This window comes from Amia ocellicauda, chromosome 2 (assembly GCF_036373705.1).
Source record: "Amia ocellicauda isolate fAmiCal2 chromosome 2, fAmiCal2.hap1, whole genome shotgun sequence".
NCBI classification, from domain to species: domain Eukaryota; kingdom Metazoa; phylum Chordata; class Actinopteri; order Amiiformes; family Amiidae; genus Amia; species Amia ocellicauda.
The window spans coordinates 57,602,082-57,674,170 of record NC_089851.1 but is presented as its reverse complement, the minus strand read 5'-3'; the positions used below and the strand labels follow the sequence as shown (position 1 = coordinate 57,674,170).

At 43.0% G+C, this 72,089-nt stretch overlaps 11 non-coding genes across 11 annotated transcripts; all 11 read right to left on the bottom strand.

The window, feature by feature from the left end:
* Positions 1 to 18,911: 18,911 nt before the first annotated feature.
* trnat-ugu (transfer RNA threonine (anticodon UGU)) lies at positions 18,912 to 18,985 on the bottom strand. The gene has a single exon. It is a non-coding gene; the product is annotated as a tRNA-Thr (tRNA).
* Positions 18,986 to 25,790: 6,805 nt separating this feature from the next.
* Positions 25,791 to 25,864, bottom strand: trnat-cgu (transfer RNA threonine (anticodon CGU)). The gene has a single exon. It is a non-coding gene; the product is annotated as a tRNA-Thr (tRNA).
* A 3,533-nt stretch (positions 25,865 to 29,397) lies between these two features.
* trnat-cgu (transfer RNA threonine (anticodon CGU)) lies at positions 29,398 to 29,471 on the bottom strand. Its single transcript has one exon. It is a non-coding gene; the product is annotated as a tRNA-Thr (tRNA).
* A 1,771-nt stretch (positions 29,472 to 31,242) lies between these two features.
* Positions 31,243 to 31,316, bottom strand: trnat-cgu (transfer RNA threonine (anticodon CGU)). The gene has a single exon. It is a non-coding gene; the product is annotated as a tRNA-Thr (tRNA).
* A 1,219-nt stretch (positions 31,317 to 32,535) lies between these two features.
* On the bottom strand, positions 32,536 to 32,609 carry trnat-cgu (transfer RNA threonine (anticodon CGU)). The gene has a single exon. It is a non-coding gene; the product is annotated as a tRNA-Thr (tRNA).
* Positions 32,610 to 35,910: 3,301 nt separating this feature from the next.
* On the bottom strand, positions 35,911 to 35,984 carry trnat-cgu (transfer RNA threonine (anticodon CGU)). Its single transcript has one exon. It is a non-coding gene; the product is annotated as a tRNA-Thr (tRNA).
* A 1,478-nt stretch (positions 35,985 to 37,462) lies between these two features.
* On the bottom strand, positions 37,463 to 37,536 carry trnat-cgu (transfer RNA threonine (anticodon CGU)). Its single transcript has one exon. It is a non-coding gene; the product is annotated as a tRNA-Thr (tRNA).
* A 1,471-nt stretch (positions 37,537 to 39,007) lies between these two features.
* trnat-cgu (transfer RNA threonine (anticodon CGU)) lies at positions 39,008 to 39,081 on the bottom strand. Its single transcript has one exon. It is a non-coding gene; the product is annotated as a tRNA-Thr (tRNA).
* Positions 39,082 to 40,389: 1,308 nt separating this feature from the next.
* On the bottom strand, positions 40,390 to 40,463 carry trnat-cgu (transfer RNA threonine (anticodon CGU)). The gene has a single exon. It is a non-coding gene; the product is annotated as a tRNA-Thr (tRNA).
* Positions 40,464 to 42,055: 1,592 nt separating this feature from the next.
* trnat-cgu (transfer RNA threonine (anticodon CGU)) lies at positions 42,056 to 42,129 on the bottom strand. The gene has a single exon. It is a non-coding gene; the product is annotated as a tRNA-Thr (tRNA).
* A 1,220-nt stretch (positions 42,130 to 43,349) lies between these two features.
* trnat-cgu (transfer RNA threonine (anticodon CGU)) lies at positions 43,350 to 43,423 on the bottom strand. Its single transcript has one exon. It is a non-coding gene; the product is annotated as a tRNA-Thr (tRNA).
* Between the last annotated feature and the right edge of the window lie 28,666 nt (positions 43,424 to 72,089).

The window sequence follows — 72,089 nt, the reverse complement described above, 5'->3', positions numbered from 1 at the left end:
AGTAACTGAGCAGATTGTGAAATACTCAGACCGGCCCGTCTGGCACCAACAACCATGCCACGCTCAAAATTGCTTAAATCACCTTTCTTTCCCATTCAGACATTCAGTTTGGAGTTCAGGAGATTGTCTTGACCAGGACCACACCCCTAAATGCATTGAAGCAACTGCCATGTGATTGGTTGGTTAGATAATTGCATTAATGAGAAATTGAACAGGTGTTCCTAATAATCCTTTAGGTGAGTGTATATATATATATATATATATATATATATATATATATATATATATATATATTTTTTTTTTTTTTTTTTTTGTGTGTGGGGGTTTTTGCACCCAATGTGCAGTGCCTAAACATCACACACTTATATGTGTACTGGCTTGCAAGTTATACAACCATATATGCCTGTAACAATATTCTATAATTGTCATCCAGACGTCTCCAGATGCTTTACCTTTTTGTGTACATATTCATAATAGCAATTATACAGCTGCTGACAGTGTAATTCGATGTAGTGTTTGTGTCTTAAAAGTCGCCTTCATTCCCAAATATACATATAGCCCACAGGAACACCCCACATGAGCTGCTGTTTTGGAGATGCTCTGACCCAGTCGTCTAGCCAATTTGGCCCTTGTCAAAGTCGCTCAGATCCTTATGCTTGCCCATTTTTCCTGCTTCTAACACATCAACTTTGAGGACAAAATGTTCACTTGCTGCCTAATATATCCCACCCACTGACAGGTGCCATGATAACTAGATTATCAGTGTTAATCACTTCACCTGTCAGTGGTCATAATCTCCCTTCGATAGCTCTCTCGATAGCCGTTGAATCTACTCCTTAACCTGGAAGTAGTGCACCCTAAGAATAATGGGACGGGGCCTGTCTCCTTCCCTAGGTCTTGGCATTATCGATCAGTGAGCACGATCCAGAACAGGCAGGGAGTCTGACTTATTCTTCCCAATGATATCAACAAAGAACTACGACAGGAAAGTAGTAGGATCACGACCCTCCACTCAACACACAGGTTGTTCCTCCGTCCCCTTCCACCTAAATCCTTTACTTTCCATTTGAGCATCTCATTCTCTGCAGAAAGGCCGCTGCAAGAGGCTTCCGTCACCCTGTCAGATATGTCGCTCAGAGACCTCTCTACCTCCTGCAGTCGGTTGCCATACGAGTGCCCTTAAGAGTAGCAATAGCCTCACGCATTTCAGATCAAAACGATTCTATGGAGCTCTGTATTTTGCTCACCGCTGCGACAAGAAAGGCCAGGTCTCCGCCACTTTCTGGTGAGGGATTGCCAGCCCCAGTCATGCCTGAATCCGAATCGGGTTGAGTCGCCTCCATCGCTGGCCCCTTCTTGCCTTTTTGTTTAGACATGGTTTTAAAACAATAATACACATAATATACTGCAGTTCATCGCTTAAAATAAAAACAAGAAAATAACGTTTGCTGAAAAAAATTGAAATATCGCAGGAGCTCTCTGTTCACACGTCAAATTGGAAGCTGTAGGCATTCAGGGTAATGTAAGTAGATGGATTATGAACTGGTTGATGTATAGGAAGCAGAGGGTGTCGATTAGAGGAGTTGCTTCTAACTGGAGTGAGGTTGTTAGTGGAGTTCCACAGGGATCAGTACTAGGGCCTTTGCTTTTTCTAATCTATATTAATGATCTAGACTCTGGGATAGTTAGCAAACTTGTCAAATTTGTAGATGATAGTAAAATAGGTGGCTCAGCAGATACAATCTCGGCAGCACAGGTTATTCAAAGGGACTTAGATAATATTCAGTTGTGTGCCGACACCTAGCAGATGAAATTCAATGTGGACAAATGCAAGGTATTACATACAGGTAACACAAATGTCCACTATAATTACACAATGGAAGGAATAGAACTAGATGAAGTAATGCATGAGAAAGACCTAGGAGTCTACGTGGACTCCTCACTTTCTCCATCCAAGCAATGTGGGGAAGCAATAAAAAAGGCAATCAGAATGTTAGGGTATATTGTCAAAAGTGTAGAATTTAAAACAAGGGAAGTAATGTTAAGACAATGCACTAGTTAGACCTCATCTGGAATACTGTGTACAGTTCTGGGCACCACACATACCAAGAAGGATATCGCTTGGGAGGCCATGGCTCGTCAGACCTTGGGGTGTGGGTGCCCTGTTAGTCCTCCATGGTAGGGTGCCTCTGAGGTGGGTTTTGCCTCATCATCCTCTCAGAGGGGGCTATTGCTGGAAGACAAACCATTTTATTTTCCTTTCTCTCTCTGCCAATCTCTCTCTGAGGATTGCATTTCTGTCCATGTTATCTCCTGTGTCATGCCCAGATTTTTGTAATGTTCAGACACCTTGGTCGGACAGTATATGTATTTTCCAGCCACTCCTGGTAACATTGTATGGACGTGGGGTCTGTTTGGCCCCTGTTGTAATTGTAGCTGGCAGAAGCGGCACAGTCAGCCAGCAGGGTGGGGTTCAGGCTGCTTCCTCTTCTTTTCATTCTTCTGCACTACTCTTTGTTTTGTGGCATCAAGCACCCTCTGGAAATACATGGTTGTAATAAACTGCTCAAAAGGCATTCCTGAATCAGTCAGACCTTCAGACCCATACAATTTGAACACTTTTGTGGAACAGTAAAAGAACCTGAGTTTTCCCTGCTGATGAACCATCCGTAGAAACCAAACATGTTTTAGTCATATTAGTTACTGCTGCTGCTGTCCATGATTTATTGAACAATCTGTTCAGTAGTGATAATGGCAGCTTATGTCAAAGTGACAGCCGGAAGCCCCTCCTCACCCAGATGCCTCATGGGCCAGGAAGCCCCTCCTCACCCAGATGTCCCATGGGCCAGGAAGCCCCCTCCTTACCCAGATGCCCCATGGGCCACAAAGCCCCCTCCTTACCCCCGGTTAACCTTTGAACCGGAACCATCTCCTCCTTCCTACCACCCCCCGAGTTTACCCTTTGACCCTCTCTAGTCAGCCATCTTGTTAGGATGACCGCCATCTTGTTAGGCTGACAGTAATTTTGGAAAGGGCACAGGTCATCTTGACAACAGTTAAACGTATTATTATTTGTTTTAGGTTATATGTTTTATGACTAGGTTTGGTATGATATGGTGTTGGCAATATAAAATAAAAAAAAGTTTTAATAAAAAGTATTTTAAACTGTGTTTAGTGATGTGAGTGTGATGTTTTTATGTTATATATTTTATGATTAGGTTTGGGATGGTACAGTGTTAGCAAAATAAAAGAAAAAGAAAGGTATAGACATTCAAAAAATGACACTCGGTAAAATATGCATCAATGTCAGTATTTTATTGTGACAGTTCTAAAACATGATAACAAGGCATCAGGTCAGATGTAGACAGTGAGATTAGATACTGACACAGGTGACCAATGACCCCGCCTCCCGAACACCTACAGCAGCCAGGAAGAAACAACTGAATTGTACTGCACTAGCAACTCCCTCTACTTGTTTAATGGCAAGGGCTGTGACACTGATCATGGCTATTCTGTCTAGCACAGTGTAGAAATTGGGTTTGGTCATGATAGGAATAGTATTTCCAAAAGAACTCTGCAGAACGTTTTGGACAGCTGTAAAAGCAGATTCACCAGGCGGTGACTCTTTATACAGCATTCTCTTGAGCACATTGGGAAGTGCCTCCACTGTTTTCTCAACATCCTCAACTAGAGATTTCACATCAGAATTACCAGTATCATACAAATCACCAATCTTGCAAGCTATTAGAGTGAGGATGACAAGATTCCTCAAACATACGTAAACGTAATTCCAAGGTCCCCAGGGCTTTCTTTCTCTGAAAAAATATAGGAATTAAAATGTAATGTCTTATTATACAGAAAAGCAGAGCAGACACAAACAGTATTTTATTTATGTTTGTAAACACATGATAAGACTATCTATTTGCATTACTTTCTCATCCACACTTTCTAACAAGTCACTAAACCATCTTGAAGGTAGAGCGCATGTTTCTAGGCTATGCAAAAGAGTTTTCACTTCTTTCTCAGTCTGCTTGTTTATACTCATTCCACGTAGGGTACGAGCAACACATAACAAAACGTTTAGCAAACTTGTGACACTTATTTTGTCGCATATAAGAGCTACACTACTCCAGACACTACCTTGCTCATGATCTAAAGTTAGACAGATGTGATGTAGTTGGCTGGGGTCTCCTATCAGACAGGCTTCACATTTATCAACTAATTCACGGCCTATACAATGTTTTAACACAAGGGCGACACTGGCCTTTACAGTATGTCTCATCACCAGTCTAACATGCTCATCCTGGTATTTACAATTATATCTCCCACCTTCACTGTCTGAATCAAAACTCTTGTGGGTTCTAGCAAGGCAAGAACAGAAGCATGCAATGGTCAGTCTTGTTCTGGGTCTTAAAGAGCCGACAGAGGAATCAATGTCACTGGTGTCAGGGCCACCATTATTCTAATGCAGAGAAAAGAAAATAACACTTAAAACTGAAATGAGTCTCTAAGTAAATAAGCACATGACTATAGAAGGTTCTAGGGCCTTTATAGTTACCTCTCTTTCTGCTGATTGCCCAACTCCCCCGTCAATGTCAGAGGTGCTGTTTTCATCCTCACTGCCATGGTCAGGGTCCTCGTCATCATTGTCAGACTCATCAGCAGTGCTGACACCTTCATCTTCATCAGACATCTGGGCAGCTTCACCGGGGCTCAGGAGAGGAATTCCTACACCAGTCTTTTGTTAAACAAACAAATAAAAAAATGTATTTAAATTCACTTTTTCGCTGAAATGTATACACACACACACAACCTTTTCTGTTGCAGGAGGAGCCAGGTGTGGCCTGTTAGGTGTGAATTGGGGGTAGTAGACAAAAGCTACTTAAACAGCTGTTTCTCACTGACAAAATGTAGGCAGTTGACTAGGCAATTGGAACCAAGAGACAAAAAAAAAACAAAAAAACTAACATTTAGAAGCATGTGGCCACTACAGTGTCAGATTTGCAGAATGATTGCCTTCCTGCATGAACTCATCCAAGAAAGTTTCATTTGTGAACGTTGTCAACAGGTTGAAATCCTAGAGATCAAGGTTTGTGATCTTGAGGCTCAGCTTGTCGATCTGTGCTGTATTAGGGATATAGAAGAATTGGTCAATCAGCCCATGAGAGAGATGGTGTGCACTACAAAACCTAGGAGAGTTGAGACCTTAGAGCAGGACAGTGTAGAGAACTGCTGGGTTACAGTAGGTCGTAACCACAGAAAAGGGCATGCACAACACCTAGAGACACCCCAAGAGCTAGAATTGCTCAACAGGTTCCAACTGCTGGACACAGAGTTGGACAGTGACAGCTCAGAGGGTGATCTGGGGGCAGTTGAGCACCAGAGCACCATGGTGCACACTCCCCCCCAGAAGAGGGAGGTAGTTCTAGTAGGAGACTCAATTCTTGCGGTGTAGATCACACAGTGTGTTCTAGTGACAAGGAGACCCGCATGGTATCTTGCCTGCCTGGTGCTCAGGTTGCAGATCTCCCTAAACTAGTAGACGGGCTACTGGCCAAAGCCGGAGGGAATCCACTGGTCATGGTCTACATTGGAACCAATGACATAGGAAAAGGTAGGACAGAGGTTCTGCAAGACAAATTTAAAGAGTTAGGAACAAAACTAAACAGCAGAACCTCCACAGTAGTTTTCTCTGAAATACTTCCGTTACCACGTGCCAGGCCAGGGAGACAGGCAGAGATTAGAAAGTTTAACACATGGTTGAAAGCTTGGTGTAGGGAAGAGGGGTTTAGGTTTATAGAGCATTGGTCTTTCTTCTGGGATAGATGGGACCTGTACAAAATGGACAGTCTACATCTAAACAGAAGGGGGGCTAATGCATTGGGAGAGCGTATGTGCAGTGAAATTGAGAATCATTTAAACTAGGAACCAGGGGGACAGGGAGCTATGACAATGGGAGATGTTCCTCTAAGGAAAGAAAACAAAGGGAACCCACTAGTAGGAAAGTCCTGAAATGTTTGTACATCAATGCCAGGAGTATAAGGAACAAGATGTTAGACTTGGAAGCCACAGTGCTGGCATGTGACTATGATGTTGTAGGAGTGACAGAAACATGGCTTACAGAAAATGATGGGGATGAATACAAGTTGGAAGGATACACACAGTTTAGGAGAGACAGGCAAAATCGAAGAGGGGGTGGGGTAGCATTATATGTCAAAAATGACATTGAGGCAGAAGAACTCATATTAGATCCCAGTAATGGAACAGAATCTTTGTGGGTGAAACTTTTGAACAAGAGATCTGGAGGATTAGTGGTAGGAGTGTGTTACAGGCCACCAAACTCAGATATTCAGCAAGATGTTGCATTGTACAGTGTAATCAGGACTGCATGTAGCAAGGATGTGGCTGTTATAATGGGATTTCAATTTCCCAAACTTAGACTGGGAAAGCCCAGTGGGGACTACAGAAGCAGAAATCGAAATGGTTGAGATTGTAAATGACTGCTTTCTAACTCAGTTTGTTATTGAACCAACTGGGGAGAGTGCATGTATTGACTTGATCTTTTCAAATGACCAAGACAGAGTCAGGGGGACAGTAGTTAGAGAACCAATGGCAAATTGTGATCACAATATGGTTAGCTTTGAGGCACTTTTAAAATATTATTAGAATATTTTATTGCCATGCTGGAATACCCATCCACGACCCATTTACAATGCCCTGGCTGAGGGAAGGAGGTTCTCACCCAAGATTTGAGAGTACATGGCCCTGTCCATCGTCCCTTTAATGCGGTGCCAGTCCCCTTAGCAGAAAAACACCCCCAAAGCATAATGTTTACACCTCCATGTTTGACGGTGGGGATGGTGTTCTTGGGGTCATTCCTCCTCCTCCAAACATAGCAAATTGAGTTGATGCCAAAGAGCTCAATTTTGGTCTCATCTGACCACAACACTTTCACACAGTTCTCCTCTGAATCATTCAGATGTTCATTGGCAAACTTCAGACGGGCCTGTACATGTGCTTTCTTGAGCAGGGGGACCTTGCGGGCGCTGCAGGATTTCACGGTGTAGTGCGTTACCAATTGTTTTCTTGGTGACTATGGTCCCAGCTGCCTTGAGATCATTAACAAGATCCTCCCATGTAGTTCTGGGCTGATTCCTCACCGTTCTCATGATCATTGAAACTCCACGAGGTGAGATCTGGCATGGAGCCCCAGACTGAGGGAGACTGACAGTTATTTTGTGTTTCTTCCATTTGCGAATAATCACACCAACTGTTGTCACCTTCTCACCAAGCTGCTTGGCGATGGTCTTGTAGCCCATTCCAGCCTTGTGTAGGTCTACAATCTTGTCCCTGACATCCTTGGACAGCTCTTTGGTCTTGGCCATGGTGGAGCGTTTGGAATCTGATTGATTGATTGAGTCTGTGGACAGGTGTCTTTTATACAGGTAACAAACTGAGATTAGGAGCACTCCCTTTAAGAGAGTGCTCCTAATCTCAGCTCGTTACCTGTATAAAAGACACCTGGGAGCCAGAAATCTTGCTGATTGATAGGGGATCAAATACTTATTTCCCTCATTAACATGCAAATCAATTTATAACTTTTTTGAAATGCGTTTTTCTGGATTTTTTGTTGTTATTCTGTCTCTCACTGTTAAAATACACCTACCATTAAAATTATAGACTGATCATTTCTTTGTCAGTGGGCAAACGTACAAAATCAGCAGGGGATCAAATACTTTTTTCCCTCACTGTATGTGATAAAGAGGTGTTTTTCACCCTTGCTTTAAGATGCATTACTATTTATGTACAGCACAATTAGGCTGGGATTAAATCTAAACTTTGACCCACCCGCTAATAGAAAACTACAGAACTGTACTCAGTTGCAGCTTCATTTTTAGTAAGATGCCATTTTCTTCTAATCATAAATGTAACCACTATGATGTACAGGTTTGTAGTTTGCTATTAGCGGGTGGGTCAAAGTTTTGATTTAATCCGGCCGTTAGTCAGATATTAATTCGTTATTTTAACTTTTTTTATAAAGGTGACCTGCCTGGTATGACCTGAGTAATGGGGATAATGTTTCTATCTCTCACAAATTTAATAAGACAATTGAAAAAAGTAATAGTTTAAGAATATATACACAGATATATATATACCATTGTTTAAAAGAAACTCACCTATCTACCCACTGGTATTGGGCCTTTTCTACACCAGCACCTTCATATCTGTTCGCTAATCTGCATTCCAACTGCACCATCACCCAGGAAAGGATCATCCAATTCTCATTCATAACAGCGTAGGATGACATGGTGTCAGATGTCAACTTAATTTTTCTGGCAACTTTCCTGGTGTGGTCAGATCTCATTACTTGCCCAAATGTGCCCTGTGTAAACTTGTTGATGACTGACTCTTGACATTGATGCTTCTGTATCAGACAATCAGTAAAATGTTGGTATACCTCAGAGAAAGTTTTTCCAGCCATTGTGGATTGTCAGCAAACCAGTGCTTTTTTCATGCTTTACAGCACAGTCTGGATGTAAATATATAATATTGACCACTGATGCCAACAATCACTCTGGGTCTTCCCACCCCAGATGAGACTATCAGTGGCTGAGAACATCCATGTAAGCAGCGAAGTGTGAAATTGTTTTTCAACCTGCTCATAATGGTACTATCCTCAGGTTTCCAAATAAAGAATAGGTGGAGCTGAAAATACTTTGGTCAAAACAGCGAAACACTGTTCATTGGGAGACATACAGGATGCGATCCAGGCCACAGTCCCAAGGCTTCTAATTCTGTCTTCATCCACACCTTCCACTCTTGAGAACATCTCCAACCCTTGATTCCTTTATCAAAACTAATTGTGTGAGGAGAAGCAAATGATGACACTTGTATGGAAGTAGGTGGTAGGGGTGTACCTTTAGGCAAAATATATGAATAATTTTTAGTCCAGACCACAAAGCTTGCACAGTACACAACTATTTTCTGTAATGGTGCGCTGGCAATGGCACTCACAGTCACAGACTCTGTACCTGCATAAAATATAAAATATCAGTATCTTTTTATAGTGTTTAATTTTTTCTAAACTGGTAATTATTTAGTGTAAAAGATTAAGAAAAACATGTATATAGTGACAGTACAGACAAAAACTTAGGTTTGTGAAACAACAAAAGCAATGAATTGTGTATTTGTATGCATGTGCACATAATGATGATTTCAGTACACTTATCAATGAAATGTAAATAGCATACCTTGTGCTTGACCAGATGGAGCCACTTCTGACACCATTGATAACAGTGGTGATGTAGGCTTTACAGGTGGACTTATGTTTTAAAAACAAAGAAATGTTTCAAATGAAAGTTATGTTTATTAAGATTATGCAAGTAATACATATTTACAATCTGACTGGCATACATCCTTGTTGGTAGTGTCACCTCCAGGTGGTCTTGATACTGTAGAATTAGATCGTTCGGAATGTATTAAAAAAAGTTTATTCATATTCTTACTGTGAAGCAGATTAATTGTTAGTGTTAGTATTAGTATGGCAATAACAATATTCCATGTTTAAAGTTTTTATCTTTGGTTGTGCCACCTTATTCACTAATAAGATCATTTCTATGTGAAATGAACATAGATAACTTGTTTCACTTTTGACTAGTTTCAAAATCAAAATAACATAATAAACGTTTACTTACAAGCTTGTGCAGTAAATTTAGATGGTGATATATCTATCATTACCTTTTCCAGGTATTCATGACCACTGACAGGTGAAGTGAATAACACTGATAATCTCGTTATCATGGCACCTGTCAGTGGGTGGGATATATTAGGCAGCAAGTGAACATTTTGTCCTCAAAGTTGATGTGTTAGAAGCAGGAAAAATGGGCAAGCGTAAGGATCTGAGTGACTTTGACATGGGCCAAATTGTGATGGCTATACGACTGGGTCAGAGCATCTCCAAAACTGCAGCTCGGGTGTTCCCGGTTTGCAGTGGTCAGTATCTATCAAAAGTGGTCCTAGGAAGGAAAAGCAGTGAACCGGCGACAGGGTCATGGGTCGGCCAAGGCTCATTGATGCACGTGGGGAGCGAAGGCTGGCCCGTGTGGTCCGATCCAACAGAAAAAGTTAATGCTGGTTCTGATAGAAAGGTGTCGGAACACACAGTGCATCACAGTTTGTTGCGTATGGGGCTGCATAGCCGCAGACTAGTCAGGGTGCCCATGCTGACCCCTGTCTACTGCCGAAAGTGCCTACAATGGGCACGTGAGCATCAGAACTGGACCACGGAGCAATGGAAAAAGGTGGCCTGGTCTGATGAATCACGAGTTCAGGGTGTTGACTTGGCCTCCAAATTCCCCAGATCTCAATCAAATCGAGCATCTGTGGTATGTGCTGGACAAACAAATCTGATCCATGGAGGCCCCACCTCGCAACTTACTGGACTTACAGGAGTCCATGCCTCGACAGGTCAGGGCTGTTTTGGCGGAAAAAGGGGGACCTACACAATATTAGGCAGGTGGTCATAATGTTATGGCTGATTGGTGTATATCTAGTAAATAGAAAATATTTAAGTATTTAATTTTTGTTTTTAACTTCATGACATTCGTTACTACTTGAAGTAGTGAAGTAATTACATGCCTGGTTCTTGTGGGGGAGGCACAGACACTGTTGAGGGAACAGAAACAGCCCGAGGGGGCACAGACACCATCGAGGGAACAGAAACAGCCCCAAGTAGCACAGACACTGTTGAGGTAGCTCTAGAAAAAAGATCCCTTTTCCTCTGCAAGTAACTTTGTAGCTTATGCATTTTTGTCCCCGGTACACATTTTCTGCTGAGAATAAATGCAGCATAACCATCGGCTTCGCTTTATCGAAATCTCTCTCCAGGTGTCTTCAGCGCGCACCCCAAATCCAACAAGATTGTCATCTTCAGATTTCTCAGGTCCCATTGGCACATCTTTCTTGTGCGTTTCAAATTTCAGAAGATCCTCAATTTTGTTGTGGCTCAGTGCATAATCAATGAATGACATTAAACTGTCCTTACTGTGTCCTTGTGAAGAAGGAAACCTTTAGCTGTTTCCTCCTGTACATTTGTGATCAGGTACATGGTGTAACCGACATCATTTTCCAGAAGCCATCTGAATGATTTCCCCTAATATCAGCCAAAGTCGGCGCAGTTGGTCTTTGAGACCTTTTTGGATCACGTGCGGAACAGACCAGGGAGGCGCCAACCATGACTCATTTCAAAAAGGGCAAAAGGAGCACTGTTTTTATTGTTTGAGTATTTTACATTACGAAAATTAAACATACAAAGTTTTAATACTCATGATTAAAAACTGTTTTTAAAAAACAATTCTAAAATCATTTCTGAAACTTTTAAAATCCTTAAAAGTTTTAAACAGAACAAGTGAATTCAAAAGTGTGTTAAATATCAAAACAATTTGTATTAAATATGGCAAACTGCCAAAATAACTATAATGAAAAAAAAAACATCTGATGTGTTGTTTTAAAACGGTAGATGCATTAGACAAAATAAAGAACAAAACATGTTTCTAAAGCAATACAAAACAGTCTAATACATCTTTTTCTAATTTTAAAAACAGTCAGCACATCAGACAAACCATAAACATAAAAAAAAACCTCAAAACCCTGTGATTTAAAACCATTTAAAACAAAGACCATAATCAGTCTTTATAAAATTAAAATCAACAATCCTGCAGAGGAGGCCCTCACAGTCCTGATAGAGATGTTCTTTCTATGCTTCCCAGTGCTGATGCTCCACTCCGGACCGGTTCCTGTCTCTGCTGTGCTAACTCCTCTCCGCAGGCCATGGTTGCCTCGCCGGCACCCTCAATCTGTGTGGATGGTGCCTAGGCGCCGGCGCCTCGGCTCCTCACAGACCTGCAGAGAGAGAGAGAGACAGAGAACCAGTCTGGGTGCACATGGGAAGCTTCACTCACGTCTGTACTCCTGAGACCAGCGTGTCAAGTCGGACTCTGCTCCTGAGGAGCAGCCCTGAGGTGGGGGCCCAAGGACCCCTGGACCAGACTTATTAGGAGGAGGAGTGCCTTTTACCCCCCCCCTCACCACCTTTGATCTTCTTAACAAGAGGGATGGGGTAGTTGGGGTATCTCTTCCCCTCTCTCTTCCTCTCCTTTGGCCGTCTGGCCAACTCCTCCTCTGTCATGGAGGCTTTGGCCCCTAACATCGAATCCTGGGTGGGGCAGTGCAGTTGTACACTTGAGCAAGGTACTTCACTTAGATTGCTCCAGTAAAATGCCCAGCTGTATAAATGGGTACAAATGTAAGTCGCCCTGGATAAGATTGTCAGCTAAATGACAATATAATAATAATAATAATAATAATAATAATAATAATAATAATATAATAATAATAATAATAATAATAATAATAATAAAAAGCAGGGACCCCTGGGTGAGACCGTGGCCCTGCCGCTCCTCTATCCCCCTTCTCCGAGGTGGCTAGAGGAGGCACCCTTCTGTGCTGGCGGTTTCGACACCTGTGTGGCGCCGATATTCCTGTCCTTTGCCTTTCTTTCTATACGAGCCAGCACCTGATCTAATTCACCCTCCAGCTACAACGGTTCCAGGGCTTTCTTTCTCACCTGCCTGTCGCAGCTGGAGGGAGGGCTGGCTCTCTTCTGCAAGACGGTCTCACCTACACTATCTTTCGACCCGGTTCCCGAGGCTCTGCTCTCCACTCTCACACATGGAGGAGCGGTGGGTCTGGTTTTCTTTTCAGCGGTTTTCAGGGGGCTGGTCCACCAAGGCAGGGCCCGATGTTCCGTTTTTGCTGGAGGAGGGAGTGGAACTTCTGCCTCGGCTCCAGCGAGGGGTGGGCCGGGGGGAGCTCGACTATCTTGGGCTGCCTCCAGAGAGGAGACATTATTCGGGTTCTTGGCAGATTTCTCCTCTCTGTCCACCACTTTTCTCCTTTTATTGCTCACCTTCACCCAACCCCCCCCTTCTGACTGTTACCCCTTTCTCTTAAGTGGTTCCTTTGGGGTAGGGGGAGGTTCTGGAGCCAGGTCATATATCTGTTCTTCTTCTCCCTCTCCCTCCTCCTCCCACGCCGGGCCTCCCTCATGTTCCGGCTCAGGGTCCAGAATGGAATTGTGAGAAGGGAGACCCAACTCTATTTGTGTACGACTGGAGGCAGTTCTTATAGATATGGCCCCCACAGCTGCAGAGGTAGTAGAGTAACTTTTCTCTGCAGGCGTGTGTCTGGTGACCTCCTCTACACTTACACGTGCACTGGGCAACAACGGGGTCTCGGCCCTGACACCGCCTGCAGAGTTTTGGCATCCCGTCATAGTAGACCAGCCCCCTAGCTTCTCTGATCTGTATAGTATTGGGGAGGTGGCAGACCTTCTCTGGATTCTCCACGCTCCGCCTCAATCGAATCCGGCACTGCCACATTCCCCCCACACACCGTCCACATCCAACATCCAACTATTCGAGTGGAGAGCTCACTGAACCTCGCAAGCCAGATCATCTTCACGTCCTTGCCTGAGACCATCTCACAGAAAAATTGCACAGTCACTATTCTATAGCAAATATCCGACAGGATTATCATCGCAAAACCCGCCAGCTCCCTGTATTTCTCCCTTCTATACACGCTGTAGCACTCCTCTAGCAAATCATGGTTGACAAAGCTTACCTCGAAGAAGTCTTTGTCTTTATGCGGCAGCTTCACCAGCAAAGCCCATACCTTTTTGCAGGACCTCCCTGCTGAACTGGAGTCTTGACATCCGCTTGTCTCCTAAACTAAACAAAGGAACAGAAAACTAGAGGTAGGTCTCCTGCTGGTGGTGGAGGTTCCAGTGGATTGATGTCAGTGAAAAGGTCTGACTGGAGTCACTGCTCCAGTGGGCTGCGCTGCTTCCCGCTGAGACCTGGTCCTGGTATCCCGTGGGGTGCTGCCTTCATGAAGCCTGCTCTTCGGTCCCACTGGTCCAGGCAGGACCTTCAGATGGTTCATCCTCAGCTGGGCCTCCCTCGCACCGGAACAGGAACACCGCTGGATCAGGAACTCCAAAGGATTCTGGGTCGCCGCCACACTGCCTCTGCTGAAAAAAAAAAGACAAATGCCAATCTCTGCAAAGTCTACTCCATGTCCTCCTTCAGGTGGTGAAGAGAAACCCAATTCCAAGATAAAGGAGCACTGGCTATGTCAAAAGCAGGAATCAAACCCATGCCTCTAGGGGAAACTACAACCTAACCACAGCACCTTCGACCACTTGGCCATCCTGACCACCCGGGAGGGTGCTAGCAAAATGAGTAGCAGTCAAGGACTGCCTTCCGGAGCTTGAGCTGACTGAAGGACACTCACAATGTGGAATAAAGCAGGCAGGGGAGGCAGCGATGCTGCCCTCAACTTTTAGAACTGGAAAAAGACGTGGCGGAAGATATGGGGGCTGCAAGGGCAGCTCCTCATTAGAATACTATTTTATTGTATTTAGTATTTTACATTTACATAAAAACAATTCAATTTTTTAATACTTATGATTAAAATCTTTAAAAATCAATTCTTAAAATCACTTAAAAAAATTTAAAATCTTTGTGATTTTAACGAAAAACAAAACAATTAACTTAAAATAAACGTGCACAAAACAACAAAACAAACGTGATTAAAGCAAAACTGCTCACCAACATAAAAGTCAAATACATTGAAAATAACTGAAAATGCATTGGACAAAATAAAAAAAACAATTAAAAAGGTAAAAATAAAAAACAAACAAAAAAGGTCCAATGCATTTAAAATTAAATCCAAAACAGTCAATGTATTTGACAAAAGAATATAACAAAACTAAACCAAAAAACCCCTAAAACAATTAGTGGTTTAAAAACAACTAAATCTTTAAAAACAATTAAGATTCATTTTTAAAATCGTTTTAAAAACAATCATCCATAAATTAATTAAAAGATCTTGGACTCGGGCTCCAGCAGGGGGAACTGACCGTCCCCGGAGGTGGGTCCCATCATGGGATCCTGAGCTCCCCCAGATCTTGTATGTGCCAGTTCTTATAGGCTTATAGGCTGCCCTCAACTTTTAGAACTGGAAAAAGACGTGGCGGAAGATATGGGGGCTGCAAGGGCAGCTCCTCATTAGAATAGCGTTGAGTATCCCTGCCTGTCATGCGGGAGACTGGGGTTTGATTTCCCAATAGCAGGCTCCTTCTCTGGTTTTGCTTCCCCCACCTAGGGGGGGAAGCCTACACAAAGGACTTGGGAACAAGAAAGAAATGTCACCCCAATGACCAGAGAAAGGAGGAAGAGCAAGAGCAACACAATAATTCCAATAGATTCCAATCTCTATATGTAGATTTATATATTATAAAGTCATAGAGCGAGAGAGAGAGATTGCAAAAAAATGTGTGAGAGAAACAGATTTTACGAATGGGGGCCAACAAGCCATAGGGGGGCTGGCACTATTCTTTGGCGTCATAGTCAGCAGGATTCAAACCTGCACGGGGAGACTTCAATGGATAACTAGTCCATAGCGGGGGATGTGGAGAAGCAGGTGTATCCCGATGAGGAAGGGACAGGGAGCAGATCGCTTTACAGATCAAGAAGGATATAGGATTAAAAGCGTCTGCTAAACCTACTTAAAATGATGGACGGGGGTGCTTGACTTATTTTTTTCTGCTGTCTGTTTTCTTTGTGTGTGTTACTCACTCTACTTCTATAATGGACACAATTAAAGTATGAATGGATGCGTTAAAGAGAGCGGCTGTGTTTTAGTATGTCAAGCAGAAATGCCTGTCCGTGATCTTTTTAGATGCAGATGCACACAGAGCATGCTAGAGGGGGAGTGGGTCAGGAATTGGAAAGGCGAGATTTGTTTTAGTCATGGGTCAAGACAGAGTGCAGGAGTTACAGTTTTATTTTCAGGGCATTTTAGATTAGTTTCTGTTTTAATGACTGAGGTGGTGGAAGGACGCCTGCTTGTTGTCAAGGCAGTAGTTGAGAGACGATTGTTTGTTTTTATAAATGTATATGCACCAACAAATGGCAGGGAGAGAGTGGGGGGGTTAAAACAGCTTGACAATGACAATTATTGATTTTAATTGCACCCTGCATGACAAACTTGACAGGAACCACACTGAGCCGCACTCCCAGTCTGCCAGGGAGATGAGGGAGCTGCAGGAGAGGCATGACCTGCAGGATGTGTGGAGGAGTTTGTATGGGGCAGAAAGGCAGTATAGCTGGTCGGAGGTGCGGGAGGACACTCTCTCCCTATCCAGGCTTGATCAGATTTACACTGTACTCCAGTGAGGTGGATGAGCCTCAGACCAACATGCAGCATCTCCTTGGAGACCTGCCGCAGGTGCCGGAGGAGAAGCAGGCTGGGCTGGAGGGGGAGCTCACCCTGCAGGAGCTTACTGCTGCTCTTCATGGGTTGAGTACAAGGAAGGCCCAGGGCATTGATGGCCTGCCAGTTGAGTTTTATAGCACCTTCTGGGGTCTGCTGGGGACTGACCTGCTGGCAGTGATGCAGGAGAGCATCCAGCAAGGGGCGCTGCAAGTGAGCTGCAGGCGTGCCCTCGTGGCACTGTTGCCCAAGAAAGATGACCTGTGCTAGAACTGAAGCTCCTCTCCAGAGTGATGGCCTGATCCATCTGATCCACCCTGACCAGTCCTACTGTGTGCCTGGTAGGTCCATACAGGACAACATCCTGTTCATTAGGCACATCATGGAGGTCTCCAGGCTGTTGGGGTTAAAGACTGGTCTCATTGCGCTGGACCAGGAAAAGGCTTTTGACCGGGTTGAGCACCAGTACCTGTGGCGGATGATGGAGGCTTTTGGGTTCAGCCCTGTTTTCATAGCCATGACCAGGGTGCTCTATGGTGACACTCAAAACATATTGAAAATCAATGTTGGCTTGAGCGCCCCCTTCAGGGTGTACAGGGGAATCTGGCAGGGCTGCCCCATGTTGGGATGCTCCACTCCATGGCCATTGAGCCATTGCTGCAGGAGCTGCACAGAGTGGTGGGGGGGCTTTATGTCCCTCGCTGCCCGACACCCTTCCGCTTCTCTGCCTACGCTGATGATGTGGTGGTGCTGGTGGGGTGCGAGGGGGATGTGGACAGAATCAGCACCTCGCTCTGGGACTTAAACCAAAGTGAACTGGTCCAAGAGCACGGGGTTGCTGCTGGGGGAGTTGGGGGGGCAGGGAGGCCTGCAACTCCCTGGAGGATTACAGTGGTGCAGAGGTGGTCTCAAGTACTTGGGGGTGCACCTGGGGGATCAGGCCATGGAGCAGAGGAACTGGGAGGGGATGCCGGAGGGGCTGCGGGGGAGGCTCGGGCGATGGCACTGGCTGCTCCCTCAGCGTTCTTCTTCTGGACTGGTCTGCACTGGCTGTGAAAGGGGCTACTATACCTGCCCCGTGAGGAGGGGGGGCAAGGGCTGGTGGACGTGGAGTGCAGGATGGCTGCTTTCCATCTGCAGTTCCTGCAGAAGCTGGTCTACGGGCCGAGCCTCCTGTCCTGGAGGCCGCTTACGTGGACCTTGCTCCGTCATGTGGGGACGCTGCAGGTGGACAGTGCAATGTCCCTGATGGACATTAGCAGGCTGGCAGCAGGCAACCTTCCTGGGTTCTACCGCAGTGTGTTGAGGGCCTGGCAGCTGCTCACAGCCTGACATGTGTACAGCTCCCTCATCCTGCACTGGCTGCTCCAGATGCCCATCATCTGGACCGGGGTGTTCCAGCTGCATGATCTGCTGGCTGGAGGATTGTGGACAGCCTGGAAGGGAAAATGGGTGTGCGCTCCCTGCGCTGGACAGGTATTCTGCTCGGCCGAGGCCGGTGCCACCCTGCCTTCTGAAGGGAAACTGCTGCTGAGGGAGTGTTTCCTCCAGCTCCAGACCCCAGAGCCCCAGTTCAAGTTCCCCAATTTGCTGGTTTCCCCCTTCCCTGAGGTATGATGGAGGCCTCTCAGGGACCCTGTTGAGGAGGGGTCCGCAGGAGTTGTCCCTGGATGGGGCCTGTGTGAAGGCCCGGCACCAAACGCAGCTCTTGCCGCTAACTGACATGCCCTGGAGGGACAGGCTGGGGGGGAGGAGGGGAAGGGGGAGCCAGTATGGCACAGTGTGTATCAGCCACTGCTGAAAAGAGAGCTTGGGATCTGCAGTGGAGAGTGCTCCACGTTATCATTGCCATCAAGTACTTCCTGTTGCTAATTAACGTTGCACAGTGTGACATCAGTTTGCACACCTTTCTCTTTCTTGTTCTCAAGTCCTTTGTGTAGGCTTCCCCCACCACTCCCCGGAATCAATCCCCGGTCTCCCGCAAGACAGGTAGACATACTCACCACTATACTAATGAGGAGCTGCCCCTGGTGCCCCTGCTGCCCCCACATCTTCCGCCACGTCCTTTTACGGTTCTAAATTTGTCAGAGCAAGGTGAGGGCAGCATCCCTGCCTCACCTGCCTACTTTATTCCACCTTGTGAGTGTCCTTCGGTCAGCTCAGGCTGCGGAAGGCAATCCTGGACCACTACTCGCATTCCTAGTACCCTGCCGAGTGGTCAGGATGTCCGAGCAGTCTAAGAGGCTGCGTTCATGTTGCAGTCTCCTCTGGAGTTCAAGTCCCACTTCTGACATATCCAGTGTTCCTTTTGCCCTTCTTCAAACGTGTCAGCAGGAACACCTTTGTCTGTCTCTGTGGTGTAATCGATTAGCTGTTGACCTTTAGAATCCACCCAGGGAGGGCCCCCTTTTCCCCCCACCCCCTGTTATTATTTCTACTTCGGGCGGTCAGCTTGCCAGACTGCGGCTTTCCTTCAGCCACAGTAACCTTATGCTGCTTGCTGTGGACGGCCATCTTGCTAAAGTCTAAGGAGGTTTTAGAAGCTTCCTTTACATTGCCTAGATCAACATAAACCAAGGCACTGCTGGGATTCAAACCCAGAGTTTCCTGTTTACAAGATAGGTGCTTTGACCAACTAAGCCACAGCGCCAGTACTCCCCTGTTCCCCAGTGCCTACACTCAGGGGTAAGGAGCAAAACAAAACAAAACAAAACAAAACAAAACAAAACAAAACAAAACAAAACAAAACAAAACAAAACAAAACAAAACAAAACAAAACAAAACAAAACAAAACAAAACAAATACTATTTTATTGGATTTAGTATTTTCTTTTCATCAATAAAAACAATTCAATTTTTAATACTTATGATTAAAAACATTGACATATCAATCCTTAAAATCACTTAAAAATTTTAAAATCTTTGTGATTTTAACAAAACTAAAACAATTAACTTTTAAAATAAATGTGCTCAAATCAAATAAACAAAACGTGATAAAAGCAAAAACTGCACACCAACAAAAAAGTCAAATACATTGAAAATAACTGAAAATGCATTAGACAAAATAAAGAAACAAAACAAAACAAAGTGTGGATCCAGGCTGCAACAAAGGAAGCACACAGAGGTGTACACGTAAGGTTGATGGGAGCAACAAGCTTCCTGGTGAGCTTGTCCCGCGGGTGGCAATGGGAATTCGACATCGGCCGTTAGGTGCGCGTAGCCCACGCAGGGATGTCCTTTGGGTTTTGGTTCTTCTTTAAAAACTGTCATCTGTCCTGTTGGCTTTCCGCTTCATAACGTCCTCCAATGGCTTTACTATTAGCCTATCTTGCTAAAACTAAGGGTTGATGTAACAGTTCGGGTGGGATATTTAACAGCCCCTCCCAACCTGCACACAACGAATAATGTGACAGCAAACAACTCAAACAACTGATACAAATGTGTGTATCCTAGCACAATGAAATGTATTTGGAATAAATTACAGCACATTTAAGATGAGCAAAAAGATCATGAAAAAGGAAGGACAACAAAAGTCATAACAAATCAGACACTATTACAAATGGTGGCGATACAAAGTCCACAATGAAGTTCCCCCAGTCCTTTACCAGTTCATATCACAACCGACGCTGAGGTGCCGTGGAAATCATGGAAGTGTTGATTATAACATGTCCATTATGGTCAAGACTTCCAAAGTGGGCGAAAGATTAATTTAACAGTCTTTTGTGCAATGAATCCGCGGTTGAAGTATTCCCCCACCATGGCGTCTCATTTCTCCTGTTCCTCTTCCCTTTCTCCTTTTATATCCATTCCATAAATTAGGTCATCTGTAGTCCACCACATCCTCACCTGGAACCATGTATGCACAACAGCACCAGCAGGGGATAGTGGTCACCACAATACACACTCATAACACAACAAATATAAAGCACAAGCTTCACAAGGTGCACATAAAGCCCACCTAAGGCACTGCTGGGATTCAAACCCAGGATCTCCTGTTTGCTAAACAGGCACCTTAACCAACTAAGCCAAGATGCTGCCAACAGTAGCAGAACAGCAGATCACGGACCACTGTCAATCAGATGCTTGCCTTGCCGTCCATCCATCTATCCATCTATCTATCTATCTATCTATCTATCTATCTATCTATCTATCTATCTATCTATCTATCTATGACTCTCGATATCTAACTCTCGCTTGCTAGTTAGCTAGCTATGACTCTACACTCAGGCGTAAGGAACAAAACAAAACAAAACAAAACAAAACAAAACAAAATCTGGATGCAGGCTGCAACAAAGGAAGCACACAGAGGTGTAAACGTAAGGTTGACGGCACCAAGACTGCAGCTGCTGCTGCCGATAGTAGCATAATAGCAGATCACGGACCACTGTCAATCAGATGCTTGCCTTGCCGTCTATCTATCTATCTATCTATCTATCTATGACTCTCGATATCTAACTCTCTTTGCTGGCTATCGCTCCCCCAATGGTCAGTAGCATAGTAGCATAACAGCAGATCACGGACCACTGTCAATCAGATGCTAGCCTTGCCATCCATCCATCTATCTATCTATCTATGACTCTCGATATCTATCTCTCTTGCTTGCTATCGCTACCCCAATGGTCAGTAGCATAGTAGCATAACAGCAGATCAAGAACCACTGTCAATCAGATGCTTGCCTTGCCGTCCATCCATCCATTCATCTATCTATGACTCTCGATATCTAACTCTCTTGCTTGCTATCGCTCCCCCAATGGTCAGTAGCATAGTTGCATAACAGCAGATCACAGACCACTGTCAATCAGATGCTTGCCTTGCCGTCCATCCATCCATCCATCTATCTTTCTATGTATCTATGTCTCTCGATATCTAACTCTCTTGCTTGCTAACGCTCCCCCAATGGTCAGTAGCATAGTAGCATAACAGCAGATCACGGACAACTGTCAATCAGATGCTTGCCTTGCCGTCCATCCATCCATCCATCCATCTAGCTAGCTAGCTATCTAGCTAGCTAGCTATCTATCTATGACTCTCGATATCTAACTCTCTTGCTTGCTATCGCTCCCCCAATGGTCACGTATGTTGCATTCAACGACAAAGAAAATCGTGTGCTGGAAATGATTTCTGGCAACTGTGAAGGAGCTGCACGACTGCAGCAACCACAACACCTCTGTCTGTCTCTGTGGTGCAATCGCTCAGCGCGTTTGGCTGTTAACCGAAAGGATGGTGGTTTGAATCCACCAAGGGACGGCCAACTTTTCCCCCCGCCCCTTGTTATTGTTTCTACTTCTGGCGGTCACCTTGCCAGACTGCGGCTACAGTAACCTTAAGCTGCTTGCTGCGGACGGCCATGTTGCAAAAATGTATTGAGCGTTTAGATACTTCCTTTCCATTGCCTAGGCCAACATAAACCAATGCACTGCTGGGAGTCGAACCCAGGGTTTCTTGTTTACAAGACAGGTGCTTTGACCAACTAAGCCACGGTGCCAGGACTCTCCCATTCCCCAGTGCCTACACTCAGGCGTAAGGAACAAAACAAAACAAAACAAAACAAAACAAAACAAAACAAAACAAAACAAAACAAAACAAAACAAAACAAAACAAAACAAAACAAAACAAAACAAAACAAAATCTGGATGCAGGCTGCAACAAAGGAAGCACGCAGAGGTGAAAACGTAAGGTTGACGGGAGCAACAAGCTCCCTGTTGCGACTGTCCAGGGGCTGCAATGGGAATTGGACGTTGGCCGTTAGGTGCGCGTAGCGCGTGTCCTTTGGGTTCTGGTTCTTCTTTACAAACCGGCTTCTGTCCAGTTGGCTTTCCGGTTCATTACGTCCTCTGATGGCTTTACGATAAGCCTATCTTGCAATCAGATGCTTGCCTTGCCGTCCATCCATCCATCTATCTATCTATCTATCTATGACTCTCGATATCTAACTCTCTTGCTTGCTATCGCTCCCCCAATGGTCAGTAGCATAGTTGCATAACAGCAGATCACAGACCACTGTCAATCAGATGCTTGCCTTGCCGTCCATCCATCCATTCATCTATCTATGACTCTCGATATCTAACTCTCTTGCTTGCTATCGCTCCCCCAATGGTCAGTAGCATAGTTGCATAACAGCAGATCAAAGACCACTGTCAATCAGATGCTTGCCTTGCCGTCCATCCATCCATCCATCTATCTTTCTATGTATCTATGTCTCTCGATATCTAACTCTCTTGCTTGCTAACGCTCCCCCAATGGTCAGTAGCATAGTAGCATAACAGCAGATAACGGACAACTGTCAATCAGATGCTTGCCTTGCCGTCCATCCATCCATCTATCTATTTATCTATCTATGACTCTTGATATCTAACTCTCTTGCTTGCTATCGCTCCCCCAATGGTCAGTAGCATAGTAGCAAATCACGGACCACTGTCAATCAGGTGCTTGCCTTGCCGTCCATCCATCCATCCATCTATCTATCTATCTATCTATCTATGACTCTCAATATCTAACTCTCTTGCTTGCTATCGCTCCCCCAATGGTCAGTAGCATAGTAGCATAACAGCAGATCACGGACCACTGTCAATCAGATGCTTGCCTTGCAGTCCATCCATCTATCTATCTATCTATCTATAACTCTTGATATCTAACTCTCTTGCTTGCTATCGCTCCCCCAATGGTCAGTAGCATTGTAGCATAACAGCAGATCATGGACCACTGTCAATCAGATGCTTGCCTTGCCGTCCATCCATCCATCCATCTAGCTATGACTCTCGATATCTAACTCTCTTGCTTGCTATCGCTCCCCCAATGGTCAGTAGCATAGTTGCATAACAGCAGATCACAGACCACTGTCAATCAGATGCTTGCCTTGCCGTCCATCCATCCATCCATCTATCTATCTATCTATCTATGTCTCTCGATATCTAACTCTCTTGCTTGCTATCGCTCCCCCAATGGTCAGTAGCATAGTAGCATAACAGCAGATCACGGACCACTGTCAATCAGATGCTTGCCTTGCCGTCCATCCATCTATCTATCTATCCATCTATGACTCTTGATATCTAACTCTCTTGCTTGCTATCGCTCCCCCAATGGTCAGTAGCATAGTAGCATAACAGCAGATCACGGACCACTGTCAATCAGATGCTTGCCTTGCCGTCCATCCATCCATCTATCTATTTATCTATCTATGACTCTTGATATCTAACTCTCTTGCTTGCTATCGCTCCCCCAATGGTCAGTAGCATAGTAGCAAATCACGGACCACTGTCAATCAGGTGCTTGCCTTGCCGTCCATCCATCCATCCATCTATCTATCTATCTATCTATGACTCTCAATATCTAACTCTCTTGCTTGCTATCGCTCCCCCAATGGTCAGTAGCATTGTAGCATAACAGCAGATCACGGACCACTGTCAATCAGATGCTTGCCTTGCCGTCCATCCATCTATCTATCTATCTATCTATGACTCTTGATATCTAACTCTCTTGCTTGCTATCGCTCCCCCAATGGTCAGTAGCATAGTAGCATGACAGCAGATCACGGACCACTGTCAATCAGATGCTTGCCTTGCCGTCCATCCATCCATCCATCTATCTATGACTCTCGATATCTAACTCTCTTGCTTGCTATCGCTCCCCCAATGGTCAGTAGCATAGTTGCATAACAGCAGATCACAGACCACTGTCAATCAGATGCTTGCCTTGCCGTCCATCCATCCATCCATCTATCTTTCTATGTATCTATGTCTCTCGATATCTAACTCTCTTGCTTGCTATCGCTCCCCCAATGGTCAGTAGCATAGTAGCATAACAGCAGATCACGGACCACTGTCAATCAGATGCTTGCCTTGCCGTCCATCCATCTATCTATCTATCCATCTATGACTCTTGATATCTAACTCTCTTGCTTGCTATCGCTCCCCCAATGGTCAGTAGCATAGTAGCATAACAGCAGATCACGGACCACTGTCAATCAGATGCTTGCCTTGCCGTCCATCCATCCATCTATCTATTTATCTATCTATGACTCTTGATATCTAACTCTCTTGCTTGCTATCGCTCCCCCAATGGTCAGTAGCATAGTAGCAAATCACGGACCACTGTCAATCAGGTGCTTGCCTTGCCGTCCATCCATCCATCCATCTATCTATCTATCTATCTATGACTCTCAATATCTAACTCTCTTGCTTGCTATCGCTCCCCCAATGGTCAGTAGCATTGTAGCATAACAGCAGATCACGGACCACTGTCAATCAGATGCTTGCCTTGCCGTCCATCCATCTATCTATCTATCTATCTATGACTCTTGATATCTAACTCTCTTGCTTGCTATCGCTCCCCCAATGGTCAGTAGCATAGTAGCATGACAGCAGATCACGGACCACTGTCAATCAGATGCTTGCCTTGCCGTTCATCCATCCATCCATCTATCTATGACTCTCGATATCTAACTCTCTTGCTTGCTATCGCTCCCCCAATGGTCAGTAGCATAGTTGCATAACAGCAGATCACAGACCACTGTCAATCAGATGCTTGCCTTGCCGTCCATCCATCCATCCATCTATCTTTCTATGTATCTATGTCTCTCGATATCTAACTCTCTTGCTTGCTATCGCTCCCCCAATGGTCAGTAGCATAACAGCAGATCACGGAACACTGTCAATCAGATGCTTGCCTTGCCGTCCATCCATCCATCCATCTATCTATCTATCTATCTATCTATCTATGACTCTCGATATCTAACTCTCTTGCTTGCTATCGCTCCCCCAATGGTCAGTAGAATAGTAGCATATCAGCAGATCATGGACCACTGTCAATCAGATGCTTGCCTTGTCTTCCATCCATCCATCTATCTATCTATCTATCTATCTATCTAGCTATCTAGATAGCTATCAATCTATGACTCTCAATATCTAACTCTCTTGCTTGCTATCGCTCCCCCAATGGTCAGTAGAATAGTAGCATAACAGCAGATCACGGACCACTGTCAATCAGATGCTTGCCTTGCCGTCCATCCATCCATCCATCTATCTATCTATCTAGCTATTTAGCTAGCTATTTAGCTAGCTATCAATCTATGACTCTCAATATCTAACTCTCTTGCTTGCTATCGCTCCCCCAATGGTCACGTATGTTGCATTCAACGACAAAGAAAATCGTGTGCTGGAAATGATTTCTGGCAACTGTGAAGGAACTGCACGACTGCAGCAAGCACAACACCTCCGTCTGTGTCTGTGGCGCAATCGGTCAGCGTGTTCGGCTGTTATTCGAAAGGATGGTGGTTTGAATCCACCCAGGGACGGCCCACTTTTCCCCCCGCCCCTTGTTATTGTTTCTACTTCTGGCGGTCACCTTGCCAGACTGCGGCTACAGTAACCTTAAGCTGATTGCTGCAGACGGCCATCTTGGAAAAATGTATTGAGCGTTTAGAAACTTCCTTTCCATTGCCTAGGCCAACATAAACCAAGGCACTGCTAGGGGTCGAACCCAGGGTTTCCTGTTTACGAGACAGGCGCTTTGACCAACTAAGCCACGGTGCCAGGACTCTCCCATTCCCCAGTGCCTACACTCAGGCGTAAGAAACAAAACAAAACAAATCAAAACAAAACAAAACAAAACAAAACAAAACAAAACAAAACAAAACAAAACAAAACAAAACAAAACAAAACAAAACAAAACAAAACAAAACAAAACAAAATCTGGATGCAGGCTGCAACAAAGGAAGCACACAGAGGTGAAAACGTAAGGTTGACGGGAGCAACAAGCTCCCTGTTGCGACTGTCCAGGGGCGGCAATGGGAATTGGACGTTAGGTAAGTAGCATAGTAGCATAACAGCAGATCACGGACCACTGTCAATCAGATGCTTGCCTTTCCGTCCATCCATCCATCTATCTATCTATCTATCTATGACTCTCGATATCTAACTCTCTTGCTTGCTATCGCTCCCCCAATGGTCAGTAGCATAGTAGCATAACAGCAGATCACGGACCACTGTCAATCAGATGCTTGCCTTGCCGTCCATTTATCCATCCATCTATCTATCTATCTATCTATGACTCTCGATATCTAACTCTCTTGCTTGCTATCGCTCCCCCAATGGTCAGTAGCATAGTAGCATAACAGCAGATCACGGACCACTGTCAATCAGATGCTTGCCTTGCCGTCCATTTATCCATCCATCTATCTATCTATCTATCTATGACTCTCGATATCTAACTCTCTTGCTTGCTATCGCTCCCCCAATGGTCAGTAGCATAGTAGCATAACAGCAGATCACGGACCACTGTCAATCAGATGCTTGCCTTGCCGTCCATTTATCCATCCATCTATCTATCTATCTATCTATGACTCTCGATATCTAACTCTCTTGCTTGCTATCGCTCCCCCAATGGTCAGTAGCATAGTAGCATAACAGCAGATCACGGACCACTGTCAATCAGATGCTTGCCTTGCCGTCCATCCATCCATCTTTCTATCTATCTATCTAGCTATCTATCTAGCTATTTAGCTAGCTATCAATCTATGACTCTCAATATCTAACTCTCTTGCTTGCTATCGCTCCCCCAATGGTCACGTATGTTGCATTCAACGACAAAGAAAATCGTGTGCTGGCAATGATTTCTGGCAACTGTGAAGGAACTGCACGACTGCAGCAAGCACAACACCTCTGTCTGTGTCTGTGGCGCAATCGGTCAGCGTGTTCGGCTGTTAACCGAAAGGATGGTGGTTTGAATCCACCCAGGGACGGCCCACTTTTCCCCCCGCCCCTTGTTATTGTTTCTACTTCTGGCGGTCACCTTGCCAGACTGCGGCTACAGTAACCTTAAGCTGCTTGCTGCGGACGGCCATCTTGGAAAAATGTATTGAGCGTTTAGAAACTTCCTTTCCATTGCCTAGGCCAACATAAACCAAGGCACTGCTAGGAGTCGAACCCAGGGTTTCCTGTTTACGAGACAGGCGCTTTGACCAACTAAGCCAAGGTGCCAGGACTCTCCCATTCCCCAGTGCCTACACTCAGGCGTAAGAAACAAAACAAAACAAAACAAAACAAAACAAAACAAAACAAAACAAAACAAAACAAAACAAAACAAAACAAAACAAAACAAAACAAAACAAAACAAAACAAAACAAAACAAAACAAAACAAAATCTGGATGCAGGCTGCAACAAAGGAAGCACACAGAGGTGAAAACGTAAGGTTGACGGGAGCAACAAGCTCCCTGTTGCGACTGTCCAGGGGCGGCAATGGGAATTGGACGTTAGGTAAGTAGCATAGTAGCATAACAGCAGATCACGGACCACTGTCAATCAGATGCTTGCCTTTCCGTCCATCTATCTATCTATCTATCTATCTATCTATGACTCTCGATATCTAACTCTCTTGCTTGCTATCGCTCCCCCAATGGTCAGTAGCATAGTAGCATAACAGCAGATCACGGACCACTGTCAATCAGATGCTTGCCTTGCCGTCCATTTATCCATCCATCTATCTATCTATCTATCTATGACTCTCGATATCTAACTCTCTTGCTTGCTATCGCTCCCCCAATGGTCAGTAGCATAGTAGCATAACAGCAGATCACGGACCACTGTCAATCAGATGCTTGCCTTGCCGTCCATTTATCCATCCATCTATCTATCTATCTATCTATGACTCTCGATATCTAACTCTCTTGCTTGCTATCGCTCCCCCAATGGTCAGTAGCATAGTAGCATAACAGCAGATCACGGACCACTGTCAATCAGATGCTTGCCTTGCCGTCCATTTATCCATCCATCTATCTATCTATCTATCTATGACTCTCGATATCTAACTCTCTTGCTTGCTATCGCTCCCCCAATGGTCAGTAGCATAGTAGCATAACAGCAGATCACGGACCACTGTCAATCAGATGCTTGCCTTTCCGTCCATCTATCTATCTATCTATCTATCTATCTATGACTCTCGATATCTAACTCTCTTGCTTGCTATCGCTCCCCCAATGGTCAGTAGCATAGTAGCATAACAGCAGATCACGGACCACTGTCAATCAGATGCTTGCCTTGCCGTCCATTTATCCATCCATCTATCTATCTATCTATCTATGACTCTCGATATCTAACTCTCTTGCTTGCTATCGCTCCCCCAATGGTCAGTAGCATAGTAGCATAACAGCAGATCACGGACCACTGTCAATCAGATGCTTGCCTTGCCGTCCATTTATCCATCCATCTATCTATCTATCTATCTATGACTCTCGATATCTAACTCTCTTGCTTGCTATCGCTCCCCCAATGGTCAGTAGCATAGTAGCATATCAGCAGATCACGGACCACTGTCAATCAGATGCTTGCCTTGCCGTCCATCCATCCATCCATCTATGACTCTCGATATCTAACTCTCTTGCTTGCTATCGCTCCCCCAATGGTCAGTAGCATAGTAGCATAACAGCAGATCACGGACCACTGTCAATCAGATGCTTGCCTTGCCGTCCATCCATCCATCCATCTATCTATCTATCTATCTATGACTCTCCATATCTAACTCTCTTGCTTGCTATCGCTCCCCCAATGGTCAGTAGCATAGTAGCATAACAGCAGATCACGGACCACTGTCAATCAGATGCTTGCCTTGCCGTCCATCCATCCATCTATCTATCTATCTATCTAGCTATCTATCTAGCTATTTAGCTAGCTATCAATCTATGACTCTCAATATCTAACTCTCTTGCTTGCTATCGCTCCCCCAATGGTCACGTATGTTGCATTCAACGACAAAGAAAATCGTGTGCTGGCAATGATTTCTGGCAACTGTGAAGGAACTGCACGACTGCAGCAAGCACAACACCTCCGTCTGTGTCTGTGGCGCAATCGGTCAGCGTGTTCGGCTGTTAACCGAAAGGATGGTGGTTTGAATCCACCCAGGGACGGCCCACTTTTCCCCCCGCCCCTTGTTATTGTTTCTACTTCTGGCGGTCACCTTGCCAGACTGCGGCTACAGTAACCTTAAGCTGCTTGCTGCGGACGGCCATCTTGGAAAAATGTATTGAGCGTTTAGAAACTTCCTTTCCATTGCCTAGGCCAACATAAACCAAGGCACAGCTAGGAGTCGAACCCAGGGTTTCCTGTTTACGAGACAGGCGCTTTGACCAACTAAGCCACGGTGCCAGGACTCTCCCATTCCCCAGTGCCTACACTCAGGCGTAAGAAACAAAACAAAACAAAACAAAACAAAAAAACAAAACAAAACAAAACAAAACAAAACAAAACAAAACAAAACAAAACAAAACAAAACAAAACAAAACAAAACAAAACAAAATCTGGATGCAGGCTGCAACAAAGGAAGCACACAGAGGTGAAAACGTAAGGTTGACGGGAGCAACAAGCTCCCTGTTGCGACTGTCCAGGGGCGGCAATGGGAATTGGACGTTAGGTAAGTAGCATAGTAGCATAACAGCAGATCACGGACCACTGTCAATCAGATGCTTGCCTTTCCGTCCATCTATCTATCTATCTATCTATCTATCTATGACTCTCGATATCTAACTCTCTTGCTTGCTATCGCTCCCCCAATGGTCAGTAGCATAGTAGCATAACAGCAGATCACGGACCACTGTCAATCAGATGCTTGCCTTGCCGTCCATCCATCCATCCATCTATGACTCTCGATATCTAACTCTCTTGCTTGCTATCGCTCCCCCAATGGTCAGTAGCATAGTAGCATAACAGCAGATCACGGACCACTGTCAATCAGATGCTTGCCTTGCCGTCCATCCATCCATCCATCTATCTATCTATCTATCTATGACTCTCCATATCTAACTCTCTTTCTTGCTATCGCTCCCCCAATGGTCAGTAGCATAGTAGCATAACAGCAGATCACGGACCACTGTCAATCAGATGCTTGCCTTGCCGTCCATCCATCCATCCATCTATGACTCTCGATATCTAACTCTCTTGCTTGCTATCGCTCCCCCAATGGTCAGTAGCATAGTAGCATAACAGCAGATCACGGACCACTGTCAATCAGATGCTTGCCTTGCCGTCCATTTATCCATCCATCTATCTATCTATCTATCTATGACTCTCGATATCTAACTCTCTTGCTTGCTATCGCTCCCCCAATGGTCAGTAGCATAGTAGCATAACAGCAGATCACAGACCACTGTCAATCAGATGCTTGCCTTGCCGTCCATTTATCCATCCATCTATCTATCTATCTATCTATGACTCTCGATATCTAACTCTCTTGCTTGCTATCGCTCCCCCAATGGTCAGTAGCATAGTAGCATAACAGCAGATCACGGACCACTGTCAATCAGATGCTTGCCTTGCCGTCCATTTATCCATCCATCTATCTATCTATCTATCTATGACTCTCGATATCTAACTCTCTTGCTTGCTATCGCTCCCCCAATGGTCAGTAGCATAGTAGCATAACAGCAGATCACGGACCACTGTCAATCAGATGCTTGCCTTGCCGTCCATCCATCCATCTTTCTATCTATCTATCTAGCTATCTATCTAGCTATTTAGCTAGCTATCAATCTATGACTCTCAATATCTAACTCTCTTGCTTGCTATCGCTCCCCCAATGGTCACGTATGTTGCATTCAACGACAAAGAAAATCGTGTGCTGGCAATGATTTCTGGCAACTGTGAAGGAACTGCACGACTGCAGCAAGCACAACACCTCTGTCTGTGTCTGTGGCGCAATCGGTCAGCGTGTTCGGCTGTTAACCGAAAGGATGGTGGTTTGAATCCACCCAGGGACGGCCCACTTTTCCCCCCGCCCCTTGTTATTGTTTCTACTTCTGGCGGTCACCTTGCCAGACTGCGGCTACAGTAACCTTAAGCTGCTTGCTGCGGACGGCCATCTTGGAAAAATGTATTGAGCGTTTAGAAACTTCCTTTCCATTGCCTAGGCCAACATAAACCAAGGCACTGCTAGGAGTCGAACCCAGGGTTTCCTGTTTACGAGACAGGCGCTTTGACCAACTAAGCCACGGTGCCAGGACTCTCCCATTCCCCAGTGCCTACACTCAGGCGTAAGAAACAAAACAAAACAAAACAAAACAAAACAAAACAAAACAAAACAAAACAAAACAAAACAAAACAAAACAAAACAAAACAAAACAAAACAAAACAAAACAAAACAAAACAAAACAAAACAAAATCTGGATGCAGGCTGCAACAAAGGAAGCACACAGAGGTGAAAACGTAAGGTTGACGGGAGCAACAAGCTCCCTGTTGCGACTGTCCAGGGGCGGCAATGGGAATTGGACGTTAGGTAAGTAGCATAGTAGCATAACAGCAGATCACGGACCACTGTCAATCAGATGCTTGCCTTGCCGTCCATCCATCCATCCATCTATCTATCTATCTATCTATGACTCTCCATATCTAACTCTCTTGCTTGCTATCGCTCCCCCAATGGTCAGTAGCATAGTAGCATATCAGCAGATCACGGACCACTGTCAATCAGATGCTTGCCTTGCCGTCCATCCATCCATCCATCTATGACTCTCGATATCTAACTCTCTTGCTTGCTATCGCTCCCCCAATGGTCAGTAGCATAGTAGCATAACAGCAGATCACGGACCACTGTCAATCAGATGCTTGCCTTGCCGTCCATCCATCCATCCATCTATCTATCTATCTATCTATGACTCTCCATATCTAACTCTCTTGCTTGCTATCGCTCCCCCAATGGTCAGTAGCATAGTAGCATAACAGCAGATCACGGACCACTGTCAATCAGATGCTTGCCTTGCCGTCCATCCATCCATCTATCTATCTATCTATCTAGCTATCTATCTAGCTATTTAGCTAGCTATCAATCTATGACTCTCAATATCTAACTCTCTTGCTTGCTATCGCTCCCCCAATGGTCACGTATGTTGCATTCAACGACAAAGAAAATCGTGTGCTGGCAATGATTTCTGGCAACTGTGAAGGAACTGCACGACTGCAGCAAGCACAACACCTCCGTCTGTGTCTGTGGCGCAATCGGTCAGCGTGTTCGGCTGTTAACCGAAAGGATGGTGGTTTGAATCCACCCAGGGACGGCCCACTTTTCCCCCCGCCCCTTGTTATTGTTTCTACTTCTGGCGGTCACCTTGCCAGACTGCGGCTACAGTAACCTTAAGCTGCTTGCTGCGGACGGCCATCTTGGAAAAATGTATTGAGCGTTTAGAAACTTCCTTTCCATTGCCTAGGCCAACATAAACCAAGGCACAGCTAGGAGTCGAACCCAGGGTTTCCTGTTTACGAGACAGGCGCTTTGACCAACTAAGCCACGGTGCCAGGACTCTCCCATTCCCCAGTGCCTACACTCAGGCGTAAGAAACAAAACAAAACAAAACAAAACAAAAAAACAAAACAAAACAAAACAAAACAAAACAAAACAAAACAAAATCTGGATGCAGGCTGCAACAAAGGAAGCACACAGAGGTGAAAACGTAAGGTTGACGGGAGCAACAAGCTCCCTGTTGCGACTGTCCAGGGGCGGCAATGGGAATTGGACGTTAGGTAAGTAGCATAGTAGCATAACAGCAGATCACGGACCACTGTCAATCAGATGCTTGCCTTTCCGTCCATCTATCTATCTATCTATCTATCTATCTATGACTCTCGATATCTAACTCTCTTGCTTGCTATCGCTCCCCCAATGGTCAGTAGCATAGTAGCATAACAGCAGATCACGGACCACTGTCAATCAGATGCTTGCCTTGCCGTCCATCCATCCATCCATCTATGACTCTCGATATCTAACTCTCTTGCTTGCTATCGCTCCCCCAATGGTCAGTAGCATAGTAGCATAACAGCAGATCACGGACCACTGTCAATCAGATGCTTGCCTTGCCGTCCATCCATCCATCCATCTATCTATCTATCTATCTATGACTCTCCATATCTAACTCTCTTTCTTGCTATCGCTCCCCCAATGGTCAGTAGCATAGTAGCATAACAGCAGATCACGGACCACTGTCAATCAGATGCTTGCCTTGCCGTCCATCCATCCATCCATCTATGACTCTCGATATCTAACTCTCTTGCTTGCTATCGCTCCCCCAATGGTCAGTAGCATAGTAGCATAACAGCAGATCACGGACCACTGTCAATCAGATGCTTGCCTTGCCGTCCATTTATCCATCCATCTATCTATCTATCTATCTATGACTCTCGATATCTAACTCTCTTGCTTGCTATCGCTCCCCCAATGGTCAGTAGCATAGTAGCATAACAGCAGATCACAGACCACTGTCAATCAGATGCTTGCCTTGCCGTCCATTTATCCATCCATCTATCTATCTATCTATCTATGACTCTCGATATCTAACTCTCTTGCTTGCTATCGCTCCCCCAATGGTCAGTAGCATAGTAGCATAACAGCAGATCACGGACCACTGTCAATCAGATGCTTGCCTTGCCGTCCATTTATCCATCCATCTATCTATCTATCTATCTATGACTCTCGATATCTAACTCTCTTGCTTGCTATCGCTCCCCCAATGGTCAGTAGCATAGTAGCATAACAGCAGATCACGGACCACTGTCAATCAGATGCTTGCCTTGCCGTCCATCCATCCATCTTTCTATCTATCTATCTAGCTATCTATCTAGCTATTTAGCTAGCTATCAATCTATGACTCTCAATATCTAACTCTCTTGCTTGCTATCGCTCCCCCAATGGTCACGTATGTTGCATTCAACGACAAAGAAAATCGTGTGCTGGCAATGATTTCTGGCAACTGTGAAGGAACTGCACGACTGCAGCAAGCACAACACCTCTGTCTGTGTCTGTGGCGCAATCGGTCAGCGTGTTCGGCTGTTAACCGAAAGGATGGTGGTTTGAATCCACCCAGGGACGGCCCACTTTTCCCCCCGCCCCTTGTTATTGTTTCTACTTCTGGCGGTCACCTTGCCAGACTGCGGCTACAGTAACCTTAAGCTGCTTGCTGCGGACGGCCATCTTGGAAAAATGTATTGAGCGTTTAGAAACTTCCTTTCCATTGCCTAGGCCAACATAAACCAAGGCACTGCTAGGAGTCGAACCCAGGGTTTCCTGTTTACGAGACAGGCGCTTTGACCAACTAAGCCAAGGTGCCAGGACTCTCCCATTCCCCAGTGCCTACACTCAGGCGTAAGAAACAAAACAAAACAAAACAAAACAAAACAAAACAAAACAAAACAAAACAAAACAAAACAAAACAAAACAAAACAAAACAAAACAAAACAAAACAAAACAAAACAAAACAAAACAAAACAAAACAAAATCTGGATGCAGGCTGCAACAAAGGAAGCACACAGAGGTGAAAACGTAAGGTTGACGGGAGCAACAAGCTCCCTGTTGCGACTGTCCAGGGGCGGCAATGGGAATTGGACGTTAGGTAAGTAGCATAGTAGCATAACAGCAGATCACGGACCACTGTCAATCAGATGCTTGCCTTTCCGTCCATCTATCTATCTATCTATCTATCTATCTATGACTCTCGATATCTAACTCTCTTGCTTGCTATCGCTCCCCCAATGGTCAGTAGCATAGTAGCATAACAGCAGATCACGGACCACTGTCAATCAGATGCTTGCCTTGCCGTCCATCCATCCATCCATCTATGACTCTCGATATCTAACTCTCTTGCTTGCTATCGCTCCCCCAATGGTCAGTAGCATAGTAGCATAACAGCAGATCACGGACCACTGTCAATCAGATGCTTGCCTTGCCGTCCATCCATCCATCCATCTATCTATCTATCTATCTATGACTCTCCATATCTAACTCTCTTGCTTGCTATCGCTCCCCCAATGGTCAGTAGCATAGTAGCATATCAGCAGATCACGGACCACTGTCAATCAGATGCTTGCCTTGCCGTCCATCCATCCATCCATCTATGACTCTCGATATCTAACTCTCTTGCTTGCTATCGCTCCCCCAATGGTCAGTAGCATAGTAGCATAACAGCAGATCACGGACCACTGTCAATCAGATGCTTGCCTTGCCGTCCATCCATCCATCCATCTATCTATCTATCTATCTATGACTCTCCATATCTAACTCTCTTGCTTGCTATCGCTCCCCCAATGGTCAGTAGCATAGTAGCATAACAGCAGATCACGGACCACTGTCAATCAGATGCTTGCCTTGCCGTCCATCCATCCATCTATCTATCTATCTATCTAGCTATCTATCTAGCTATTTAGCTAGCAATCAATCTATGACTCTCAATATCTAACTCTCTTGCTTGCTATCGCTCCCCCAATGGTCACGTATGTTGCATTCAACGACAAAGAAAATCGTGTGCTGGCAATGATTTCTGGCAACTGTGAAGGAACTGCACGACTGCAGCAAGCACAACACCTCCGTCTGTGTCTGTGGCGCAATCGGTCAGCGTGTTCGGCTGTTAACCGAAAGGATGGTGGTTTGAATCCACCCAGGGACGGCCCACTTTTCCCCCCGCCCCTTGTTATTGTTTCTACTTCTGGCGGTCACCTTGCCAGACTGCGGCTACAGTAACCTTAAGCTGCTTGCTGCGGACGGCCATCTTGGAAAAATGTATTGAGCGTTTAGAAACTTCCTTTCCATTGCCTAGGCCAACATAAACCAAGGCACAGCTAGGAGTCGAACCCAGGGTTTCCTGTTTACGAGACAGGCGCTTTGACCAACTAAGCCACGGTGCCAGGACTCTCCCATTCCCCAGTGCCTACACTCAGGCGTAAGAAACAAAACAAAACAAAACAAAACAAAAAACAAAACAAAACAAAACAAAACAAAACAAAACAAAACAAAACAAAACAAAACAAAACAAAACAAAACAAAACAAAACAAAATCTGGATGCAGGCTGCAACAAAGGAAGCACACAGAGGTGAAAACGTAAGGTTGACGGGAGCAACAAGCTCCCTGTTGCGACTGTCCAGGGGCGGCAATGGGAATTGGACGTTAGGTAAGTAGCATAGTAGCATAACAGCAGATCACGGACCACTGTCAATCAGATGCTTGCCTTTCCGTCCATCTATCTATCTATCTATCTATCTATCTATGACTCTCGATATCTAACTCTCTTGCTTGCTATCGCTCCCCCAATGGTCAGTAGCATAGTAGCATAACAGCAGATCACGGACCACTGTCAATCAGATGCTTGCCTTGCCGTCCATCCATCCATCCATCTATGACTCTCGATATCTAACTCTCTTGCTTGCTATCGCTCCCCCAATGGTCAGTAGCATAGTAGCATAACAGCAGATCACGGACCACTGTCAATCAGATGCTTGCCTTGCCGTCCATCCATCCATCCATCTATCTATCTATCTATCTATGACTCTCCATATCTAACTCTCTTTCTTGCTATCGCTCCCCCAATGGTCAGTAGCATAGTAGCATAACAGCAGATCACGGACCACTGTCAATCAGATGCTTGCCTTGCCGTCCATCCATCCATCCATCTATGACTCTCGATATCTAACTCTCTTGCTTGCTATCGCTCCCCCAATGGTCAGTAGCATAGTAGCATAACAGCAGATCACGGACCACTGTCAATCAGATGCTTGCCTTGCCGTCCATTTATCCATCCATCTATCTATCTATCTATCTATGACTCTCGATATCTAACTCTCTTGCTTGCTATCGCTCCCCCAATGGTCAGTAGCATAGTAGCATAACAGCAGATCACGGACCACTGTCAATCAGATGCTTGCCTTGCCGTCCATCCATCCATCTTTCTATCTATCTATCTAGCTATCTATCTAGCTATTTAGCTAGCTATCAATCTATGACTCTCAATATCTAACTCTCTTGCTTGCTATCGCTCCCCCAATGGTCACGTATGTTGCATTCAACGACAAAGAAAATCGTGTGCTGGCAATGATTTCTGGCAACTGTGAAGGAACTGCACGACTGCAGCAAGCACAACACCTCTGTCTGTGTCTGTGGCGCAATCGGTCAGCGTGTTCGGCTGTTAACCGAAAGGATGGTGGTTTGAATCCACCCAGGGACGGCCCACTTTTCCCCCCGCCCCTTGTTATTGTTTCTACTTCTGGCGGTCACCTTGCCAGACTGCGGCTACAGTAACCTTAAGCTGCTTGCTGCGGACGGCCATCTTGGAAAAATGTATTGAGCGTTTAGAAACTTCCTTTCCATTGCCTAGGCCAACATAAACCAAGGCACTGCTAGGAGTCGAACCCAGGGTTTCCTGTTTACGAGACAGGCGCTTTGACCAACTAAGCCACGGTGCCAGGACTCTCCCATTCCCCAGTGCCTACACTCAGGCGTAAGAAACAAAACAAAACAAAACAAAACAAAACAAAACAAAACAAAACAAAACAAAACAAAACAAAACAAAACAAAACAAAACAAAACAAAACAAAACAAAACAAAATCTGGATGCAGGCTGCAACAAAGGAAGCACACAGAGGTGAAAACGTAAGGTTGACGGGAGCAACAAGCTCCCTGTTGCGACTGTCCAGGGGCGGCAATGGGAATTGGACGTTAGGTAAGTAGCATAGTAGCATAACAGCAGATCACGGACCACTGTCAATCAGATGCTTGCCTTTCCGTCCATCTATCTATCTATCTATCTATCTATCTATGACTCTCGATATCTAATTCTCTTGCTTGCTATCGCTCCCCCAATGGTCAGTAGCATAGTAGCATAACAGCAGATCACGGACCACTGTCAATCAGATGCTTGCCTTGCCGTCCATCCATCCATCCATCTATGACTCTCGATATCTAACTCTCTTGCTTGCTATCGCTCCCCCAATGGTCAGTAGCATAGTAGCATAACAGCAGATCACGGACCACTGTCAATCAGATGCTTGCCTTGCCGTCCATCCATCCATCCATCTATCTATCTATCTATCTATGACTCTCCATATCTAACTCTCTTGCTTGCTATCGCTCCCCCAATGGTCAGTAGCATAGTAGCATATCAGCAGATCACGGACCACTGTCAATCAGATGCTTGCCTTGCCGTCCATCCATCCATCCATCTATGACTCTCGATATCTAACTCTCTTGCTTGCTATCGCTCCCCCAATGGTCAGTAGCATAGTAGCATAACAGCAGATCACGGACCACTGTCAATCAGATGCTTGCCTTGCCGTCCATCCATCCATCCATCTATCTATCTATCTATCTATGACTCTCCATATCTAACTCTCTTGCTTGCTATCGCTCCCCCAATGGTCAGTAGCATAGTAGCATAACAGCAGATCACGGACCACTGTCAATCAGATGCTTGCCTTGCCGTCCATCCATCCATCTATCTATCTATCTATCTAGCTATCTATCTAGCTATTTAGCTAGCTATCAATCTATGACTCTCAATATCTAACTCTCTTGCTTGCTATCGCTCCCCCAATGGTCACGTATGTTGCATTCAACGACAAAGAAAATCGTGTGCTGGCAATGATTTCTGGCAACTGTGAAGGAACTGCACGACTGCAGCAAGCACAACACCTCCGTCTGTGTCTGTGGCGCAATCGGTCAGCGTGTTCGGCTGTTAACCGAAAGGATGGTGGTTTGAATCCACCCAGGGACGGCCCACTTTTCCCCCCGCCCCTTGTTATTGTTTCTACTTCTGGCGGTCACCTTGCCAGACTGCGGCTACAGTAACCTTAAGCTGCTTGCTGCGGACGGCCATCTTGGAAAAATGTATTGAGCGTTTAGAAACTTCCTTTCCATTGCCTAGGCCAACATAAACCAAGGCACAGCTAGGAGTCGAACCCAGGGTTTCCTGTTTACGAGACAGGCGCTTTGACCAACTAAGCCACGGTGCCAGGACTCTCCCATTCCCCAGTGCCTACACTCAGGCGTAAGAAACAAAACAAAACAAAACAAAACAAAAAACAAAACAAAACAAAACAAAACAAAACAAAACAAAACAAAATCTGGATGCAGGCTGCAACAAAGGAAGCACACAGAGGTGAAAACGTAAGGTTGACGGGAGCAACAAGCTCCCTGTTGCGACTGTCCAGGGGCGGCAATGGGAATTGGACGTTAGGTAAGTAGCATAGTAGCATAACAGCAGATCACGGACCACTGTCAATCAGATGCTTGCCTTTCCGTCCATCTATCTATCTATCTATCTATCTATCTATGACTCTCGATATCTAACTCTCTTGCTTGCTATCGCTCCCCCAATGGTCAGTAGCATAGTAGCATAACAGCAGATCACGGACCACTGTCAATCAGATGCTTGCCTTGCCGTCCATCCATCCATCCATCTATCTATCTATCTATCTATGACTCTCCATATCTAACTCTCTTGCTTGCTATCGCTCCCCCAATGGTCAGTAGCATAGTAGCATATCAGCAGATCACGGACCACTGTCAATCAGATGCTTGCCTTGCCGTCCATCCATCCATCCATCTATGACTCTCGATATCTAACTCTCTTGCTTGCTATCGCTCCCCCAATGGTCAGTAGCATAGTAGCATAACAGCAGATCACGGACCACTGTCAATCAGATGCTTGCCTTGCCGTCCATCCATCCATCCATCTATCTATCTATCTATCTATGACTCTCCATATCTAACTCTCTTGCTTGCTATCGCTCCCCCAATGGTCAGTAGCATAGTAGCATAACAGCAGATCACGGACCACTGTCAATCAGATGCTTGCCTTGCCGTCCATCCATCCATCTATCTATCTATCTATCTAGCTATCTATCTAGCTATTTAGCTAGCTATCAATCTATGACTCTCAATATCTAACTCTCTTGCTTGCTATCGCTCCCCCAATGGTCACGTATGTTGCATTCAACGACAAAGAAAATCGTGTGCTGGCAATGATTTCTGGCAACTGTGAAGGAACTGCACGACTGCAGCAAGCACAACACCTCCGTCTGTGTCTGTGGCGCAATCGGTCAGCGTGTTCGGCTGTTAACCGAAAGGATGGTGGTTTGAATCCACCCAGGGACGGCCCACTTTTCCCCCCGCCCCTTGTTATTGTTTCTACTTCTGGCGGTCACCTTGCCAGACTGCGGCTACAGTAACCTTAAGCTGCTTGCTGCGGACGGCCATCTTGGAAAAATGTATTGAGCGTTTAGAAACTTCCTTTCCATTGCCTAGGCCAACATAAACCAAGGCACAGCTAGGAGTCGAACCCAGGGTTTCCTGTTTACGAGACAGGCGCTTTGACCAACTAAGCCACGGTGCCAGGACTCTCCCATTCCCCAGTGCCTACACTCAGGCGTAAGAAACAAAACAAAACAAAACAAAACAAAAAACAAAACAAAACAAAACAAAACAAAACAAAACAAAACAAAATCTGGATGCAGGCTGCAACAAAGGAAGCACACAGAGGTGAAAACGTAAGGTTGACGGGAGCAACAAGCTCCCTGTTGCGACTGTCCAGGGGCGGCAATGGGAATTGGACGTTAGGTAAGTAGCATAGTAGCATAACAGCAGATCACGGACCACTGTCAATCAGATGCTTGCCTTTCCGTCCATCTATCTATCTATCTATCTATCTATCTATGACTCTCGATATCTAACTCTCTTGCTTGCTATCGCTCCCCCAATGGTCAGTAGCATAGTAGCATAACAGCAGATCACGGACCACTGTCAATCAGATGCTTGCCTTGCCGTCCATCCATCCATCCATCTATCTATCTATCTATCTATGACTCTCCATATCTAACTCTCTTTCTTGCTATCGCTCCCCCAATGGTCAGTAGCATAGTAGCATAACAGCAGATCACGGACCACTGTCAATCAGATGCTTGCCTTGCCGTCCATCCATCCATCCATCTATGACTCTCGATATCTAACTCTCTTGCTTGCTATCGCTCCCCCAATGGTCAGTAGCATAGTAGCATAACAGCAGATCACGGACCACTGTCAATCAGATGCTTGCCTTGCCGTCCATCCATCCATCCATCTATCTATCTATCTATCTATGACTCTCCATATCTAACTCTCTTTCTTGCTATCGCTCCCCCAATGGTCAGTAGCATAGTAGCATAACAGCAGATCACGGACCACTGTCAATCAGATGCTTGCCTTGCCGTCCATCCATCCATCCATCTATGACTCTCGATATCTAACTCTCTTGCTTGCTATCGCTCCCCCAATGGTCAGTAGCATAGTAGCATAACAGCAGATCACGGACCACTGTCAATCAGATGCTTGCCTTGCCGTCCATCCATCCATCCATCTATCTATCTATCTATCTATGACTCTCCATATCTAACTCTCTTGCTTGCTATCGCTCCCCCAATGGTCAGTAGCATAGTAGCATAACAGCAGATCACGGACCACTGTCAATCAAATGCTTGCCTTGCCGTCCATCCATCCATCTATCTATCTATCTATCTATCTATCTAGCTATCTATCTAGCTATTTAGCTAGCTATCAATCTATGACTCTCAATATCTAACTCTCTTGCTTGCTATCGCTCCCCCAATGGTCACGTATGTTGCATTCAACGACAAAGAAAATCGTGTGCTGGCAATGATTTCTGGCAACTGTGAAGGAACTGCACGACTGCAGCAAGCACAACACCTCTGTCTGTGTCTGTGGCGCAATCGGTCAGCGTGTTCGGCTGTTAACCGAAAGGATGGTGGTTTGAATCCACCCAGGGACGGCCCACTTTTCCCCCCGCCCCTTGTTATTGTTTCTACTTCTGGCGGTCACCTTGCCAGACTGCGGCTACAGTAACCTTAAGCTGCTTGCTGCGGACGGCCATCTTGGAAAAATGTATTGAGCGTTTAGAAACTTCCTTTCCATTGCCTAGGCCAACATAAACCAAGGCACAGCTAGGAGTCGAACCCAGGGTTTCCTGTTTACGAGACAGGCACTTTGACCAACTAAGCCACGGTGCCAGGACTCTCCCATTCCCCAGTGCCTACACTCAGGCGTAAGAAACAAAACAAAACAAAACAAAACAAAACAAAACAAAACAAAACAAAACAAAACAAAACAAAACAAAACAAAACAAAACAAAACAAAACAAAACAAAACAAAACAAAACAAAACAAAACAAAACAAAATCTGGATGCAGGCTGCAACAAAGGAAGCACACAGAGGTGAAAACGTAAGGTTGACGGGAGCAACAAGCTCCCTGTTGCGACTGTCCAGGGGCGGCAATGGGAATTGGACGTTAGGTAAGTAGCATAGTAGCATAACAGCAGATCACGGACCACTGTCAATCAGATGCTTGCCTTTCCGTCCATCTATCTATCTATCTATCTATCTATCTATGACTCTCGATATCTAACTCTCTTGCTTGCTATCGCTCCCCCAATGGTCAGTAGCATAGTAGCATAACAGCAGATCACGGACCACTGTCAATCAGATGCTTGCCTTGCCGTCCATCCATCCATCCATCTATGACTCTCGATATCTAACTCTCTTGCTTGCTATCGCTCCCCCAATGGTCAGTAGCATAGTAGCATAACAGCAGATCACGGACCACTGTCAATCAGATGCTTGCCTTGCCGTCCATCCATCCATCCATCTATCTATCTATCTATCTATGACTCTACATATCTAACTCTCTTGCTTGCTATTGCTCCCCCAATGGTCAGTAGCATAGTAGCATAACAGCAGATCACGGACCACTGTCAATCAGATGCTTGCCTTGCCGTCCATCCATCCATCTATCTATCTATCTATCTAGCTATCTATCTAGCTATTTAGCTAGCTATCAATCTATGACTCTCAATATCTAACTCTCTTGCTTGCTATCGCTCCCCCAATGGTCACGTATGTTGCATTCAACGACAAAGAAAATCGTGTGCTGGCAATGATTTCTGGCAACTGTGAAGGAACTGCACGACTGCAGCAAGCACAACACCTCCGTCTGTGTCTGTGGCGCAATCGGTCAGCGTGTTCGGCTGTTAACCGAAAGGATGGTGGTTTGAATCCACCCAGGGACGGCCCACTTTTCCCCCCGCCCCTTGTTATTGTTTCTACTTCTGGCGGTCACCTTGCCAGACTGCGGCTACAGTAACCTTAAGCTGCTTGCTGCGGACGGCCATCTTGGAAAAATGTATTGAGCGTTTAGAAACTTCCTTTCCATTGCCTAGGCCAACATAAACCAAGGCACTGCTAGGAGTCGAACCCAGGGTTTCCTGTTTACGAGACAGGCGCTTTGACCAACTAAGCCACGGTGCCAGGACTCTCCCAATCCCCAGTGCCTACACTCAGGCGTAAGAAACAAAACAAAACAAAACAAAACAAAACAAAACAAAACAAAACAAAACAAAACAAAACAAAACAAAACAAAACAAAACAAAACAAAACAAAACAAAATCTGGATGCAGGCTGCAACAAAGGAAGCACACAGAGGTGAAAACGTAAGGTTGACGGGAGCAACAAGCTCCCTGTTGCGACTGTCCAGGGGCGGCAATGGGAATTGGACGTTAGGTAAGTAGCATAGTAGCATAACAGCAGATCACGGACCACTGTCAATCAGATGCTTGCCTTTCCGTCCATCCATCCATCCATCTATCTATGACTCTCGATATCTAACTCTCTTGCTTGCTATCGCTCCCCCAATGGTCAGTAGCATTGTAGCATAACAGCAGATCACGGACCACTGTCAATCAGATGCTTGCCTTGCCGTCCATCCATCCATCCATCTATCTATGACTCTCGATATCTAACTCTCTTGCTTGCTATCGCTCCCCCAATGGTCAGTAGCATAGTAGCATAACAGCAGATCACGGACCACTGTCAATCAGATGCTTGCCTTGCCGTCCATACATCCATCTATCTATGACTCTCGATATCTAACTCTATTGCTTGCTATCGCTCCCCCAATGACAGGCAATCCCGCGTGACAGGCGGGGATACTCACCACTATACTAACGAGGAGCCGGGCTTGCCACCTCCCACCTTCTCCGCCCCCAGATCTTTCGCCACGCCCCTTTCCGATTCTGAATGTCTCAGGGCAAGGCGAGGGCAGCATCGCTGCCTCCCCTGCCTGCTTTATTCCACCTTGTTAGTGTCCTTCGGTCAGCTCAGGCTCCGGAAAGCACTCCTGGACCGCGACCCGTTGCGCTAGGGCCCTGCCCGGAAGTCAGGATGGCCGAGCGGTCTAAGGCGCTGCGTTCAGGTCGCAGTCTCCCCTGGAGGTGTGGGTTCGAATCTCACTGCTGACAACAGTGTGTGCTCCTTTTTGCCCCTTTTGAAACGGGTCAAGGATGGCGCCCTCCCTGGTCCTTTCAGCACGTGAGCCAAAAAACGAACACTTCAGTGACTGCGAAGCGGGGCCAAGCGGGCTCGTCCGGGAGTTGAAGCCAGGGCCTCTCGCACCCGAAGCGAGAATCATACCCTAGACCAACGAGCCAAGTTAACGGACGGTGTCGCAGTTTCTGCTCGGCAAGCACGTAACTGCTTGGGGCAGACCGGGAGACCTACGCTCACTGACTGATAGCATGGACTGTAGCGCTGACGTGTCTTTCCAGAATGGTAACCCCATCCCCAGTGAGACAGCACTGAGAGCATGGTTCAGCAGGCCCGCAAACAACTGAAAAGAATGCCTCTCCTTGGGTGCAGCTCAGGTGTACACGTTCAGCAAAGGTCTCCATAATAAGCCGGCAAACCACATTTCGTCCTCCTCCTCCTCAACAACACACTACATGTCCTCCTCCTCCTCAACAACAACAACGAACTTGTAAAATACACATTTTCTTTAAAGAAAACAAAACACACAGGTGACAGTCTGATTTCCCATCAGCTATACAGGCAACAGTATCTGAGGTCAATAGCCCTCCTTTGTGCAGAGGAGCCCAGAAGCCAGCCTTCAAGAGCAAATGAACAAACACTTCAGTGACTGCAAAGCAGGGCCATGTGGGCTCGTCCTGGAGTTGAACCCAGGGCCTCTCACCCTCTCAGCAAGAATCATACCCCTAGACGAACGAGCCAAGCTAATAGGCAGTATTGCATGTTCTCCTGGGAAGCACGTAACTGCTTGAGGCAGACTCTCACCTGATCACCACATGTGGTTACACTTTAAGAAGGGGTGAGTTTAAGGTCATCGGTAACATCACAAAGGTTGGCAGCATTTTACATGAATATGTAAAGTAAAAAACACACACTACATGTAAATAAGCCATACTACTTGTTTAGTGTATGTAAGCTCGTTCTGTAATCATACATCATCCATACTAGTATTTAATAATTTAATTAACTATACACAAACTACTTGGTCAATTCACTCTTGTTACCGTGTAATTACAGTGCAAGTAAATTGTAATAATTGTAGCGTTGTATATTGGGCCATATTTTACATGTAACTATATATTTCATATTTGTCCAATTAATGTACATTTGTTTTTGTTTTTTTTAGCTGGTACCAAAACATTGGTCTCTGGAACTAAAAGGTCGGAAATTGGAAGAACTATTAATGACAAATGAATGACCGCTGATACAAGTAAATAGTGTTTCCTCAAATCTAAAGTGAGACCTTTTTGAATGAATCTGTAATACATGCCCTATACACTCACCTAAAGGATTATTAGGAACACCTGTTCAATTTCTCATTAATGCAATTATCTAACCAACCAATCACATGGCAGTTGCTTCAATGCATTTAGGGGTGTGGTCCTGGTCAAGACAATCTCCTGAACTCCAAACTGAATGTCTGAATGGGAAAGAAAGGTGATTTAAGCCATTTTGAGCGTGGCATGGTTGTTGGTGCCAGACGGGCCGGTCTGAGTATTTCACAATCTGCTCAGTTACTGGGATTTTCACGCACAACCATTTCTAGGGTTTACAAAGAATGGTGTGAAAAGGGAGAAACATCCAGTATGCGGCAGTCCTGTGGGCGAAAATGCCTTGTTGATGCTAGAGGTCAGAGGAGAATGGGCCGACTGATTCAAGCTGATAGAAGAGCAACTTTGCCTGAAATAACCACTCGTTACAACCGAGGTATGCAGCAAAGCATTTGTGAAGCCACAACACGTACAACCTTGAGGCGGATGGGCTACAACAGCAGAAGACCCCACCGGGTACCACTCATCTCCACTACAAATAGGAAAAAGAGGCTACAATTTGCACAAGCCTGGTCTGATGAGTCTCGATTTCTGTTGAGACATTCAGATGGTAGAGTCAGAATTTGGCGTAAACAGAATGAGAACATGGATCCATCATGCCTTGTTACCACTGTGCAGGCTGGTGGTGGTGGTGTAATGGTGTGGGGGATGTTTTCTTGGCACACTTTATGCCCCTTAGTGCCAATTGGGCATCGTTTAAATGCCACGGCCTACCTGAGCATTGTTTCTGACCATGTCCATCCCTTTATGACCACCATGTACCCATCCTCTGATGGCTACTTCCAGCAGGATAATGCACCATGTCACAAAGGTCGAATCATTTCAAATTGGTTTCTTGAACATGACAATGAGTTCACTGTACTAAACTGGCCCCCACAGTCACCAGATCTCAACCCAATAGAGCATCTTTGGGATGTGGTGGAAAGGGAGCTTCGTGCCCTGGATGTGCATCCCACAAATCTCCATCAATTGCAAGATGCTATCCTATCAATATGGGCCAACATTTCTAAAGAATGCTTTCAGCACCTTGTTGAATCAATGCCACGTAGAATTAAGGCAGTTCTGAAGGCAAAAGGGGGTCAAACACCAAGTGAGTACCAAGTGAAATCTATTAAAGTATTGAAGTATCCCAATGTTTTAAGTTACACTTCATGTATACATGTGTTTGGAAGTTTATCCAAATATATTCTACCAGTATATTTAGAATGCAACATTTTTGCAGTCTAATATATTCACAGTATACAATACATGCAATATGAGATTGTTGTGTATTTAGCAGTATACTAAATGTATATTATAAGGGGACATATATGTATGCATTTTTATATATTTAGTATAAAATACATGTGTAGATGTTACAGTATATTTGCATATAATTATAGATATATTAAAAACAAGTTTACATATAATTCTGAATATACTTAAGTTATATTAAGCAATATTTGTATTGTATAATATAGTGTATTTGACCATATTTCTGTATCAAGTAACATACTAAAACTGCAATTGATATTTAAAAGTATATTTTCACCATATATTATAAAATGGTATGCACATTTATAAAACATATTAATACATTAAAATACATTTCATATTTCAGAATATTATATATTTTTAAATATTTTATTTTTGTAAGGGTATCTTCCATAAATGCAGTTTTACCAAACAAAAGAAAACCAGGAAAGGTTGGTGGAGGAGATTACGCAGTTTTGGCAGCCCATTCTGAAACCCACTGCAGAATATATTCTGGCAGGAGGTCTGATTAAAATACTGGAAAATCTTCAATCAAAGTCAAGAAATGTGTCAAAAGGCTTCCAGTTTCCTTTCCTGCCATGAGAAGTATGCTGATTTCAGAACCTCTATGAAGTAGATTCCTTATTTTTCAAAAAATAAGTAATGGTTATTTTTTTCACTGTTTCCTCAATATATTAATAATAAACTGTTTTATTTTTTTCTGCAAAATAAGTAAAGTTTACTTATTTATTTCTGGTTCCTGTTTTTTTTTTTTTTAAATAAGTAATGGTTATTTATTTTTATCTTTATTGTTTATTACTTTTTCTGTGAATTCTGATTCTAGCAGTATGAAGAAATAAGTAATAGTTACTTATTCCTTATTTCTGTTTCCCTGTTTTTTCACAAAATAAGTAATGGTTATTTCAAAAATCCCTGTTTACAAATGTAAGGACTTATAGGACAACAGCATTACATACAGATAGATAACATACATTAGTTATTATGCTAACAAGTGTCCATTATAAACAATCTATTAACAAATTATTGATTATGTTATTGTTATATGATTATTACAAATTATAAATATATTAGACATTTTTATTTAAACATTTTTGCTATACTATGTAGTTTGCATGTTCTCCCCGTGTCCACGTGGGTTTCCTCCCACCGTCCAAAGACATGTGGGTTAGGTTAATTGGCTTCTCTAAATTGCCCTGTATGTGGGTGTGTCTGCGTGTGTGTGTGTGTGTGTTGCCCAGCGATGGACTGGGGTCCCGTCCTGGGTGTATTCCTGCCTTGTGCCCTTTGCCTGCCGGGATCAGTGCTCGGCGACCTTCGCCAGGATAACTGGTTTCAAAAATGGATGGATAATAGCAGCAATTAACTGGCATGGCAGTTAATGATAATAGATTGATATCGGTGTGCAAATGTCATGTTATTATACCCTTTATTAAATATGTTATTAAATACCTTAAAACATATTATAGCAAAAAAGTTTAAAAATGTCTAATATATTTATAATTTGTAAAATTAATCATATAATAATAACATAACATGTTAATAGATTGTTTATAATGGACACTTAAAATAAAGCATTACCATTATTCTTAATACATGGATACAAGATAATCAACAACATGGGAGGGCTTGAGAATCTGCTATGGCTTTGTGCAAGGAAATTTGGCACTGAATAAATGTTGGCTACGGCAAACATGCGCTGCTGTACAGGCTGACAGAGACACTGTGATGCATTTCTTCAATGAGTGATGCTTACTTAATCTTTATTTCCATTTCCCAGTTTAAGGACACTTATCTCTACAGCATTACTTCAGTAGTTCACGCAGCCCCCTATAGAAGTCAGCGGAAGATGTAGTGATTGAAGTAATGGAGGTATCTTGGCCTGTACACACTTGGCAGAGGGAACGACAGCCTGGCCATGGAACACCTACCCCCAGCTCCATCTTGAGATTAGCGAGAGGCAGCAGTGATGCAGCGCTATGGAGCCTACAGCGCAGGGAAGGGACTTAATGCGTGGTATCTCTGATGTAGTGCTTGTGTGTTTTTCAGGTCTTTTCTATAATGTGCTTTCTGTATTGTCATAAACCCCTGGCACTTTTTGTCACTGTTACTCTATATTGTTTTGAATTACATTCATAAAGAAAATAAAACGAAAAATCTCTAATAGTGTGTGTCTCAATGGTTGTGTTTGTTCATACATCGATAAAAAACGTTTGGAAATACTATGAAAAGTAAAATGTAGATAACAAATAAGTAATCATAAGTTATTTCTGTGTCCTATTCTGTAAAAAATAAGAAATGATTAGGCCTACTTATTAAGTGGTTACTGAACAGTGTGCTCTCTGTCAAAAGCCAGCTTTTGGGCTCCTCTGCACAAGAGGGCTTTTGACCTCAGATGCTGTTGCCTGTGCAGCTGAAGGGAAATCAGACTGTCATCTGTGTGTTTTTCTATAAAAAAAATGTGTATTATGCAAGTTTGTTGTGGTTGTTGAGGAGGAGGAGGAGGAGGACATGTAGTGTGTTGTTGAGGAGGAGAACTTTGTGAAGCCACTTGTTCAGTTGGCCCGTTGGTCTAGGAGTATGATTCTCACTTAGTGTGCGAGAGGTCCTGTGTTCAACTCCTGAACGAGCCCTAGGGCATGAAGCCGTCTGGTTTCGTGGCTGGTGACGGTAGTCTTCTTGGGGTTGCTTTCCTCTACCTGCTTTCACATTATTGTTCATCTGCACTGTGAAGTGCTGTTAAATGAGTTTTGAATCATTTGGCTGAATCGGAGCAGATAACATAGCCCTAAACATTTCAGAATTCATCCTGCTGCTTTTGTCAAAAGTCAACCAGTTCTCTTGACAGCCATACATGCCCTTACCATAACACTACCTTCACCATGTTTCACAGATGAGGTGGTATGCTTCAGATCATGAGCAGTTCCTTCCCTTCTCCATACTCTTCTCTTCCCATCATTCTGGTACAAGTTGATCTTTGTCTCATCTGTACATAAGATGTTGTTCCAGAACTGTACAGGGTTCTTTAGATGTTTTTTGCCAAACTCTAATATGGTCTTTCCATTTCCTGTTTAAATACAGAGGGTTTACCACAAGATGTACTCTGGTGAAGTGTTCTCTTGATTGTTGACATTGACACAGATACACCTACCTCCTGGAGGGTATTCTTGATTTGGCCAACTGTTGTGAAGGGGTTTTCCTCACCAGGGAAAAAATTCTGTCATCCACCACAGTTGTTTTCCGTGGTGTTCATGGCCTTGTGGTGTTCCTCCGCTCACCAGTACGTTCTTATTAGTGGATTTGGCCCCACCTAATGTTTTTGCTCTCTGATTGGTTTGTTTCGATATCTAAGGCAGAACACCCCAAGAACAAGCAGGATCTAAAGACAGCTGTAGTGCAGGCCTGGCATAGCATCACCAGGGAAGAAACCCAGCATCTGGTGATGTCTATGGGTTCCAGACTTCAGGCAGTCATTGACTGCAAAGGATTTGCAACTGATAGGGAGAAATTTTACTCCCTCAATAAACAGGCGGACAAGGAATACTCAGGACCCGATTTAACTGAAATAATACCAAAATAGTTTATTCAGCTACAACTAAGTGCTCTGGAGATGGTCAGTCAGCAAGACACATCTAAGGTTTTTCTAAAGAACATGCTATCATATACAAGATGACTCCCTTTGGTTGCTGGGAAACTGGATGACGTCAATGATGTACCCCAAACTTGATCACAGACTTCTCCTTTGTCTTCTGTTTTCTCTATAGCCTTGGATGAAAATGTTTTTCTAAAAATCAGCTACACAGAACTACTGCACCTGTCCTCTGCGGAGCAATACACAAAGCTTAAATTCATACATGGGCTACACAATCTTACTGCAACAATGGTGCAAATATATTTGGCATTCGGACAGGCCACTGTCCCGCATCACAACCAAGTATTGAAACTCACAATTTAATTAATGATTATATTAGTTTGTCCAAATGCTTTTGAGCCCCTAAAATTGGGGGGACCACATAAAAATTGGTTTAATTCCTACACCATTCACCCGATTTGGATGTAACTACCCTCCAATTAAAGATGAAAGTCTACACTTAAAGCACATCTTGATTGTTTCCTTTCCAATCCATTGTGATGGTGTACAGAGCCAAATTGACAATTGGGTCTGTCCAAATATTTATGGACCGGACTGTATACCTGTAACGAAGGACTGCCATGGCGGGGAACCCAGGTGCGGAGTGAGAGGTGGTCAGAAACAGGCTGTGGTCAATGCTGGCAAACCGTAATGTCCAGAGAAATCCACAAGTCCTGGTCGAAAAGACAAGCAAGGGGTCAATGATCAGGCAAACAGGCTGGTAGGGAGAATACGGGAATTGGTGGAGGAACACGTGGAGGTTGTAAACAATCAATAACAAAAGGATACAAGACTTAGCAGTGAATTAAAGTCACAGAAAGGTTTATATGTGTAGCAGAGAGGAGCAGAGGACGGTGAAGGAGAGTGCTGGTCCAATGGGAGTTCGAGGATGATAGAACAAGTGCACATGGTGCCGAGGAATGTTAAGTGGCTGATTGCTGGGGAATGTGAGGGTTTAGAATTCCGGTGATGCTGACCTCTGCAGGGGAGCTTGTGAATTGCGGGATGTGTGGGATACAACAGTGACAATACCACTTGTTATTGTGTGTTTGAGTTTACTTGCATGGATTGTCTATTCATGTCAATATTAAAATTCCAAAGCATAACATTTATTCACAACATGCTTTAGTGTTAAATGTTTGATATGGCAGCGCATATAAAGGTGTATACAGCTCTGGAAAAAATTAAGAGACCAGTGCACAATTATCAGTTTCTCTGGTTTTACTATTTATAGGTATATGTTTTGGTAAAATTAACATTTTTGTTTTATTCTATAAACTGCTGAAAACATTTTTCCCAAATTCCAAATAAAAATATTGTCATTTAGAGCATTTATTTGCAGAAATTTACAACTGGACAAAATTACAAAAAATATGCAGTGTTGTCAGACCTCAAATAATGCAAAGAAAATAAGTTCATATTAATTTTTAAACAACATAATACTAATGTTTTAACTTACAAAGAGTTCAGAAATTAATATTTGGTGATTTTCAATCACAGCATTCATGCGTCTTGGCATGCTCTCCACCAGTCTTTCACATCGCTGTTGGGTGACTTTATGCCACTCCTGGCGCACAAATTCAAGCAACTCGGCTTTGATTGATGGCTTGTGACCATCCATCTTCCATCCATCACATTCCAGAGGTTTTCAATGGGGTTCAGGTCTGGAGATTGGGCTGGCCATAACAGGGTCTTGATCTGGTGGTCCTCCATCCACACCTTGATTGACCTGGCAGTGTGGCATGGAGCATTGTCCTGCTGGAAAAAACAATCCTCAGATTTGGGGAACACAGCAGAAGGATCAGAGCAGAAGGAAGCAAGTTTTCATTCAGGACAACCTTGTACATGGCTTGATTCATGCGTCCTTCACAAAGACAAATCTGCCCGATTCCAGCCTTGCTGAAGCACCCCCAGATTATCACTGATCCTTCACCAAATTCCACAGTGGGTGCGAGACACTGTGGCTTGTAGGCCTCTCCAGGTCTCCGTCTAACCATTAGATGACCAGGTGTTGGGCAAAGATGAAAATTTGACTCATCAGAGAAGATGACCTTACTCCAGTCCTCTACGGTCCAAACCTTATGGTCTTTTGCAAACCTCAGCCTGGCTCTTCTTTGCTTCTCGCTTTTTTCTAGCTTTGCAAGACTTCAGCCCTGCCCCTAGGAGCCTGTTTCGAACCATCCTCGCAGTGCACTTCACCCCAGCTGTCGTTTGCCATTCTTTTTGTAGGTCACTTGATGTCATCCTACGGTTGTTGAGTGACATTCCAATGAGTTGGCGGTCATCCCGGTCAGTGGAGAGTCGTTTTTGTCTTCTGCTGGTAGCTTTGTAGCTTTGTTGTCCCCAATGTCTGCTGCTTGACCTTGTTCTTATGAACCGCCATCTTTGACATTTTAAGAATGGAAGCAACGCTCACTGTATCCCTCTGCCAGTAAAGCCAGAATTGAAACCTAATTTTCTCAAAACTTTCCTTTTCAACTCTTTTGGCATGGTCAATAGTTATTTTCTGATTCCAATTACTTTTGAGGTTCTATTAGCACTGTTTTTCCCATCCAGCTGGTCCTAATGCAAGAGGATAGTGATATACTTTTCCTCCTTAAATATGATTTGGTTCAGGTGATCACCTAATTAGTACCTCATTGAGTAGAATGAGGTGTGTCTGTGTTGGAATTCAACAGACACTGGCATGGAATGACTGCCATACATGTCGAGAAGCTGATTTAAGAAAAATGTGCAGTGGTCTCTTAATTCTTTCCAGAGCTGTATAAAATAATGAGGACCTAGTAGGGCAGCATGGTGGCATGGTGGTTAGCACTGCTGCCTCACCAGTACAGGGGTCTGGGGTTTGAGTCCTGGCTTGGGGGCTTGTCTGTGTGGAGTTCACATGATCTACCTCTGTCTGTGTGGGTTTCCTATGGGCACTTCAGTTACCAGTTCTGTGAGAAGAGTGCAAATCTAAACAAACAAGAAGGTTCTTGAGTTTCAGCTTCACTGCTGCAACTGGTCTGTAATTCTGTGAGGCAAGAATGATAAAAAAAAATCTGTAACCTTTGTAAGGACTTGTAAGGTATGCATGTTCCATGTTTTTACTGGTAATGGATTTTATGTAATTACAGTCACTGACTCCCTCAGCTGTGCTTGGGTGGCCTTCTTCTCCTCAGTCCTCATCCTCCTCAATCTCTCTGCAGAATTTGACACTGTCGATCACTCCATCCTCCTCTCCTGCCTCGCTGACCTTGGAATCTCTGAACTGCTCTCACCTGGTTCTACTCCTACCTCAGCGACGGGACCTACCAAGTGACATGGCGAGGTTCCTCATCCACCCCCCAACCTCTCCTCACAGGTGTAACCCAAGGCTCCATTCTGGGTCCCCTCTTGTCCTCTCTCTACACTCACTCCCTGGGCCCCCTCATTGCATCCCATGGTTTCTCTTACCATTTTTACACCGATGATGCCCAGATCTTCCTGTCTTTTCCCTCCTCCGACATTCTCATCCCCTCTTGCATCTCTTCCTGCTTGTCTGCTATCTCTGCCTGGATGCACTCACACCACCTCAAGCTCAACCTCTCCAAATCTTTTTTACATTCCGTTAATTCCTTTAGAAATCAGGATAAATTGGGTAAAACCAGAAAAGCATCTAATTAATTCTCATTCAGGAGTCAACATAAAAAACAGAAAAGAAACAGAAAACCATCCTGAGGTTCTGTGACACCGAAGAAGGTTTCCTACTGTTCACAGAGAAAGGGGAGCAATTGCTTGCCCCAGTGGAGGACCTTCTACGGCAGATGGGATTGAAGACTGTGGAGGAGATCGAACAGCTTCTCCCTGTAGTAGCAGACATAACTATCCAAAGTAAAAAAAAAATGCAATCAATCTATTGCAATTAGCAATGAGGAGTAGCATTTAGTGCTATTGTTTGGCTCCAAACCAGAAGCCTATTGGATGATGTGTTATTTTAAATAAGTATGTATAATATAAAAATAGTAACAGACTGATTTGTTTTTTTGTATACGCATATTTTACTGTTTTAGTTTTTAATTTACTTTTTTTTAACTAAGTTAATTACATGCAATTAAATGTGTGTGTATATATATGTTTCCAATTTTGTTTACTTTTTAACAAAATTAAAGTGTTCCGAAGCCCAACCCTGCAGCAACACCAGTCTATCACAAGGCAACTCTAATTATCTCTAATTAAGGACACAAGTCTAACACAGGGTAACTCTAATTCTAATGTTTGTTATATTCCTTTTTGATAATTGTCAAGATAAGAAAATGTACAAACAAATGATATATGCCAATATTCAGTAAATAATTATCCAATAAGTTTAATCTGAGGATTTTTACAGCTTTCCTTCTACCCCCAAAATTCCAACTCCTGTTACAACTTTGGTAGAAACATAGTATACATACCAGGCAATTAATTCCCTATATTATCCTTATCTAATAGCCTTAGCTTATTTTCCTTAAACACCTTTTTCAAATCGTTTAACGTTTCGATTATTTTCAAAAACTACTACTAGTAGCTTACTACTGTTAAAAATAACTTACATGTACTTATAGTAACTTACATACTGTAGCATTGGGGGGGCATTTTATTGGTTATTATGAATTATTATTTATTATTTTGTATTGTAAGGATAAGGGTGTCTGCCAAGAGATAAATAATAATAATAATTTAATTATTGAAACAGCGATACACAGCAGACCGACACTGTACACACTGCCGGTTTATCTGCCGCTCACGCTTGGCTGCGAGGCACTGCCTGAAGAGCTGGAGTCTCTGGCCTGCGCCCCCTCCTCCCCTGTCTGCTGGCCAGGAGCCGTAAGTGTCCATCCTCATTTCTGATGCCAATGTAGTATTTTCAGCGGGGGAAAGCAAGTAGCCCACAAATCGCTTGCTTACTTGCTGCTAGATTTATTGAAGAAAAAAACTACGCGCCTCTTGCCCAGTAGAAGTTCACACAGTTCCAGGTGTTGCTCCGCACACGTGGTCACCAACTCTAAAACCCCTGCACACACCCTAATAAACCCCAGCTACCTTACCTAAATTAGCATAACACATTTTTAAATAAATTAAACTGAGCACTTTATCTCCGTTCTTACACATACATAGTATTAATAATTATACTGTTCTTACCACATGTAAATCCTGCAATAAATCATTCCCCAGCGTGAAGTAATTTTCACAAAACGAAATCCAAATATAAATTTTTGCTAGTCTTTAGATGTGCCCAGCAAATGTAGTCTGTAACTCTAAGTTAAAACTTTAATAACACTCATGTATTACAATCAAACTTGAAAAATAGGGCATCCAAAACAGGAATGTCACAAAATGTTGTATCACTATATTAAAATAATATCATATGAAAGCTGTTGGGACTGAGGGACGGAAGCTCAGTTCGTTAGCTTTGCCCCTCATATTAGGATTTGGGGGTGCACAAAATGTACTAATTTATGTTTAATCTTAATTGTAAACTACTGTAAATAAATGAATAAACATATCAAGAGGGCTTCCTTTGATCTACTGGCAGAGGTCTGGTCTCATAGTTCTCAAAGCAACTGTTGATCAATAATGATGAGGTGACCTCTCCAGCCACAGATTAGCCACAGAAATCTTGAAGGAGATGCTGGGAGTGTCAGAACAGCCTTGCTAAAATTTGCTTGCTTGACAATTAATACAATTGGCTCTGTTGACATGTTTTTCAATCATTAATATAAAACATTATACAGTTTATACAAAACATTAATACCGGCTCTTCAAAAAGTTTTACATTTATATTTATAAATGTTATTTTGTATACTGGTAAGTTAGCCTTGATTGGTCTTTGTTCACATATTTTTCTTTTTAAGCTGTCAAAAGCAAAATATTCCATACCTCTGTTTTGGATAGCGTACAGTTGCTAATAATAATACAAACCATACATTTCATTACAATAACACACACACATATATATTAAGGCTGTCAGTCCATTCAAATATTTGATCGGTTAATCAATGGGCAATTGCTGATTAATCGGGCACTTATTAAAATAAAAACAACGCTGTAACATTAATGGTAAAATATATATATATATAGGAATATATATTTAAAAAACACCAAATCATTATAATAAGCAAACTAAATTATAATTGCTACAGCAAATGGGTGCTCACAAATTATACTGTAAACTACACTGCTCTTGTAAGAAAAGCATTGCATGCAAATGAAACAGAAAACCTTTCCTTGTCTTCAATATTTCCTTACAAATCGAGTTTGAATCCAAAGTTTAGTTTCCCATTAGCGGCTTGTGACCCTGTAGTTTGTGTGCTGATACTGTACACGTGATGTGATCTTTTGCATGATTTGCCTTTATAATTTAACTCTAGAAGTGCACGGCTGGTCAGTTTGACTGATTTAATTTGAATTACTATGTGTTCCTGAATACACTATGGATACCAATTCCTCACTTTTCCTAAATATATGTATTAAATATGCCTACAGCATTTTAGCTGCATAAACGCAAATAAAGTTTTTTATTTGATCATTATTATACTATAGTTTTGGCTCTTGTAGGTAGTTTGAAATGTCGGTGCTTCTAGTGTGTACTGTATAATAGCCAGTCATTATAATAGACATTTTTAATTTGTTTAAATCTGCTTGATAAATGATCTTTTAAGAACTATACTGTGATGATTATATATATATATATATATATATATATATATATATATATATATATATATATATATATATATATACTGTCATTTATGTTGTTGTAACTTACCATTACATATAGTGTGCCTTCCAGATGTATGCATACCCCTGATTCAATGTAACAAAAATAGTTTTAGCAAAGAAAAGAGAACAATGTTGTTTTTTGTTTGTTTTTGTTTTGTTTAAATACATGCACACATGAAACAATCTAGGACTATCAGTGTTAGATATCGCAAAAATATTAAAGTACAAGTTTTGAACAAATATGCAAATATGTTTTTGCGAAGTACAGTACTGAAACTAGTATTGCTTTCATTAATTTCTGCAACAAATACTGAGTGTACACTTGCATAGATGTGAGTGAAGCCATCTTCTTTTTGCCAATGTACAGCATGGCAGAAGCTGCCATAACTAAATATTCCTATACATATTTACACTCTTGATCTTGCTTTTCTCTTTCAAAACTCAAAACTTCACCATGTAGTCTCGCTCCCAAACAACCTTTATATAGCATGCAATTGCATCACGATTTAATCTGTATTCACCTGATTAAATCATGCAATTTCATGCATTCGGATTTCATGAAATCCAACGAAATTGAACACATTCGGATTCCATGGAAATTTCATAGTGTATCGCAAAGCTCTTTACAAGAAAATATAGTTAATTAAATATTAAAACTACAATTAAGTAGTACAACAAATACTGTAGGACACTGTTGTATACCACACTAAACTTTTATACTATGGTATACTGAATAATGTGTGACATACGATAGTACACTGTTATACTATAGTATACTCTTGTTACATGATATACTATAGTATCTTGTAATGTACTATAGTGCCTCCTACGGTACTTAGACAAATATTGAACTACCCTGTTGTATACTATAGTTTACTGTAGTACCTTGTGATGTACTATAGTACTTAATATATTACATGTACACTGAAACATACTGCTTACTGTACTTCCACAATGTTTCTCATGGAACTTTAGCATTCTAGTTATAAATAATATCATCATTATTATTATGCTTTTACTTTGTATTGCCTACAGGTCTTACACATACTAGTACAGACTGTTACCGAGGGTCTGGTGGAGAGAAAATGGTCACCTATTCCTTAAGAAAATCATATTAATAAATATATCTTCACTTCAGACATTTGTGACATTGCTATATTTAAAACAATTTATACAAATAACAGAATTAAGATAAAATTGTGGTGCAGTTCCCCTTAAAGTTTAAGCAAAACTTATTTTAGCAAATACATTGTTTATTCATTACTTGAATCGCTTCACATTACATAAATAAATGAATAAATGTAGTAGTGTTGACATAAATAAATGTCCATTTGAACAAGTATTTATGTATTAATGTATTGATTATTTTCACTGTATTTATTTTTAATTAAAATTTAAAACAAATTCGCAGTGAAAATAATAAATAAATGTTGAAATAAATAAATACATGTTCTAATAAATACATGGAGATTTATTTATTATTGTATTTAATTCAAAATCTGTTTATTTATCCATCTATTTATTTCCACATTAATTCATGTATTTATTATTTTCTCCATGTATTTATTTTTAATTTTGTCATGGATAGTATGGAGGATAATTTGTGCCAAAATGTAAAAACAAAAAAAAAAAACAATGTATAAATAAATAAATAAATATGTAGATAGTAAAGACGTTAATTCCGTTCGGAACTTAAAATGGTGTCCAGACTGTTCCTATTGCACAGACCTCCTGATGTGCCTTGTCCTAATGGATTATTTCTGTAATGGATAATTTAATCACTGGATCTATAGAGTTGAACATAAGACAACATACGGACATACGGACATACTCGGTCAGGCGCAATAGTAAAAACTAATTGGAGCTATTTGCTCCTTAGTGATATACTTTGCTTTTCCAGCTGTAAATATATATAACGCATACATCAGAAATCAACGTGATAACTATATGAAACACCAGGTATGCAACTAAATAAGCTTGAGAAGGTAAATGGAAAAATGGAGAGCAGCAGCAATCTAAAGCTACTTAAATGGTTAGATTGTGTTTTAAAGTACACAAAATGAAACTTAGAGAATAAACTGTTTACTACTATATTATGATATTAGAAGTATTGATGGTACTACTAATGTAATTAAATTGATACATTTCAATCAAATAAGTGTAGTTGGTTTATTGAGATTGAAATGGCTTGTTCCTTAAAATATTAGACCACAAGAGGGGGAACTTGACCTTGAATACTCTACTTACCAAAACCTTTAAGCAACAATTGTTGTCAACATGTGTCTTCATCTGATTCATATTTTTATGAGTCTGAAGCCATACATTTCTCGACTCCAAGCACCTGGAAGCCTCAAAAGTTGGGGGCCAAGCAACGAAGTTGCTGGAACCCTATTGTTATTGTTAGGATTATTATTTTTCCGCAGTATCTTTTCAAAAGCCTATAAAAACCAACGCTTGATGAAAACTCATGAAACTTCATACAGTGATAGATGGCTATGTAGTACTATGCCATATTCAATATGGAGGCCATATGTCACATGGTCTGGTGGCCATAGTGGCTTAAGTGACACATTTTGGAAAATATACAAAAATCTTCTTCTCCGAAACCGCAGACGGGACAGATGTGAAACTTGGTGTGTGATGTTATGTTATGGCCTAAATTCAGATTTGTTCAAAACAAGTCAATAAGTCATATGGTTTGGCAGCCATATTGGATTGGCCAAGAATCTTCAAAGATCTTCATCTCTGAAATGGTTGGTCTGATTGATATGAAATTTTGTACACGTGACCTTGGCTAGATCCTCTATCAGATTTGTTCAAGGCAAGTTGATTGAGAAAACAAAATGGCCGCCATGAGCCAATCAAATTTCAGAGATGGTCAAGTTGCAAATAAATGCATATGGTGCAGTATGGAACTATGTTAGAATGTATTGGACTGATTGTTACTTGACAGAATTGATCCCATAAGCAATGTGGTGGTCACTGGTCATTATTATTATTATTATACTTATTTTTTCTTCTCTTCCACCAGAATATGTTCAAATGCCTATAACTTTTGAACCGCAGTCTAAAAAGTCACCAGACTTTGAATGGATGTAGGGGTCTATGGCATGGTCACTAGATCGCAAAATGGCGGCATAATGTCACATGGTTTGGTAGCCATCTTGATTGTAGTCCAGGCAAAAAATTACAGTTTTCAAACATAGTTTTCTCAGGAACGGGAAAGATATTGTACATATTGCGCTTATGAGTAGTAATGATGGCACTTTATGTCAAAGTGTCAGGTGGCCCCACCCCTACCCAGAAGCCCCATGGGCTGGGAAGCCCCGCCTTACCCAGAAGCCCCACGGGCCAGGAAGCCCCTCCTTACCCAGAAGCCCCACGGGCCAGGAAGCCCCTCCTTACCCTGTACCCTTTGATCCTCTCCAGTCAGCCAACTTGTTAGGATACAGGTTTTACCCTTTGACCCTCTCCTGTCAGCCATCTTGTTTGGATGACCGTAATCTTGTTAGGATGACAGCCATCTTGTTTGGATGACCTCCATCTTGTTAGGATGACAGGCATTTTGGAAAGGGCACAGGTCATCTTGACAAGTGTTTACTGCCATCTCACCCTGATGGTGTATGTGTGTGTGTGTGTGTGTGTGTGTAATGTTTAATAGTTTAAACTTATTATTATTTGTGTTAGGTTATGTTTTATGAATAGGTTTGTTATGATAAGTTGTTAGCAAAATAAAATACATTAAAATTAAAAGAGAACAACAACATAAAGTTTTAATAAAAAAGTATTTTAAACTGTGTTTAGTGATGTGCGTGTGATGATTTTAGGTTATATATTTTATGATTATTTTTGGGGTGGTACAGTGTTGGAAAAATAAAAGAGAAAGAAAAGGTATAGACATTCAAAATATGAGACTCAGTAAAATATATTTCAATGTCAATATTTTATTGTGACAGCTCTAAAAATGACAACAAGGCATCAAGTCAGATGTAGACAGTGAGATTAGATACTGACTCGGGTGACCAATGATCCCGCTTCCCCAACACCTACAGCAGCCAGGAAGAAACACCTGAACTGTACTGCACTAGCTACTCCCTCTACTTGTTTATTGGCCAGGGCAGTGACACTATTCTGTCTAGCACAGTGTAGAAATTGGGTTTGGTCATGATAGGGATAGTATTTCCAAAAGAACTGTGCAGAACTTTTTGGACAGATGTAAAAGCAGATTCACCAGGATGTGTCTCTTTATACAGCATTCTCTTGAGCACATTGGGGAGGGACGCCACTGTTTTTTCAACATCAGCAACTAGCGATTTCACATCAGAATTACCAGTATCATACAAATCACCAAACTTGTGAGCTATTAGAGTGAGGATGACATCTTCAAACATAGATTCCTCAAACATACGTAAACATAATTCCAGGGGCCCCGGGGGTTTCTTTCTCTGAAAAAATATAGGAATTAATATAATGTCTTATTGCACAGAAAAGCAGAGCAGACACAAACAGTATTTTATTTATGTTTGTAAAACACTTGATAAGCCTTGTTTTTTATAACCTTCTCAACTATTTGCATTACTTTCTCATCCACACTTTCTAACAAGTCACTAAACCATTTTGAAGGTAGAGTGCATGTTTCAGAGAAAAGCACGCAGTAAGACAGCCCGCTACTGTAAAATGAGGTAAGCAGACAAATAGCACAGTTAACCCCACTCCGAGTGTGCATAAAGAGATAGACAGGTCAGGTGAACAAATACCCTGTACAGGCATTCAGACCTCTGATGATTCTAGGGCCCTGTTGTTTAGTAAAATATGTCACATTTGTTGGCAACTGGTAGAAGATTTACACACAGCTCATAGAAAAATACATGTTTTGACAAATGTGTTAAAACAAAAAGGGTATAACATCGAGTTTGCTGAATCGTCACACTGTGAGTGAAAACCGCAATTAACAAATAATGAAACAAGTAAGACACAAAGACACTCGGTCTGCACGTATCACGGCAGTACTGATAAAGAATATTAATGTAGCCAAAAGAATGCTGCGTAGGCTTAAATCTAGAATGGATGTGTCACAATTAGCAGGATCACAGACACCATTACAGCACAGTGGCGGTTGATGACCACCCAGCAAACTTGGAAATTCAGGAATATATTGATTTGATTGTGTCTGATGAATTAGCATTAGAAGCTGATAATAATAACCAACCAGACTTGGAAATTCAGGAATATATAGATTTGCACGTGTCTGATGGGTAAGCATTAGAAGCGAATAATAATGATAATCAGATTGGGGGTGGTGATGTAGCAATGTTAGAGGTGAATAATGAAAATGCTGAACAAATGGTTGAGGGTGGTGATGGCGGGGACCCGCCTCGGGTGTTTTTGGAGCGTATTCGTCACTATGACCGGGAACTTAACAGGTTCCGGGGAATGGAGTTTTATGAAGAATTCAGGTTTGTGAATCTGGATCTGGTAGAATTGTACTGGTGCTGTGCAAGGGCTGTTAAATGAAATATCACACAATGTGGGTCCTAATGATTTTGTACAGCTTAGACTGAGCTCGGGGTCATTAAATAATGCTTTCTGTTAGAGGAGGCAACATTTGGGGGAGCTGGATGAAACAGATTTCCTAGAGAGCATAGCTAATTTACTGCAAAGTCACACCGAAATCCTAATATGCAAGGTGGGGTACGGAGACGTATAAAAGGTATTTTGTTTTGCAAGATAATAGACAAGAAAAGGGCATGCCTCACTGATTTCAAAAACCAAGGTAACAATTTATGTTTTGCCGCCAGTGTGTACCGCCTGTGGAAAGGGAAAGAATGCACAGATGTTTGTTTTACTTCACAAACAGCATTACTACGGGGTTTTAAACATCAGAACATTTATAGGTGTTAACTATTTCTGTGATTATTGCCACGCAGTATATGGGCATAAAAATAGTCACACGTGTCGGAATTTGTGCAGAGCGTGTTTTGACCCCCACTGTTTTGAGGTTAAAGAGACCATCACCAGATGCGATGTATGTAAAATATTCTGTAGAGGTGGTGTCTGTCTCAGGAAACACAAGGCTAAAGCTGCCACCAAAGAGATTCAGTGTGTTCAACACTTTTACTGTACAGAGTGCCGGACTTTTCTCCCAATAATGCACACTTGTGAAGAAAAGCTCTTTCCGCGCTGTAAAAGTGTTATCCAGACACCTGACAATCATGTATGCTACATGAGCGTAATAAACATCCCCAAACAATCGGAAAAATACAGTTTCTTTGATTTTGAATGCATGCAAGAAACAGGACACACATCCCAAATTATGTTTATGCCTCACACAATAAACAACAACCGCACATGGGAGTTTTATGGGGATTCTTGCTTATCTGACTTTGTGAAATGTTTCATTGACACGTGTTTTAAAAACTACACTTTTATTTCACACAATGGTAAAGGCTATGATAACTACTTGGTCATTAGAGAGCTCATACGTGAAAAGGTTGCTACACACTTCATCACACAAGGAGGTAAAATTATGTGCATGACAGTGACCGCTCTGAACATCATGTTCATTGATTCATTACATTTCTTGCCTCTGAAACTGAGCAATATGCCAAAAGCAATGGGGTTTGAGGGTGAGAAAGGCCATTTCCCACACTTCTTTAACACGGTCGCAAACCAAAATTATGTAGGACCCTTACCCGCTAAACAATTTTACGGGGTAGACTACATGATGGGTGCTGATAAAACACAGTTTCAGGAATGGTACGATGAGCACAAACTCGATGAATTGAAGCGGTATTGTAGACAGGACGTGGACATACTGAGACAAGCTTGTACTACATATAGAAACGAGATATTAAGTATGACAGAGCAGATACGTCTGAAGTGTCCGTCTGACCCTGATTCAGACCTGATTAAAGTCAGTCTTGACCCGTTTCAGTACATCACATTAGCCTCTGTGTGTATGACCATGTACCGGTACATGTTTCTCAGACCGCAGACCATAGCATTAGTCCCGCACAACAATTATCACAACCAGAAAAAGCGGTTCTCGACCCCCGCTATTCAGTGGCTCATGTATACTGAACACACAGACAACATCAGTATACAACACGCACTAAAGCTGGGTGGTGAGCATAAATTTGGCCCATACTATCTAGATGGTTTTGCAGTAATAAACGGTGTGTACACTGCTTTTGAGTACCATGGATGTTTTTTTCATGGTTGCGATACCTGTTATAGCGAAAATGACGTTAACAGTGTGACAAAAACAACATTCGGCTGGCTATATCAAAAGACAATGTATAAAACCGAATTCTTAAAATTACAAGGGTTTGATGTTAAAGTGATGTGGGAACACAAATGGAAGACAATGCTGAATGAAGACCAGGATGTTAGGGCATTTATTTCCGAATCACAGTTACCAGCGCCTTTAGACCCCAGGGAGTCTCTATTCGGTGGGTGGACGAATGCAGTGACCCTGTATTATCAACCAAAACCTGGCTAGGAACTCCGTTACTATGATTTCACCAGTCTGTACCCGTTTGTAAATAAAACCAAATTGTACCCCGTTGGTCACCCGGATATAATATGCGAGGGCTTTGAAGATTTACAAAATTACTTTGGGCTCGCAAAAGTCAAAGTTTACCCTCCTAGAAGGTTGTTTTTCCCTGTGCTACCGACCAGAGTTGGTAAAAACTGTTCTTTACACTCTGTCGGACGTGCGCTGACACCCAGCAGGGCTCCCCCTGAACAAACAGCGACGAGCAGATAGCGCTTACCGGTGTCTGGTGCATGCCAGAGCTGCTGGCTGCTGTAGATAAGGATTACAGAATAGCAGAATTATACGAGATCTGGCACTTTAAGCACTCGACCAACACGTTGTTTAGTGAATATATTAAAACGCATTTAAAAGGCAAACAAGAAGCTTCAGGCTACCCCCAGTGGTGCAAAAATGACACAGACCGTGAACACTACATCAGAGAGTAACATGACAGAGAGGGGGTACACTTGGACCATTACAACATTACTAAGAATCCGGCCAAAAGACAGATTTCAAAACTGTTTTTGAATTCTTTATGGGGAAAATTTGGACAACGACCAGATTTACAAAACACCAGTATTGTGAGAGACCCCAACGAATTATTTAAATACGTGTTTGCCCCATACCACGAGGTCCCGTCTTGTGATTTTATTGATGATGACGATGATTTTATGTGCCTGTGTCACCTGGAAACGGGGAAAAGAGCACTACACACAGCTTTCAAATGTAAATATTTGTATTGCCAGTTTCACCACCGCCTATGCTAGGTTAGAACTGTACTCTCTTCTGGATTCATTACAAGGTCGTTGTTTGTATTATGACACTGATTCAATCATTTATGTAAGCAGGCCAGGACAGTGGGACCCCAAGTTAGGAGATTATCTGGGTCAATTGACAAGTGAGCTGCCTCCGGATCAGCACATTACAGAGTTTGTTGCAACAGGACCTAAATCCTATGGATATAAGCTCTCAGGAGGGAAAGCCTGTATCAAGGTAAAGGTATCACATTAAACGTGGCTAATAGTGAGAAAATTAATGTCGATAGCCTAAAAGATTTGATACTTGACTATGCGGATAAGTAGGCTGGTGCAAATGGTGAAATAAAAGACATTGCACTGCGGCAACCGGGGATAGTACGTGTTAAACGTGACTGGCACTTTGAGATGAGAACACTGCAAAAGACCGAGAGATAAATTACAGATTACAACGTTAGCTCGACAGATGTATCCAGGCAAATCTCAATATTTTTTGGAAGCTTTTGAAGATGCCACCAAGAAGTATTTCGGATACTTATTTGTCGATGTCATGTCAAAGACCCCTGATGAATACCGTTTAAGGACGGGTCTTTTCCCCCCTGACATCCCGGTGGTTTATGTGTTTAAAAAACAAAGAAAGTAAAAGCCGCTGGTTTTCCAGCGTTGAGCACATTTGCTGTCTGTGACTCTGGCTGTCAGTATGTCACTGCGTATGAAGAGAAAACTGGCTCTCCTGCAGCTGCTGGTTAAAGCCAAGCCGCAACAAGGCCATTCTGTGCGCCGCTGGAAGCGACCTGGTACAGGCCGTGTCAGAAATCGCTCTAAATACACTGAAAGGAAACATCCGCTTGAGCGCTAAACAATTTCAGAAACTCAAGAAAAGTGGCCACATTATAAAAACACTTAGTAAAAAGACAGTGTCTGTTAAGAGAAAGAGAAATCTATTGAATCAGTCTGGGGGGTTTATCGGTAATTTGCTAAGTATTGCCATTCCCCTCATTACCGGCTTACTGACCAGATGAAAATGCAATTCACTGAGAAAATGTATCTAGTACCTCAGAAACAGATGGGCCAAATTAAAGAGGACTTTCCAGTTGAACACGACATCAGAAAAATAGCCACATATAAATTGGATGGTGAAATGAAAGATATTCTGCAAAGCTCTCAATTGGGTGAATATGACAAAGCGCTGCAGAGGTACTTGGCCCTGACGCGGCAGGCAGAATCTGAAAAAGCCACTTTGACTTTGCAGATGCCTGACACCGATACCCCGGCCGAAAAACCGCACACAGAGCCTGTTTTCGATTATATTTTAGACGCTATCCCACAAAGGCAAAATAAAAATGCCCAAATGGTGTCCAACAATTCTATAGCTAGCTGGAATGAGAATGGGGAATTTGTGTACAAGGGGGGCCCTGTTCGTGGGTCTCATGTGATTGATCTGGTTAGGGCTGTCACACAGCCGCACACGCTGGCCACAGGAAGAGCCCCCAAAGGCTGGGGCAGTTTTATGATGGCGATGGCGGAGATTAACATCCCCGGTTCGGTACTGTCTAACAGAATAAACAGGGAGGTGTTGGAGAAACTGAAAACAACACCTACTAGAGACAGTTCTATGTCTATACAGAGAAATCCTATTTCTCCTGAACCAGACTTTGATATTCCGATGGAGGGGGCGGCTGCCCCACCCGAAACACCACAAAGAGACCAGCCAGCTAAAAAGCATCGGCTGTTTGGGAAATTACCATGGCTGTCTCTGTAAAGTGGGTCCTCATGGTTGTATTTTTTGTATTATTATTTTGGTTGTTGTTTGTTTATATATAGGCTATAGAAATACATACATTGATGTTATCTGTAAAATGTTAAATCCTTGTGTGATTCTGATAATAAAAAATGTATTATTATTATTATTATTATTATTATTATTATTATTATTATTATTATTATTATTATTATTATTGTGTTTGTATGTCAAGGAACATTATCAGTGGTGTTTCACTGTTTTAGTTTATTTGGTTTTTGTGTGTGCTGAATAAAAAATGTAACGCGTGATAAACAATGGTGTTTGTATGTATGGATTTATTAACTACATATAAACATAATTCATGTGTATATAATATTTTATTATCAGGTTAGCAGGCGTTACATATATGAGAATGCCACGTCATTAAGCTTAAACGCACACACACAAACATACACACAAGCATTATTCTATCATTCTATAGTGTCTATAGTGTTATTCATACACTGTTCTAACATTGTTTATTTCTGTTCATGACTGATTTAGCAATTATGACAGATCCTAAAATCATGCATTCGGTTACACATCTGACAATTCTCATTTACATGAAGCTTAAACAGATACATAGGTCTCGTTCTCCTGTTATAACTTTTCACAAACTGCATTACCATGTTGTCATTACTAATTAAATCTTCAGAATACAAATCCAATATCTGATTATAAGCTAGCCCCTTACAACGCTGTTGTAAAAAATACACACAGTGGTTTCCACATGTTGTGGATAAAGCATCCTGCAACTGTCTGGAGTTAACACTGTTAACACTGAGTTTGTGTTTAAAAAACGCATGATTGATTTAGGGAAAAAAGGAGCATTGGGGGGGAATCCGTAAGAATCAAAGAATTCGGCCTTCCCATCTCCTCCTAGATAGATAGCAAGCCAGTGCTCCCCGGGTCGGTCATGCGGATGTGTGTTGATGACGAAACAGGCCGGCCTGTGGACTCCTGACCGTTTGGGGAGCTTGTCAGATGGAAACACACCCAGAAAATAGTCTGTTGTGTAACTGTCCTTAGTCATGATGGCCCCAATCTGTTGCGTATTCATGACCAGAGTATTGAAAGCCACAAGGCAATCGTTTTTCAACTGTAGTCGTAAAGGACTTATCTTAATAATGATTAATGTTAATTTCAACAATGTTGTCAAAAACAGCATACACTATCATGTTCACGGTGGTTGGTAATGGCTGGGCAAAACTAATTGTTTTGTTTTGAGTTGAATTTTTATATCAACGCCGTTCAGCATTAATTTGTCTTGAAAAAACATGTCTGCATGAATACAACCCAACAATTCTAGTTTTCGGCTTCCTGCTGTATAGGCCGCTCTATTTCTGAACCCCAGGTTTGTCCCGTTCAGTGCGGTTACTTCATGCTGGCCGGCTGTGTCCTTGACAAAAAGGCCTGCTGAGTACTGTGTGTTCAAAGTGCTTTCACTGTAGTTGAGAATGGATTCTATTATAGCCCTGTATGGATAACAGTTGTTGCTCTGGCTAATAAGTCTGTCACCGATTGTGATGTCGACCTGGCTGAAAAGGGAGGCCACGGGGTAATTTACCAGGCCCACCCGATCATCCTGGGCCAGATCAGTGCCATCATGCTTAGTAATTTTACAAGTCAGGTAGATGATCGTGTTGTTCAGATCTAGATAGTCTTCTCCGTTTCCAGTGATGTAGAATTCCAGTGGGGCATTGTCAGAGAGCGCTGTGAGGGGGGGCACCTCCACATAGAAACTCTTCTCAATGCTGGTCTGTGTGGGCACCAGCTGAAAAAGGTCCAGTTCAGATTTGGTGCACTCCTCAGAACTGCAGTGAACGAAAGCCATGTTTAAAATATATCCCCGCGATGTTGTTGCCTGGAGCTCCTCTTCTTACCAGCCCAGTTTCTCTTATGATTGTGTTTCTTCTGTATAGTCCTTTTAACAGGGGCCGGCGGTCCTGTGAGCCCCAGTGGTGTCGTTCTTTTCCTTTTAATGCCTCTCCTGACCTTTCGGAGCATGAATTCTACTGGCCACCGCACTTGTAACCTGCCCGACCACATCTTTAGCTATGTTTCTGGCAGCCAATTTGACGTGTGGTTTGACAATTTCTAATCCGCGTCTCAGAAAAGGCATAGCTACCAGCTACCCCCGCACCGTATTGTACTGGCATCCCGGCGAAACCGGAGAGGCCGTTACCCGCCTGATACTTGTAGTAGTTCCTATACATGTGCGGGTCTCCATAGTTTTTAACAATCACCATGATTTAAAAGTGGTTGTATCTAACAGGTTGGAAATGCAACTTCACTATCACCTTGCCGTATGCGAATGTCACATGTCCGTTCTGGTCAGTCTTTATTTCAGTGCTGATGGTGTCGAATTGATCCCTGCTCAGGGGGACATAGTGGGGCTTATCATATAACAGCGTAACAAACTTGCCTTCTTCCCCTTTTTTAGGTACACAGCGCAGAAGCGGGGCATACATGTCACCCACTAGTTGGTGTTCAATTATATCGGTATAAACATACATGTGGTTAAAACCCGTTGTAATATCCGCAGGCTGGGGCGATTTCCCCCCCCCCCCCCTTCTCGGGAATGAACCCCAAGACATGTGCTAGCTGGCCCGTGGTAAAAAACAATAAAGTCGAATCCCTGAAAAGCCTCACGCTTCTAATATAGTTGTATTGAAAGTATACCTTGGGCAATGTGGGGACGGCCTTGACAGCATTATTCATGGCTGTTAACAATACATCAATGTTTTTATAGTAGCCTTGTGATATTTCATAATACCAGTTTGTATCGGTTGTCTCAGAATGCAATTCAAAGCTCTGTTTCCTGTCAAACGTATTGATGGTCATGGGGTAGTGCATCTCCACCATCCCTACCTCCCATTTACCTGGTAGATTGATGGATTTGGCTAGATGGTCAGTGAAGTTGGAGCTCTTGTTGTTAGGAAATAGTGTCTCCGAGTCATTACTGGTAAAAGTCAGGTAAAATCCATTTTCACTCATTTTTTATCCTCTCACAACCCCCGGGGCTATGTCTTTCACCTCTGAAGCTTTGATCCAACTATTAAATTTAACTCCCCAACTCAGCCATTTGACTAAAACTTGTTTACCCCGGCCACGGCCTCTGGAGTCTAAAATTTTCTGTATTCGATAGACTCTGTCACCATTTGGGTTTATCTTTTGTAACTCTTCGGTGTAAAACTGACCTTTTATGTCGTCACCAGCATAATCTTTTAGTTTGTAAATAGGCCTTAATCCAGGCACACATTCTTTAACTATGAATATTTCATCTGTGAATGTTTGCTCATACCCCTTTTCAAATTTCCCTTTTATTCTCGACACCCTCACATGATCACCTTCTTTAAACTTAAATTTTGAAGGTTTGCTTTTTACAAATGACCCATACACAGTCCTCCACACCCTCAGGGCATTGTCATGGGTGACATCTACTGGTCGTTCCTTGACAGTTCTATGGAATGTGTGATTGTAACTGTGAAACAGCTCTAAAGTACTTCCACATTTTCGATTTTATAGTCCTATTGAATCTCTCTACCACACTGGCTTTCACTTTACTATTTGTCACAAAATGTACAATTTGGTATTGCTTGAGAAGACTTTGAAAACCATGGTTGAGGAATTCTTTCCCCTGATCTGTCTGCAGTTTCTTTGGAACACGCCCTTGGGTGAATATTCTTTTAAAGGCGGCACACACATGCTGACCCGTTTTGTTTTTTAATGGTACTGCCCAGGCGTATTTGGACAACACATCTATACAGGTTAGAATGTATTTCATACCGTTGTTGAACTTTGAGAACTGACCCATTTCCACCAGGTCTGCCTGCCATTGCCAGTCAATGTCTTGTACCAGTGTCAAGTTCCTCTTAAACCTCACCCGCGCTGGTCTGTGCACTGTGTATGTATATTGATCCGATAACCATTGTGAAACATGTTCTCTTTTTATACGGTCACCCTTTGCTCTGGCACTTCTCAGCAGTGTATCGAGTCCTCCAAAATGACCGGCTTCTTTAGGCGTATAATAGATCTCTTTTAATCTCTCTTCATGGTTCATTTTCTCGTGATTAATGAATACACCCTTCAATTTAGTAACTTATACCAAATAGTAACACCCAGGTGGCTGAGTGGTTAAGGCATTGGACTTAAGATCTAATAGATGTATGTCTGTGTGGGTTGGAATTCCACTCTGGGTAAGTACTTTTTTGATCAAAACTTTATTTTGTTCTCTTTTTCTAATTTAATTTATTTTATTTTATACCACCCCAAAAACAATCATAAAATATATAACCTAAAATCATCACATGCACATCACTAAACACAGTTTAAAATACTTTTTTATTAAAACTTTATGTTGTTGTTCTCTTTTTATTTTAATGTATTTTATTTTGGTAACAACTTATCGTACCAAACCTAATCATAAAACATAACCTAACACAAATAATAATAAGTTTAAACTCTTAAACATTACACACACACACACACACACACACACACACACACACACACACACACATACACCATCAGGGTGAGATGGCGGCAAACACTTGTCAAGATGACCTGTGCCCTTTCCAAAATGCCTGTCATCCTAACAAGATG